At 44.4% G+C, this 68,790-nt stretch overlaps 3 protein-coding genes across 9 annotated transcripts; all 3 read right to left on the bottom strand.

Annotated features, from left to right (window-relative positions):
- Positions 1-11,267: 11,267 nt before the first annotated feature.
- On the bottom strand, positions 11,268-45,447 carry LOC108410252 (nuclear envelope pore membrane protein POM 121-like). Of its 4 annotated transcripts, none has more exons than XM_073236879.1 (8): positions 39,882-45,447; positions 38,479-38,698; positions 37,609-37,869; positions 36,786-36,952; positions 20,118-20,236; positions 19,888-19,990; positions 18,013-18,101; positions 11,268-17,485 (listed from the first exon to the last, which is right to left on the bottom strand). In XM_073236879.1, exons 5-8 carry the CDS (start codon positions 20,190-20,192, stop codon positions 17,432-17,434), a joined length of 321 nt encoding a protein of 106 aa, XP_073092980.1. In that variant the 5' UTR covers positions 20,193-20,236; positions 36,786-36,952; positions 37,609-37,869; positions 38,479-38,698; positions 39,882-45,447; the 3' UTR covers positions 11,268-17,431. The 4 variants fall into 4 exon arrangements, 3 of the variants coding, with proteins under 3 accessions (XP_073092980.1, XP_073092981.1, XP_073092979.1); XM_073236880.1 differs by having other exon boundaries at positions 11,268-17,476; XR_012131512.1 differs by lacking the exon at positions 39,882-45,447 and having other exon boundaries at positions 38,479-39,874.
- A 938-nt stretch (positions 45,448-46,385) lies between these two features.
- DECR2 (2,4-dienoyl-CoA reductase 2) lies at positions 46,386-52,243 on the bottom strand. Of its 4 annotated transcripts, none has more exons than XM_017641676.3 (9): positions 51,739-51,915; positions 51,366-51,434; positions 50,262-50,313; positions 49,539-49,674; positions 48,468-48,568; positions 48,282-48,375; positions 47,967-48,071; positions 47,304-47,518; positions 46,386-47,184 (listed from the first exon to the last, which is right to left on the bottom strand). In XM_017641676.3, the coding sequence occupies exons 1-8, from the start codon at positions 51,816-51,818 to the stop codon at positions 47,304-47,306; spliced, it is 852 nt and encodes a 283-aa protein (XP_017497165.2). In that variant the 5' UTR covers positions 51,819-51,915; the 3' UTR covers positions 46,386-47,184. The 4 variants fall into 4 exon arrangements, with proteins under 4 accessions (XP_017497165.2, XP_017497164.2, XP_036873374.1 ...); XM_017641675.3 differs by having other exon boundaries at positions 48,444-48,568; positions 51,739-51,914; XM_037017479.2 differs by lacking the exons at positions 49,539-49,674; positions 50,262-50,313 and having other exon boundaries at positions 48,444-48,568; positions 51,739-52,243.
- A 785-nt stretch (positions 52,244-53,028) lies between these two features.
- LOC108384589 (nucleoside diphosphate kinase, mitochondrial-like) lies at positions 53,029-56,108 on the bottom strand. Its single transcript, XM_073236881.1, is given in 7 exon segments — positions 53,029-53,396; positions 53,915-53,934; positions 53,936-53,991; positions 53,994-54,027; positions 54,140-54,241; positions 54,497-54,619; positions 55,829-56,108. Coding segments are annotated over 6 exon segments (393 nt in total). The 5' UTR covers positions 54,554-54,619; positions 55,829-56,108; the 3' UTR covers positions 53,029-53,272.
- Positions 56,109-68,790: the final 12,682 nt, after the last annotated feature.

The following is a 68,790-nucleotide window of genomic DNA, read 5'->3' as shown; positions in this document are numbered from 1 at the left end:
TTATTATCCATGCCTTCTACTACTTCCTATGTTCCTCCATCCACTTTTAGGATCACTTGATGAAAATGAGCCCTCTCTCTTTTTTGTGCTTCCTGCTGAAACGTTTCTTCTCCAGTCCATTCTGCGTGGGCACGTAAGGACACTACACGAAGTTTTTAGGGTGCCAGTAACTAATGCTTCAGATAAACACACCTGAGACTTCCCAACATGCTGATTCCAACAAACAGCATGTAAAATATGCCCGGAGAAGTAATATACACCCTTACTCAGCAGAGAGACCATGCTTACTACTTAAATCCTTATTATTTCTTTACTGTTCATAAATATTTACAAATAGGGTAGGGCATTGAGACATTTTCCTTGGTTTAGGGAGTGTTTGGAAACAATCCAGGATTTATAATAATCGAAGAGGAAAATTCTTCAGCAACTGCGAGGAACAGAAGATTAACATCGCAAATAGGGATTTTGTATTGAAGGTTTTCACATTGGAATGTACAGTAAACTGCCCACGTGTTCACCATTTTTCTGTCCTTACTCCTCCTGTCCTAGAGTCCTGGCATCAGCAGAACTGTGTCTTGATTGTAAGGAATGAGCATGTTGTCTGGCTGTACACCAGAGGAGGTGTATCTGGAGAGAAAATAATCGTAGAAAAGGATCTTAATGACATTGACTTTTTTACTTTAGTTTTGGAGTTTGTCTTGCTTCATAGAATTTACCCACCACCAACCTTTCATGCATAAAACTTCTACTACTTTACAGGAATGAGGGAAGAGGCAGATTTTGTGCATCTCGGGGAAAACAGATCTGACGTCACTTTCACGGTGAGGGCTTCGGGAGTTCGCTCCATAGACAGGTTACATTCAGACCTACTCAACCCCATAAACACAAAAGGAGTCAGCTACTCATTTTTGGCTAAATGTAGATGTAGAGAGACACATATTATTTTACGCTATTAATATGTAAGAAGGCGGTAGGGCCTAGGTATATTTTTAAGAGTTCTGTACCACAACCCATTCTTTGCTAAAGGGAACGTTTTGTAGGCCTTACACCATTCGCAGATTCCGCAGGAGAAAATGAGAGCGGATTCCAATGTCCTCCTCAATGGTGCTATTAAATCTGAATTCTGGAAGGTGGACTTTCTTACCTTAGATTCCAACAATTTAATTAGTCTTCCTACATCAACTGTATGAGATTTACTATGTAATCTTAATTCTAAGGATCCTAAAATATTTTATTGTTAATTGATTATTCCCCACAAGTATGGCTTTAAAAATCTTTTGCTTGAATTTTATGCTTCACTTTTATTTCCTTATTTTTAATTCTTCTCTCTCATATGTTTCTTTCTTTTTCCTGTATTTCTTTTAGTTGTCATTCACTTCTGTACCCTCTGGTCATATTTATTTATTTATACTCCACATTTTACCACCTATTTTTATACACGAAATACTGGTCAAATTTCTTCTTTTCCCCAGGTCTATCCATTAAGAAAGAATTTAGTGGTAATTAGTGTAGACACCAAATTGCATTACAAAGGCAATTTAAAAAATGTTCTCTGAAGTAAGAGAGAGGCATTGTTTAAGATGTGGAAAATATTAGGAATAGTTACATTTGAGTGTCAGTGGAAGAAAATTTCCTTCAGCCTATGAATAAAGGTGACTTTCTAATTTCTCTAACATGCTTCAAAAGCACTTGAGGTTGACACTCATTTTGTATTTGAGAGTTTAACAAGCAAATAATCAAAACTTAATCATAAAGAGTTGATAGTCCTAGTAACTAGTGAGTATTCAATAAATATTTGAACTGAACAGAATTGTTTGTCTAAGAAAGAACAGAAAGAATGACAAGTCCTCCAGTATTCTAGTATGATAGATCTCTGGCCCAAGGTTCAAATGCTGAGACTTAAACTCAAATGGAATGAGTAAAAGCTCTCACTGCATAAACAAATAAGCTGGGAATGCTAAACTGTTACTTTGGGTTAATGCCTTAAAACCTATGAAGATCTGAAGATCATGACCCAAAAACCCTAGTATAGTTATCTTACTTGGTTATTATTGACATAATATCAAATGAATTAAAGAACATTTTCCTGGCTACAGCTTTCTGATTACAAATACTAACGTGTTTTGTTTGAAATATTTGAATACACAGTTTTATTTCCCAGTTGATACAAAGGTCTCTGAAATGATTTTAAATAAATTTAATTTTGAAAAATCTCCATGGTCTCAGGATATTTCAGTTCTAGGATGCAGTTCTAGCATGTCTTTGTCCCTAAAAATGAGGAGCTGAAATAAAAGCTTTTAGATAAAAGTATTATCATTATCATTTGGTATGCATGCCTGGTGTCTAAAGGGGTGCAATCAGACAAACAGAGCTAGAAGGAGATTTATAGTAAGGCATTTGTTTCAGGGAATTGGCATATGGAGTTGTGGAGACTGGCTGGGCAAGTCCCACATCCATGGGGATGGCTGTCAGGACAGGCAGGCTGGAACTTTGCTGTCCACAGGTGGAATTCCTTCTTTATGGAAGCCTCAGTTCTGCTCTTAAATCCTTTGAACTAATTGAATCAGACTCACCAAGATTATTTAGGATGATCTCCCTTACTCAAAATCAGTTGATTATGAACTTTAATCACATCTACAAATTAGCTTCAGAGTAACAACTAGATTTGTGTTTCATTGAATAATCGGGGGTTGTAGCCTAGCCAAATGAACACATCAAAAGATCAAAAACACCAGTTTATTTATAAAGATCCCCTCTTACTTACTGCCTTTTAATAGTTTGTGTGGGTGTGTCCTTTTACTTTGCTATAGTTCTATAGTGGGTTGATTTAAGATGAGTTTTTTTTCATAAAGGGTAGTTTTTCCCAAATAAGAACAGTTGCTAAAAGCATTCTCACTCTGCTCATGATACTGTATATCAGGTAGATAGATGATCATTAATTCAGAACCCATTAAATCTGTACTGAAGCCTTATGTCCCATTGGGCATTTTTCAAGTAGAACTAAATATAGAGTCACTTCCTTCTTGAGGTGATAACTTAAGAAAAGAAGTAAGTATAAATACATAACTAAACTCAATAAATAAAATTCATCTCATGTTTTTATAAGGGGCCTTATGCATATATGCAAGGTAACAAAGAAAGACTTGTACCCAGGTAGGTGTCTAGGGAGCTTCTTGAGCTCACATTATTATTATTATTTTATTGAAGTATAAGTTGATCTACAACATTACATTGACTTCAAGTATACAGCACAGTGATTCACTGAGCTTGTATTATAAGTGCCCATCTAAAATCATTCAGTGTCAACCTTTATTGAATGTTTACATTCTGTAGAAGTGAACTCAAGACTTTTGAGATTTACAGGCTGACTGGAGAGATAGATCATTTTCATTTGTAACATAAATAAAAACGAATTCAAAGACATGCACAAACAAGTCCAAGTACAAATTTCCTGTGTCAGACTGTATTTGCAATGTTGTGATGAGAAGTGAAAGCATACAACTAAGTGATTCAAACAGAGGTGTTTCATTTCTTCGTCTTCATCTATAAAACTTGTCATCTTCCTAGCAACCTCAGAGGGCATTTATAATAAGCATTATTGTGTCTATTAGCAGTGAGAATCATCTGAGGGCAGAAGATCAAAAATAGTCACCCATAACCACTGGTTAACCATACTACAAAAGTCAGGACAAAAACCTGCTCCAGTAGCATTTGTGTCACAGTTCACTTGAGGTTTGTGTGTCTCCAGGTTTTGCTCAGAAATTCAAGACTTCTTACTCAGCAGTTATCCAATGAATTCTGTGGTCTATTTCAAAGCGTGTAAGTGCTATTCATATTAAGCAGTTAGTAATGCTCTATGCTTCACAAATTACACTCTGTTCCATGTTTAATTTGCCTCCAACACACACACACACACACACACACACACACCACATGCATGTACCATCTATACATTTTCCTGTCTCCATGTCTTCCATGTCTCTCTATTAGTTCCTGTATTTTCTTCCTTATTTAGAACTCTGCTAAGATCATTTCTTCCAGAAAGGATTTACTATCAAGTCTTTGCACAGCATTGCTTCATTACTGGGTTTTATATTTGGTATTAATTTTATTTTAGTTTTGTGCCTCATTCTTATAAATATAGTTATGTGTATTTTTTCTCTGATAAAAATGCTTAAGTGTTTTTAGCAATGATGATGACATTTTGCTATCTATTCCCTGCTAAAATTACTGCTGGATTTCTGGAGAAGTAGTCATTACAAACTTTAAGTTAGTAGTTTATTCATTGCCTGTGTATGTATTTAAACACCATTGTCTTTGGGCAGAGATGGGTTTCTTGTTATAAAATAAACGGATTTGGATTTTTGCATTTCACTATGTGTAGGTTATACTCTAGTAAAAGTTTATAAAATAGTGGGATCTGGAAGCGTTAAACTGAAATAGAGGGGACTCTTATCTAAATATGCATTATGGAGCTGTTCCCAACTGTGCTGTGGGCCAAGTTCAGAGAAACCCTGGAAAGGAAGTTTTAGATTAACGTGGCTGTCCAGCCTCCTGTGCTGGGTTTTCTTCTGAATGTCGCTTTGCTCTTGCCAACAGCAATACCAAGAGGAGCTCTCTGAGTAAAGGAAATCTATGCAGGATACGATGGAGGAAGGAAAACTGGGTCCACTGGGTTTGATCTTAAGAATATGTTTATTTCCTAAACAGTAGTTTTCAGTTATCTGTTGGCTGCATATAAAAACAAGCAAGCATATACAAATGATTTTTCTTAAATCTGAAGATATTTTTATTAACATAGAAAACTAGGGCAGAGAAATGTTTTCCAAGAGCATTTATAGCTGGAAGACATCATTTGTCTCTCCACCTAGATCGCTTTCTTCTCACTTCTCTCTCTTCAATTCCATATAGTTTTTAGGCTCTACTGCAATGAACTTTCATAGTTCTGTCACTTAAGTTGCATTTATCTACCACCAAACACCTAATAAAGGCTTAAAGTTATTGAAGTATTCAGTTAATTTAGCATTTTGGAAATCAAGAGTTGCAGAATAAGTGATTTTTGTTGACTATTTTTTATGACTTGGATAGAAATGAAACAGATTTGCTAATGACTAGATGTTTTAAAGAAATAGCTAAAATTCACTTAAATTTTTACATTATAAGACATTTTATTTTTGTAGAGGCTCATAACTTCATATCAGATGTGATATACCTATTTGTGGTTCTGATGATAATTTAATAACAATGTATAGATTAAAGGCTTCCCCACCTCCAATCCAATATATTCAAATCATTCCTTGAATGCAGTATATTCAGCATAGCAGCAACAAATGCTAAAAATAAGTGAGGTATCTGTTGTGCATGGGTTTTGCATCATTTACAATTGCACTTAAACTTTTCTGAAATAAAAATAATACCAAAAATAATACAAAATGTCTTATCACTCAATCTAGGTAGAGTAGCTGCAAACATTATTCACCAAATACCTGGTGGTAAGTATTTTGAAAATGCATTTCCTGTCTTACACATACCCTCAATGTTCTCAGCCACAGAAGTCTTGTAACGTGGAGTTAAAGTTTAATCGGTCTTTGGTGATAAGAGTGGACTGACCTGCACAGCATGTTCTTAATGGCACGTCAGTCCGAGCAGGCGTGTAGCCAGGCTTCACCTGTCTGCCAGAGCTCTGGACGCTTGCATCTTCCTCTGTTGGTTACCCGTGCTTCAGACAGCACACGTCTGAATGGTTTTTAAATCCTTTCCGCAAAGTCTATGCTGTTATCTATGAAATTCAAATTTGTCACAAATTTCAAAGATTAATCCACTTATATATGTTCATGTAGCCTGGGCTTTGGATTTTATGTTTTTGCAGAGCTTTATTTCAGCAATTAGCTTTGCCTGACTGCCATTTATTTCCTTGATATGTCACCATTTAACCAGCCTTGTCAATCAGAAGGAAAAACCCTGCCTAACAAATGCTCAGCAAACAGCAGCGACAGTGACAGTCACAATAAAGCATTGTCATTGAACAAACTTCTGTTAATTTGACAGTCCTGACTAAGGTCACCTGGATTTTCTTCTATGTCATCATCCAGGAATTTTGTAGTTTTGTGGTTTACCTTTAGATCTGTGATCCATATGAGTTAATGTTCTGAGGATTTGCATGCGAGACCCTAACCCTGCCTGGAGACAGGCTCCACATCTGCTGGGATCCCATGGTCTCAGGAGGCAAGTTCTCACTGTATTGTAATGGTAGCATTTTAAGCACTGTGTCAAAGCATTCTTTGCCCACCTTGCTGTCCTATGCATGCCTTGCTGTGCACTTTCCTGGGAGGAGGATACGGTGTACTTTTGTTGAAGGCCAACAAGAATTGCTGAGTAGGAAAATGATGGAAGGTACTCTGACTCTGCGTGTGACCATGGACAGACATGCTTCTGCACAGCACTATTCATTTACTTACACTGCTTAAAACAGACACACACTTTAAGGAAAGGCTGGGAGATGCAGACAAGGGTTCCAAAGCAGCCTGTGTGTCCGTCCTCCCGCCCAGTGGTTTAGAAGGTCGGACTGGTATCTCTCACATAAAAGCCCATGGACAGAATAAAAATGGGGCAGGGAACCAGCCCCTGGCAGCTTTCAAAATTATGTGACATAACTTATTTTCTGGTAAAGTTTTTATTTGCTTCTCATGTGTGGTTTAACATTCCTAAAGAGAATATTGCCCTAGTAATAGGAAATAAAAGTTAGCTGCTTTGCATGCATAAATCACCTTTATTACATTTGAGTCTTATTCACCTTTATTACATTTGAGTCTTATTCGTCTCTGTGGCAAAATGCGAAGCAAGATGTGAAGGGCTCAATCATTATATATAATCAATATTCTATAAAACTTTGTTTATAGAATACAACTCCTCTTTTGTTTTCCAGTTACATGCATTCCTATTACAACTATTTCTATACATTCTAAAATGTAACAGAGTGAATTCCCTTAACTGACTATGCAGGTCTCAATGGTTTAGGGACCAGGTTAATGTGTCCTAATTCTAAATATTTTCTATAACTACATTTCAAGATAATTTTAATATGAAATCACAGACAAAACTCTATTAGAAAGAATGCTGTGGAATTTCTGCTAGATAGTAAGTGCAATTATTCAAATAAGTGACTTGGGTTCAGACAAGTTTCTTCCACTTCATGTTTTCATGAGTTGGATGAAATTGCTAAAAAAGAAAGTTATCCTGCCAGTAACTTTTATTCCAGATGGCTAGAGAAAGAGCATGCACCCAGGGGCATGACTGTCTGCCCATTTCACTAAACGTTCATTGTCATGTCAGTAGGAAAGTCTTGTCCCTGCGTCCCAGGAGGATCAGTTATTCCCACTGCTATGTCCCCTCAGCAGGCATTATGCCCTCATTTGAACTGCATATACTCGGGACATCTATAGCCCCAATCCACATAAAGCTGGTTCCTTGTCCACTCTAGAAATCCCACACTGTGAGCAATGGAAGTGACTTTCTTTTCTTCACTATTGGCATCTCTCTTATAACCCTCAGATTTGCTTTTCTCTCTGCTCAGGACATTCTTACCCCAGATAACTAAGTTGCTTGTTTCAAATCTCCTTCAGTTTTTGTCCAAATACCACCTTCCAGTGAGATCTTCCCTGACCATTCTATTTAAAAATTTTAAACCCTTTCTGAAGTATACATTTCCAAAGGTAAAATCATGGCTCCGGCGCAAATAAAATTGAATATGTATGCAAGATTTCATTTAATTCACTTGTTAACAAAGGACCCAGTAGAGTGTTTGGTAAGGTTGAAGGAGAACTCAATACACCTATAAACGTGTGTGGGTTTATATACAGACACACATAGAGTTGGGAACACTAAAAGAAAGGTGCTAATAGATGCAAAATATGTAAATATTTTGTAGAGCAATAAAATCTTTGGGTTTGTCTTTTTTCCAGGGTAGAAATCATTTGGAATTCACATACATTCCAATGGATGATAGTTCTATTTATTACTATGATTTTTCTACAATTTCTACCCCTACAGACATGCAAAAAACAGCCTAGTCCAAGACAATGAAGCAAACATCCATGTTCTTACGTTTACAAAGCTTGTGGTTAGAGAACACAGGGCTGGGACTCTGGCGACATTGCCAAAGAGCATGGGGAGGGTGGAGATTTGTGTAGTCCTGCATGGCAACGGGCAGGAGGGTGGGCTGTCAGCAGCCCAGAGGGGTGCGTGGGCGTGTGTGAATGCAGGGAGGGGCCCAGGAAATGGACCCTTGAAGAAGTGATGTCACTGATGACATGCCCAGTAGAACCTGAATTGTGACCCAGATGGAACCCAGCTCCTGGTCACAGAACCCAGTCCTGCTCACTTGACTGGTGATGCTCAACAGAGCAACATGCGGTCTTGTTGTATGGAGCCTTCTGAAGGCGTGAGAGTCAGGGAAGCTGAGAGGGACAGTCTTCCCACTCACTGTGGGCGCTGGCTCAGAGGCCTCCTCCAATGCCTCTGTCTGTGTCTCCTGAGGAGCCCTGAGGTAACACAGGGCAGCCCAGAGGGGCCACTCCAGGACCAGGCCCCAAGTGTGACCCACCCTGAGCTGACCTTTCCCTCTGCCCCTTCTGTGTGTGTGTGCAGTGGGCATGGGGCATGGGTAGGACTGAAGGTTGGGGACGAGGGGGGCCGTTTCTGGGTGGCAGCATGTTGTCAGGTGGGGACCCCCTGGCGGGGCAGTCACTGTCACAACTCTGGTCTCAGCATTCAGGTCATGGAGATGAGTGTTGGGACCAGGTACTTCCACCCACATGACAATCCTGAGCCCGGGGGTGTCCTGTCCTTCCCTCAGGGACCGGATGTCTGGGCAGATGGCCCTATGTGCCTGATCTCAGGGGCAGGGTTTGGGGTCCACACTGCCCCCTGCAGGGAGGTCCAGGCAGCCCTGGGTGCCTTCTCCCCAGCTACCAGGCGCCGGCTTTGCAGAGCCCCACCCTGGGGAGCAAGAAGGAGCTGGTGGATGGATTCACCTCCTCTACCTCCCTGCACCTGGGGCAGGCTGTCTACACCCAGGACCCCGTTCCAAACCTGGCAACCTGCCAGGGCCCTCCCAGGGCTTCCCCATGAGAGTGGCCGACAGGCCCACTCCAGAGGGCCTGGAACCTCATTCCCAGGGTTACCCCATGCCTCTCCTCACTCACATCCCAGGGGTCTGGGGGCTCTTGGGTGAGTTGCAAACCTCCCTCTTCCTGGTGGGTACTGGGTTTCCCACTGACGATATGCCCCCTGCCCCCTTCAGCCTGAACATGAGTCACCTGTTCATGGGACTAAGGTCCCCAAGCTCAGGGCTCTCCAGACAGGTGGGATGAGGAAGCAGAGAAAGTGCACCTCACTAGCAGAGCCAGCTCCAAACACCAGCTGGAGCGCTCCAGAATGCACACGCCCTCCTGAGGATGCTGACCAGCCTACCACAGGCCAGTGACTCCCCCAGTGAGCACCCACCCCCTCCTGGGCACAGTCGGGCCTCTGCCCACAGCCCACTGTGTGTCTTGAGTGTCCCCACGTGTGTCTGAGCTGCAGTGTGTTCCTCTGACAGGAAGGGTGGCTGGTGATCAGCCTGCTAGGGTGCCCATGGGGAACACGGGAGGAGGCTTAGAGGGGCTCCCCTGGCACTGGGTGCTGCAGAAAGGACTGCTGGCCAAGCTGGGACACTTCAGGGCTATTACTTCTCTGTACCCAATGAAAAGCCTTTGGCCTCACCCATCAGTGGCCTGAAACCTAGCTCAATTTGGAAAGGCACATGGAAAGTAGCCTTTGGAACAGAGGCTTGTGATTCCCTGTGGCTGGGCCCAGTCCTTGTCCTCACCGTGGCCACATGAGGGATGTGTGGGGGCAGCAGAGGGGTACCTGAGAAGGTTCTGGTAGGGTTTCCTTCAGCAACAATAGGAATGCAGCACCCACTTTGTGCAGGCCCTTTGGGGTCACGATTCATGCCAGGAGGACCCAGAAGCAGGAACAAATAATACCTAATCCACTACCTGGGCCCTGGGCTGCAGCCTCAGGGCCAGGAAACTGAAGCACAGAACTGTTCCTCTGCACTTGCTCAGGGCTGACGCATTGGCCAAGAGCCGGCTGCACTGCTTTCATGACTAGAGGGGACAGGCGTTGATTCACCTGTGCAACAAGCACTCTCTAGAACTCAGCTCTGTGTGGGTGGAGCACGAACAGCAGTACCCAGGCACACATTACCCTCTGGGCTGTGCACCAGCAGGTGTGCACAGAAGCCCACTCACACCGAGATGGGGCCTGTGCCGCTCCACCTGCTCCTCCACGTTACATATATGATGATGGTTCCCATTTCCTGATTTCTTTCCCCAGCACCTGCTCCTCCCCCCTCCCTCCCTTCCACAGCACATACTGGTGGACGTCTAGTGTCCCACGTGTTGAGTAAGGGCACTGGGGAATCCAGTGCTGAAGAAAACAGAGACGGAAGCACTGACTATAAACAAACAAACACAGACACACTATCCTGTTCCTAATGACAGCGCTCTGGTCGCTATGACAGAGTTCTCAGGAACTTTCCCACCTTCTCAGGCTGAAACTCCACACCCATTCCTCCCTTCTTGCCACATTCCTGGCAGCCACCCTTCTACTTTCTGTCTTTATGAATCTGATGTCTTGGCACCTTCTATAAGTGGAATCACACAATATTTACCTTTTTGAGTCTGTGGTCTTTCAATGAGCATCATGTTTTTGAGGTTCATTCATGACATAGCATGTGTCAGCACTTCATTCCCTTTTTTTTAAAGTGTCATTGATATACAATCTTATGATGGTTTCAGATACACAACACAGCAGTTCAACATTGAGCCATATTACCAAGTCCTCACCTCCTCCAGAGCGGTCACTGTCCATCAATGTAGTAAGATGTCACAGAAATATTCTCTGTGCTATACTAACACTCCCATGACCAACCTATATTGTGATTGGGAATTATTGTGTGCCTTAATCTCTTTCTCCCTCCCACCAGCCCTCTGCAACCCCTCCCCTTTGGTAACCACTCATTCCTTCTCAGTGTCTGTGACTCTGCTGTTGTTTCATTTCTTCTGTTTTGCTTTGTTTTTATAGTCCACAAATAAGTGAAATCATTTGCTATTTTTCTTTCTCTGCCTGGCTTATTTCACTGAGCACAATACCCTCTAGATACATCCATGTTGTTGCAAATTAAAGGATTTCTTTTCTTCTTATGGCTAAGTAATATTCCATTGTGTATTTGTACCACATCTTTTTTTATTAAGGTATTATTGATACACACTCTTATGAAGGTTTCACATGAAAAAAACAATGTGCTTACTACATTTACCCATATTATCAAGTCCTCACGCATACCCCACTGCAGTCACTGTCCATTAGTGTAGTAAGATTCACTATGTGCCTTTTCTGTGCCACACTGTTTTCCCCATTATCCACCACACCATGTGTACACCACAAACAAGGGAAATCATTTCGCATTTGTCTTTCTCTGCCGGCTTATTTCACTGAGCATAATGTCCTCCAGCTCCACCCATGTTGTTGCAAATGGCAGGATTTGTTTCTTTCTTATGGCTGAATAGTATTCCATTGTGAATATGTACCACATCTTCTTAATCCATTCATCTATGATGAACACTTAGGTTGCTTCCAAATCTTGGCTATTGTAAAAAGTGCTGCAATAAACATAGGGGTTGCATATGTCTTTTTGAATCTGAGAAGTTGTATTCTTTGGGTAAATTCCAAAGAGTGGGATTCCCGGGTCAAATGGTATTTCTATTTTTAGTTTTTTGAGGAACCTCCATATTGATTTCCACAATGGTTGAACTAGCTAACATTCCCACCAGCAGTGTAGGAGGGTTCCCCTTTCCCCGCATCCTCACCAGCATTTGTTGTTCTTAGTCTTTTCAATGCTGGCCATCCTTACTGGTGTGAGGTGATATCTCATTGTGGCTTTAATTTGCATTTCCCTGATGATAAGTGATGTGGAGCATCTTTTCATGTGTCTGTTGGCCATCTGAATTTCTTCTTTGGAGAAGTGTCTCTTCATTTCCTCTGCCCATTTGTTAATTGGGTTATTTTCTTTTTGGGTGTTGAGGCATGTAAGTTCTTTATATATTTTGGATGTTAACCCCTTGTCAATATGTCATTTACAAATATATTCTCCCATACTGTAGGATGCCCTTTTGTTCTGTTGAAGGTGTCCTTTGCTGTACAGAAACTGTTTAGTTTGATGTAGTCCCATGAGTTCATTTTTGCTTTTGTTTCCCTTGCTTGAGGAGATGCGTTCAGGAAGAAGTTGCTCATGCTTATAGGCAGGAGATTTTTGCCTATGTTGTCTTCTAGGAGTTTTATGGTTTCATGACTTACATTCAGATCTTTGATCCATTTTGAGTTTATGTTTGTGTATGGGGTTAAACAATAATCCAGTTTCATTATCTTGCATGTAGCTGTCCAGTTTTGCCAACACCAGCTGTTGAAGAGGCTGTCTTTTCCCCATTGTATGTCCATGACCCCTTTATCATATATTAATTGACCATATATGGTTGGTATTATACGTGGGCTCTCTATTCTCTTCCATTGGTCTATGGGTCTGTTCCTGGGCCAGTACCAAATTGTCTTGATTACTGTGGCTTTGTAGTAGACCTTGAAGTCGGGGAGCATAATCCCCCCAGCTTTATTCTTCCTTCTCAGGATTGCTTTGGCTATTCGGGGTCTTCTGTGGTTCCATATGAATTTTAGAATGATTTTCTCTAGTTCATTGAAGAATGCTGTTGGAATTTTGATAGGAATTGCATTGAATCTGTAGATTGCTTTAGGCAGGATGGCCATTTTGACCATATTAATTCTTCCTATTGATGAGCATGGGATGGGTTTCTATTTATTGGTATCTTCTTTAATTTCTCTCATCAGTGTCTTGTAGTTTTCAGGATATAGGTCTTTCACTTCTTTGGTTAGGTTTATTCCTAGGTATTTTATTCTTTTTGATGCAACTGTGAATGGAATTGTTTTCCTGATTTCTCTCTCTGCTGGTTCATTGTTATTGTATAGGAATGCCACAGAGTTCTGCATATTAATTATCTATCCTGCAACTTTTCTGTATTCAGATATTAGATCTAGTAATTTTGGAGTGGATTCTTTGGGGTTTTATGTATAATATCATGTCATCTGCAAACAGGGACAGTTCAACTTCTTCCTTGCCAATCTGGATGCCTTTTATTTCTTTGTGTTGTCTGACTGCCAAGGCTGGGACCTCCAGTACTATGTTGAATAGAAGTGGGGAGAGTGGGCCTCATTGTCTTGTTCCCAATCTTCAAGGAAATGCTCTCAACTTCTCACTGTTAAGTATAATGTTGTCTGTGGGTTTGTCATATATGGCCTTTATTATGTTGAGGTACTTGCCCTCTATACCCATTTTGTTGAGCATTTTTATCATCAATGGGTGTTGAATTTTGTCAAATGCTTTTTCAGCATCTATGGAGATGATCATGTGGTTTTTGTTCTTATTTTTGTTGATGTGCTGGATGATGTTGATGGATTTTCTAATGTTGTACCATCCTTGCATCCTTGGAATAAATCCTACTTGATCATGATGGATGATCCTCTTGGTGTATTTTTGAATTTGGTATGCTTATATTTTGTTGAGTATTTTTGCATCTATGTTCATCATGGGTACTGGTCTGTAATTTTCTTTTTTTGTGGTGTCTTTGCCTGGTTTTGGTATTGGAGTGATGCTGGCCTCATAGAATGAGTTTGGAAGTATTCCCTCTTCTTCTACTCTTTGGAAAACTTTAAGGAGGATGGGTATTAGGTCTTCACTAAATGTTTGATAAAATTCAGTGGTGAAGCCATCTGGTCCAGGAATTTCTTCTTAGAGAGTTTTTTGATTACCAGTTCAATTTCGTTGCTGGCAATTGGTTTGTTCAGATTTTGTTTCTTCCTGGGTCAACCTTGGAAGGTTGTATTTTTCTAGAAAGGTGTCCATTTCATCTAGGATACCTAGTTTGTTACTATATAATTTTTCATAGTATTCTCTAATAATTCTTTGTATTTCTGTGGTGTCCATAGTGATTTTTCCTTTCTCATTTCTGATTCTGTTTATGTGAGTAGACTCTTTTTTTTTCTTGGTAAGCCTGGCTAGGGGTTTATCTATTTTGTTTATTTTATTGAAGAATCAGCTCCTGCTTTCACTGACTCTTTCTATTGTTTTGTTCTTCTTAATTTTATTTATTTCTCCTCTAATCTTTATTATGTCCCTCCTTCTACTGACTTTGGGCCTCATTTGTTCGTCTTTTTCTAGTTTCATATATTGTGAGTTTAGATTGCTTATATGGGATTGTTCTTCTTTCCTGAGGTAGGCCTCTATTGCAATATACTTTCCTCTCAGCATGGCCTTTACTGCATCCCACAGATTGTGTGGTGTTGAACTAATGTTGTCATTTGTCTCCATATATTGCTTGATGTCTGTTTTTATTTGGTCATTGATCCATTCGTTATTTAGGAGCATGTTTAAAGCCTCCACATGTTTGTGGGTTTTTTTATTTTCTTTGCATAATTCTTTTCTAGTTTCATACCCTTGTGGTCTGAGAAACTGGTTGGTACAATTTCAATCTTTTTGAATTTACTAAAGCTCTTTGTGTGGTCTAGGATACGATCTATTCTTGAAAATGTTCCATGTGCACTTGAGAAGAATGTATATTCTGCTGCTTTTGGGTGTAGAGTTCTGTAGATGTCTGTTAGGACCATCTGTTCTAATGTGTTGTTCAATGCTTCTTTCTCCTTACTTATTTTCTGTCTGGTTGATCTGTCCTTCAGAGTGAGTGGAGTGTTGAAGTCTCCTAGAATGAATGCATTGCATTGTATTTCCCCTTTTAATTCTGTTAGTATTTGTTTCACATGTGTAGGTGCTCCTGTATTGGATGCATAGATATTTATAGTGGTTGTATCTTCTGGTTGAATTGACAACTTTATCACTATGTAATGTCCTTCTTTGTCTCTTGTGACTTTCTTTGTTTTGAAGTCTATTTTGTTTGATACAGGTACTGCAACTCCTGCTTTTTTCTCTCTATTCGTTGCATGAAATATCTTTTTCCATCCCTTCACTTTTAGTCTGTGCGTGTCTTTGGGTTTAAAGTGAGTCTTCTGTAGGCAGCATATAGATGGGTCTTGTTTTTTTATCTTTTCAGTGGCTCTATGTCTTTTGATTGGTGCATTCAATCCATTTACATTTAGGGTGATTATTGATAGGTATGTACTTATTGCCATTTCAGGCTTTAGATTCCTGGTTACCAACAGTTCAAGGTTAACTTCCTTACTATCTAAGAGTCTAACTTAACTCACTTAATATGCTATTACAAACACAGTCTAAAGGTTCTTTTTCTTCTCCTCCATTTTCTTTCTCCTCCATTCTTTGTATATTAGGTATCATATTCTGTACTCTTTGTCTATCCCCTGATTGACTTTGGGGATAATTGATTTAATCTTGCAGTTGTTTAGTAGTTAACTGTTCTACTTTCTTTACTGTGGTTTTATTACCTCTGGTGACAGCTATTAAACCTTAGGAACACTTCCATCTATAGCAGTCCCTCCAAAATACACTGTAGAGATGGTTTGTGGGAGGTAAATTCTCTCAGCTTTTGCTTATCTGGAATTGTTTAATCCCTCCTTCAAATTTAAATGATAACCTTGCCCAATAAAGTATTCTTGGTTCAAGGCCCTTCTGCTTCATTACATTAAACACATCATGCCACACCTTTCTGGCCTGTTAGGTTTCTGTTGAGAAGTCTGATGATAGCCTAATTGGCTTTCCTTTGTATATGATCTTATTTCTCTCTCTGGCTGATTTTAATAGTCTGTCCTTATCCTTGATTTTTGCCGTTTGAATTACTATTTGTGTTGGTGTTGTCTTCCTTGGGTCCCTTGTGTTGGGAGATGTGTGAAGCTCCATGGCCTGAGAGACTATCTCCTTCCCCAGATTGGGGAAGTTTCCAGCAGTTACCTCCTCAAAGACACTTTCTGTCCCTTTTTCTCTCATCTTCTTCTTCTTCTGGAACCCCTATAATGCAAATATTGTTCCATTTGGGTTGGTCACACAGATCTCTCAATATTCTTTCATTCTTAGAGATCCTTTTTTCTCTCTGTGCCTCAGCTTCTTTGTATTCTTCTTCTCTTAATTCTATTTCACTTATCATCTCCTCCACCATATCTAATCTGCTTTTAAAACTTTCCATTGTATGTTTCATGTCTGATACTGTGTTCCATAATGATTGGATCTCCAACCAGAATTCCTCCCTGAGTTCTTGAATATTTTTCTGTACCTCCATGAGCATGTTAATGATTTTTATTTTGAAATCCCTTTCAGGCAGATTCATGAGGTTGATTTAATTTTAATCTTCCTTAGGGGTTGTATTAATATTCATAATTTTACTCTAAACAAGATTCCTTTGGTGTTTCATATTTGTATATGGCACTCTCTAGTGCCCAAAAGCTCTACTCTCTGGAGCTGCTCAGTTCCTGAAGCAATGTTGGGGGTCGCAGGGGAGCAGTGTTGGTGCCTGGGGGAGGAAAGAGCTGTTTCCTGCCTCCTGGCTGCTATGCCTGTCTCCACTGCCAGGACCAGTGGGCCAAGCACACAGGTATAAGCCTCTATGCTTTGCGTTTGTAGTTGCTGTAGACAGGGCTTTCCTCTGGTCAGCCTAATGCCAGGGTATGGTTTGATGGTTTGGGAGCCAGGTGGCGCTGCCTGGGAGAAAGGCGCAGTAGGCTGCATATCATTGAGGGGGTCCTTGGAGCTCTGCAGCCAGCCAGGGAGCTGGAGTTCCTGAAGATTGTGAAAGTTCCCAACCTGCTGGGCAGAATGAACCTGGACAATTTTGTCTACCTGTCCTTTCTCCTGAGCAGTAAGCCTGTGCAATCCTTGGCCCTTTAGCAGCCCTACTGCTGTTAGGAAGTCTCTCAGACTGCCCACCTTTCTTTTGTCCCAGAGCTACCGGATATGGATCCCTGCTTTCCACAAGTGGCTGGAACCCCAGTCTCTCCAGGAATTCTGCCTGTCTTAGCTTTCCAACCCCCTAATCACAAGATTACCATGAAAACACCATGAAATGTAGGTTTGTGCTCCCACAGCAGATCTCTGGAGTTAGATGTTCAGAAGTCCCAGGCCTCCACTCCTTCCCTGCTCTATTTCTCTTCCTCCTGCTGGAGAGCTGGGGCGGGGGAAGGGCCTGCATCCTGCTGGGCCATGGCTTTGGTACATTACCCTGTTCTGTGAGATTTATTCTTTTCTCCAGGTGTATGCAGTTTAGCACAGTCCCATTTCCGGTTGCTCTTTCAGGATTAGTTGTATTAGTTATATTTTCATATTGTATGTGGTTTTAGGAGGAAGCCTCTGTCTCACCTCTCACACCACCATCATTTCACCTTGTGGTCCAGATGTTTCTTGATTCTGTCCAGCCTCACCAGTGGAACCATTCAAGTAAAGAAAGGTATAAATCAGGCTCTGCTCTGCCACATCCTGCCTCCCCTCCTGAAAAAGCCTGAGGCTCTGCTTCCTCCAGGAGAGGGCAGTGGCCTCCAGAGCTGCCCCTTCCTCCCTGCAGGCTGAAGCCAGAAATCTGCTGCAGCCAGCTTCCTGCCAAAGTTTACATCCGGGTAAGGGGCCCGAGGTGGGGGCAAGGGACGTAGGCTACTTCCTGCCAATGTGGTTATCTATATGCCTGTTTTTTCCATCAGGCTCCTGGAGTCCTTGATCCTGCACCAATGGAAAAAGACCTCATCAGGGCAGCTACTACTAGAGACTGCTTCTCTCTGAGCCCTAAGCTATAGAGGGCCAGGCCAACAGAACACTGGGTGCTTCAACAGGACTTCCCAGGCTGAGTTCCTTGGGAGGCAGGAGGACCAGGAAGGTATTTTTACCTGGCTTTCCCATGGTTTGGGAAAACTTCTGCCAGAAACGCCTTGTCTCTGAGCTCTGCTGCCTACCTGCAAACTGCTGAGCTGGACTGCCAGTGAGGTCACATCTTTCTTGTGCTTCTGATCCTGTTCTTTCTCAGAGGGGAAGGGACTGCACCCTGTTAGGCAGAAAAATAGATATGAGTGGGATGGAAAGAGAATAAAGTCAGGAAAAAGCGCACTGAAAAAGACCCAGAGTAATCAGTTAAAGCTCAAAAAGCCAGGGGCACCTTGGCCTGGAATGTTTGAATATTCCCCAGAGAAAGGAGGGTACCTCAGCAGAGCCCAAGGCTCTATTGGCCCAGCTTATTTTTTTAATTTTACTTATATACTGTTTCTTTTCTCCTTTGGCCATAATCAAGTAGTTTGCAATCTGCGCAATTAATAATGGCAAGCAAGCCCAGCATAAACAGCATAGTAATAGGCAGGAAGTATTCCATCTTAAAAATAAGATTGGGTTTTAATAACCAGGAATTAAAGAAGATTCTTAACTTACTCTTTACCAAACAGACAATAACTCAGCCCACCTTGGGGGCTGGACAGGCAGTCTTGATATGCTCGCAGGCCACGAAACGCGGCCGGGATCCCAGGGAGAAATCAGAGGAGGAAGTTCCTTGTGCTAAGTTAGTTCTAAGTATTCAAAGACCACCTAAAGGTCTGCTCCCCCAGCCCTTGGTCACATTCCTGAAGAATTCTTAAAAGGACGAACTCCCAACCTTTCAGGGTGCTCCTCTCCCTGAGGTTGTCTGCACTTTCTAAGTGCATAACCTTTTCACTGTAAACTCTCTCTTTTCAACCTTGCAGGGTGCTGCTCTCTCTCTGAGGTCACCTGCTCTTTTTCTATAAGTAACTTTAAATAAAACTTTTCATCTGCTTCACTACTGTGTCTCTGCCTTTCAATTCCTTGTCACAGTGGGGACAAAGACTGAGGAAAATACACAATGCCTCCCCCCCAATATTGCCACTGCAGTACATTCTAGGAACAGAAAACATGAATTCTGGTATCTCAAATGTGATGGTATTGCTGCTCTAGAAGACTTGCTGTGCCAGGGATTCAGGTGTCAGCAAATGTGACTCATCTCTACCACAGATTCTTAAAGTATTCATTCCTCAAAATCAAGAAAGGGCTCTTTATTTCCACCCTTCACAGATCATAAGACAGACAACAGGTGATAAAACTTGGCCTAGCAGGGGTTAAATGTGTAGACACTAAGGAAAATCCAATCATCTGAACCCAAGCATGACTCAGAGCAGCTAAGGAACGGGGGTTGCAAGCCAACAGACTTCTGACTACCAAAACAAGGCTGCCTTCTTCACCTTTGAGGGTGGTAGGTCCTACCCTACAAACTGCTCCTGATGAGAGGGTTCTGAAGCCGTCAGGCCTGCACCAGCTCAGATGTGCTAAGCCAGAGCAGGTTCAACCATTTCAGTGACTGACTAGCATGCTGCTTTCACCTAAGCAAAGGCTGATGGCACTGTGTGCTCCCCAGAAAGCTGTCCCACTCACCTGGAAAGATGGTAGGCCCAGGGAGTTTGCCAAGTTCCCCAAGCTCTCCAGCAGCAGGTTAGTGCTTGGGGTTGGGAGGGAGGCTGAGGAAGCAGCAGTCCCCGCAGCAGGCAGGATGAGATTAGAAGGTGGAGGGCCATGTGGGTTCAAGGCAGTTTCTCAGGAAGAAAGAAAGAAAGGCTTGTCCCCCTGGTAAGAGAATTCTTTCTAGGGGTATCAGAGCACGGGAGGCTCAGGGACTCAGGGGAACTCATGTAGAAATGCTTCCTCTCAGTCTCAGTGCTCACTGTGCTCGGAGTCCACTGAGAATCCAAGAGGTGGGTTTCTCAGTGGAGAAAGACCAAAATAAAACCTAAAGGAACCATCTCTGGAGCATGAAATTAACCCGTATTCCTTACCAGTCTTATCCTCCAAGATGCTCTTCAGCCACTGTGACTGAGCTTGCGTCTCCCGCTCAAAATCTTTGGTCGTGATGGAGTAGCTGAACATGGGAGCTGGAGGCTACCAAGAGAAAAAGGAGAAGCTGAGCCAGTCAGAAGAAAGTGAAAGAAACCTGCACCGACCCTTCCATTCCTGAGACTCAGGGGAGCCACGCTGGGGTGGGCAGGGGCGGGTGGACAGACCATACCAAGATCAGCGGGATCCCTCGCCTGGAGGGCACCAGTTGGAACTTGCGTCTGTGTGGCCAGGAGCTGCTGGGCATAGGTGGAGAATCCCAGGAGTTGTGCTTCCCAGATGTGGTTGTACCTACAAATAAAGTATCAGACTTAACTTTCTTCCTCCTCTCTTCCAGAAATGAAGAAGTTTGTCTTTCCTACCTAGTTTTTAATACTGAACTTTCACTAGGTGTCTCTGAGATTCTATCTTCCATGGTTGGACTCTTGGATGGTGTTGGCAAGATTATTTCTAATAGTCAAGAAGCCATGAGGTGCACATGGTTGCTTACTGGAGAGAAATTGCCTGGACTGCTCAGATTCCCCCACCTAGGCTTACCTTACCCTGAACCCCGCAGGTGGCCTGGGTTATGCTATATGAGTCTGGGCCACCTTTCTCCCTTACCGGACCATAAAGCCTGAAGGACAGGAACATCTATCTCTGTAACTACCAGGCCCCACACAAATCAAGGCTTAGTACATGTTTCCAGTGGGTTGTAGTCCATGTGCCCTCCATACACACTACCACCAACACATGCCACATGTTCATCAACTTACCCGGTTCTCCCTGGCACTCTTTGTCTCTTAGCAGGGGAGCTGAGGAGCCAGAATTAGGAGGAAGCTCCTCTTCTCCGTAGGAGGAAGAGGCACAACTAAGTTTAGAAAAGTACTGGATAACTTCTTATACCCTCCTAACTACCAACAAGCCAAAGTCTAGAACAACCATGACTAAGATCTCAGTATGTCAAGACAACAAATAAAATAAATCAAAGAAAATTCCTAAAGAAATGAAGGGAGGCAGTTCAGAGAAGCCACAGAGACACCTTTGTCTTAAAACAAGCACAAAACTATCTCCAGAACCTTACATACAACCTGCCAAATTTCCAAGAATTCTAGTCACACCTGTATCTCTAAGAAAGCGGCATTCTAGTCGGGCACCTAGAGGGTCAGCTGAGGTCTAGAAAAGCCTGCTGCCCACTCCCATCAGTCACTCTGTTCACTCTGTCCCGTGTGGCCCTTCCCCTTACACCCCAGCCACTCACGCTGAAGATGAGGGGGAGCAGAGGCCGGTGTGGTCAGTATGTAATGACTGCAAGAGACGAGAGTGATTCAGGGTGGCACCATCACTGCCCTTGAGATGTCAACTACTTTGATTCTCCAAATCAGAGTCTCAGAAAGCCTAAGAGCCAAGTGAATTCCCCTCCTTTCCTACCCTCTCATTAATCCACACAGCAAATCACCGATTACCTCATTTTCCTTGCTGGCCTCTCTGCTGTCTGCAGGTGGTACGAGGTGGGACTGGAGAAGGATGAGGCACTGGGACCTCTTCTCTTCCAGAGCTAAAAGCCAAGTCATGTGACTGGCCCTATGTAATAACTTAGGAGCTGACCTTCAACAATTCTGTGGCTCTAATCCATCACTGTACATAAAGTCTCCTTTCCAAGTGACTAAAAAACATTTCTTTGTGAAGAGGGGCTTCTGGAAAGTGAGTCAATTGCCAGTATTAACTATGGGGAATAAAGTCAGAGAAAGTAATGGAATGCTAATAAATGGCAGAGAAATGAGCGTGCTTTCTGCATATCCTGGAGAGCGGAACGTTATACTCAGTAGCGGCTGAGAGCGAGCTCTGATGCATCCAAGGTCATGCTATATTAGTCCATGGACATGATAAAGGGAAACTCAGAAACTCTTCCAGTGAAGTTAAGCCAGAAAGCTCATTTAGTATTGCTTTCATTAAATTTTCAGTTTTACTTTATTAAAATTTAAAAATATGCTATTGTAGCACTTGTGACTTTTGCAATATCTATGGTATTTACTGTCACATGATAATTATCCATACAGCCATCCATCCGTGACTAACCAGGGTTCAGGATAATCCAGTTCAACAAATGGGGGAAAAGTGTTTTCTCTCTACATCATAGACTGTGCATACACATACAACACAGATGTGATAAAAGATTTACATTTAGAAGTGTAACAAACAAAAGACTACAAAACAGACAAGCTGCTAGATAAGGTTGGGTAGGGAGAGACTGTACCAGAGAGAGAAGACAGAAAGCTGACAGACTGTTACATAAAACTAAGGACCCTTCTCTATAAAAATATTGTCACATGGGAAAGAGACTTTACTATACACCCTTTGTGCCATTTGAATTTTCAACCATACTAATGTTTCCATAAACTATAAATAAAATAAGAAACCAAAACACCCTGAGACAAAAACAAAACCATAAGCAACATTAAATGGCAGGTCTTTTCCATTAAACTGATGAATTAATATCCGTACCATGAAAAAATGGAGTCTCGCAATTCCATATGAATATAATGAACATGTCAAATGGGAAGTGGACAAGGAATACACAACAAGGCAACTCATAGAAACAGCCTATGTCTCTGGCAGTTAGCTCTGCACCAGAATTCCATTTTTATTTGCCTAGTTCCTACTTCATAAGGATACTATGCCTTCAGACTCTACAAAGAATTTGAAGTATGACGGTTCCATCATCAAGAAACTTACAATCTGGAAAAGAGGACAGGACACGAAATGATGACAGCAAACAAAGATAAAGAAAGTCTCTGCACAGGATCCTAAGAAAGGATTATGCAGAGTGCAGTTAGAGGAATCTGTGGATGAATGTGGCATTTGAGATGGTCCTTTATGATTTGACTTAAAAAAAAAAACTCTTGAAGAAAGACAAACTTTATAGGCTTGCAGTGGGACGGGCATGTCCTTCCAGACAGAGAACAGAATAAGGAAAGGTAAGGAAGCAGGAAAGTATCAGCATTAGGTGCTCTTAGGGGACATTTTGGTTTGCCTTAATTATGGGGTATATATAAAGGGATAAGAAGTTAGAAATGCAAGCTTGAGGTTTGGCAATTTAAGGCCATTGTAAATATTTCTGCTTTGGAAAACAGTATGTCCTCTTAAGACAAATGGAGACAACAATGCCACACACAGAGAGGTCAGAGGACTGTTCACTTTCTCTGTTACATAATTAGCACCAGTTTAATGCTGGTACTAATTTACATAATCAGTACCAGTTTAATGCTGGTAATGATTTACAATGGCAAAGCTAGAACTTCTAATTTGCACAGCTTAGATTTGGGTGTTTACCAGTGTTCCTCTGGAAAAATTAAATTAAGTCAAGTAGCTATGCTACCACTCGCTCCAAACATGAGGGCTGCCATCTGGGCTGATCACACTGTATTCAGTATTCACCACCCGTTCTTCCAATGTGGCATCGGGTAAAGAAGGTTCATATATAGTCTCTGCTTCCAGAGACCTGCTTCTGAGAACTTACGTTTCCAAACATCACACACCTATAGGGGGCTGGTACTACTTACAACAGAATATCCAACAACTGTCAGTGTCAGTGACTGTACATCTTGCCTTAGGTCACAGGCTCCACCGGTAATGGGAACTTTACAACAGAATGTGACAAAGGCCTAGTACAGTGTTCTAGACCAACCGCCTGCTGAGGGCAAGCAGCAAATGCTGAAGAAGATGAGGAGCACGTCTGTTTGGAGGCATGGCAGTGTGAAAGAGCTGCTAAAGCACTGAGATGCTGTGGAGACAAGACAGAGAAGCCCAGAGATGACCCTGCATTCAGGTCTGCATTTTCCCCCAGGTGACCACCATTTCCACAAGGGAAAGCTGCAGTTGAGAGGCTGAGAGAAGCTTTCCCCAGTCTCAGAGGGCTGAAGACACAAAAAACAGAATCAGAGCTTTCCAAAGTAGAGGGGTCCTAACAAAACCTCTGGCTGGGATAGCAAAGGCTACATGAGAAGATAGAAGGCAAATCAGAAATAAACCAGCCCCCCCAAGAACTGACAACTCAGAATGCATGTCAATCCCAACTAGACAGAGGAATCTGCTCCCACCCTGGCTGCCTGCCAGAGGCAAAAGGAAAACCTCTCTGGAGAAAGATACCATCATTCAGACCTTCAAGTTATTGCTACTTTGTTTTGTTTTTTTCACTGTCTGACAGAAACAAAACAACACATAAATTCAGGTATGTAAGATAATATTTGACCAATAACCAGGTGGACAGACCACAGAAGATTCAAATACTGTAATAGTCAATACTTTAGAGGAATGGTTTATTGTGATTTAAATGACAATATGGAGATTCTAGGCAGAAATGGTAGCTATAAAAATGACTAACTGAAATTAAGAATGCAATGATGAGTTAAAATAGCTGATTCCACAAAGCTGAAGGAAATTAGTGAACTAGAAAACTGAAGAACTGAAGGTTGGGAGACAAAATGACAGGAAACACGAAGAGACACACATAGGACACAGTGAAGATGTCTAACATGTCCTAGAATAGTTACTAGAGGGAGGTGAGAAAATAGGCAGAATAGTATAAAAGATAATGACTGAGAGCTTTTCATAACCACCAAAGTCATCAAGCCACACAATAAATTCCAAGCAAGATAAACCACAACTGAGCACTTCACAATAAAATTTTTCTTCAAGTGAAGGTGGAAATCTTAGCAAAATTAAACATATGCTGGCACATAAAGCAAATCCAAAACATTTCAAGGATTGATGAATACATCATGAAACCTAGCAGAATTAAGCTAAAAGCCAGTAATTAAAAGATAAGTAGAGAATTCCCAACCATTTAAAAATTAAGCAATGTACTTCTAAGTAACCCATGAGTCAAACAAGAAATCACAATGGCAGTTAGAAAATATTTTTAACTGCATGAAAATGAAAAATCCTTCTATTTCAAAACTAGTGGAGGGTCGGAGCCAGGATGGCAGCATGAGTAGAGCAGTGGAAATCTCCTCCCAAAACCACATATATCTATGAAAATATAACAAAGACAACTCTCCCTAGAATAAAGACCAGAGGACACAAGACAACATCCAGACCACATAAACACCTGTGAGAACCCAGCACCTCATGAAGGGGGTAAGATACAAACCCCGGCCCGGTGGGTGCTGAGCGCCCCTCCCCCCAGCTCCCAGCGGAAGGAGAGAGGTCTGAGAGGGAGGGAGAGGGAGCCCAGGACTACTGAACACCCAGCCCCAGCCATCTGGATCACAGCGCAGAGACAGTGCATGCACAGGGCCCTGGATACTAGGGAAACAGGGCACCAAGAACGGTGAGTGGGTACCGGAGGCCGGCGCCGGAGAACAAAAGAAACGTGAGCGGCCACCTTTTTTTCTTTTCTTTTCTTTTTTTTTTTGTTGTTGTTTTGTTGTGGAGAGTGCTTTTTGGAAGTCTTAAAGGGACAGGGACCCCAATACTAGGGAAACAGGGCAGCAAGACTGGTGAGCAGGTGCCCGAGGCTTGCGCCGGAGAATAAAGAAAAATGAGCAGCCATTTTTTTTTTTGTGGTTGTTGTTTTGTTTTGGCAGGTGCTTTTTGCAAGTTTTAAAGGGGCAGGGTGGGACACTTAGTCCAGAGGTAGGGAATCCAGGGATCTCTGGGCACTCTAATCCCCTAGGCTGCAGGGAGCACGGAGGCCCCTTATGGAGATAAATAGCCTCCTGGCCACTCCCCCTCCAACACAACTCCACCACTTTGGAGCAGCCGCCCAAGCCAGGTCATGACCACTGCAACAGCGGAGATAAACTCCATAGCAGCCGGGCAGGAAGCAGAAGCCCTGTCTGCATGCAGCTACCCAGCACAAGCCACTAGAGGTCGCTATTCTCCCAGGAGAGGAAGGCCACAAACCAACAAGAAGGGAAGTTCTTCCAGCCGTCATTAGTCCCAGCTCTGCCAACTATTCCTATCACCATGAAAAGACAAAATTACAGGCAAACCAAGATCACAGAGACACCAGAGAAGGAGACAGACATAACCAGTCTTCCTGACAAAGAATTCAAAATAAAAATCATAAACATGCTGACAGAGATGCAGAGAAATATGCAAGAGAAATTGGATGAAGTCCGGAGGGAGATCACAGATGCCAGAAAGGAGATCATAGAAATGAAACAAACTCTGGAAGGATTTATAAGCAGAATGGATAAGATGCAAGAGGCCATTGATGGAATTGAAACCAGAGAACAGGAATGCATAGAAGCTGACATAGAGAGAGATAAAAGGATCTCCAGGAATGAAACAATATTAAGAGAACTGTGTCACCAATCCAAAAGGAACAATATCTGTATTATAGGGGTACCAGAAGAAGAAGAGAGAGGAAAAGGGATGGAAAGTATCTTGGAAGAAATAATTGCTGAAAACTTCCCCAAACTGGGGGAGGAAATAATCGAACAGACCACGGAAATCCACAGAACCCCCAACAGAAAGGATCCAAGGAGGACAACACCAAGATACATAATAATTAAAATGGCAAGGATCAAGGACAAGGAAAGAGCTCTAAAGGCAGCTAGAGAGAAAAAGGTCACCTATAAAGGAAAACCCATCAGGCTAACATCAGACTTTTCAACAGAAACCCTACAGGCCTGAAGAGAATGGCATGATACATTTAATGCAATGAAACAGAAGGGCCTTGAACCAAGGATACTGTATCCAGCACGACTATCATTTAAATATGATGGCGGGATTAAACAATTCCCAGACAAGCAAAAGCTGAGGGAATTTGCTTCCCACAAACCACCTCTACAGGGCATCTTGCAGGGACTGCTCTAGATGGGAGCACTCCTAGAAAGAGCACAGAACAAAACACACAACATATGAAGAATGGAGGAGGAGGAATAAGAAGGGAGAGAAGAAAAGAATCTACAGACAGTGTATATAACAGCTCAATAAGCGAGCTGAGTTAGGCGGTAAGATACTAAAGAGTCTAACCTTGAACCTTTGGTAACCACGAATTTAAAGCCTGCAATGGCAATAAGTACATATCTCTCAATAGTCACCCTAAATGTAAATGGACTTAATGCACCAATCAAAAGACACAGAGTAATAGAATGGATAAAAAAGCAAGACCCATCTATATGCTGCTTACAAGAAACTCACCTTACACCCAAAGACAAGCACAGACTAAAAGTCAAGGGATGGAAAAACATATTTCAGGCAAACAACAGTGAGAAGAAAGCAGGGTTGCACTACTAATATCAGACAAAATAGACTTCAAAACAAAGAAAGTAACAAGAGATAAAGAAAGACACTACATATGTGTCTTTATGATACATATGATAAAGGCTCAGTCCAACAAGAGGATATAACCATTCTAAATATATATGCACCAAACACAGGAGCACCCAGCATATGTGAAACAAATACTAACAGAACTAAAGGGGGAAATAGACTGCTATGCATTCATTTTAGGAGACTTCAACACACCACTCACCTCAAAGGATAGATCCACCAGACAGAAAATAAGTAAGGACACAGAAGCACTGAACAACACAGTAGAGCAGATGGACCTAATAAACATCTATAGAACTCTACATCCAAAAGCAACAGGATATACATTCTTCTCAAGTGCACATGGAACATTCCCCAGAATAGACCACACACTAGCCCACAAAAAGAGCCTCAGCAAAATCCAAAATATTGAAATTCTACCAACCAATTTTTCAGACCACAAAGGTATAAAACTAGAAATAAATTCTACAAAAAAAAACAAAAGGACTCACAAACACATGGAGACTTAACAACATGCTCCTAAATAATCAATAGATCAATGAACAAATTAAAATAGAGATCAAGGAATATATAGAAACAACTGATGACAACACAAAACCCCAACTTCTGTGGGACGCAGTGGAAGCAGTCCTAAGAGGAAAGTATATAGCGATCCAGGCACACTTGAAGAAGGAAGAACAATCCCAAATGAATAGTCTAACAGCACAATTATCGAAATTGGAAAAAGAAAAACAAATGAGGCCTAAAGTCAGCAGAAGGAGGGACATAAAAAAAATCAGAGAAGAAATAAACAAATTGAGAAGAATAAAATCATAGCAAAAATCAATGAAACCAAGAGCTGGTTCTTTGAGAAAATAAACAAAATAGATAAGCCTCTAGCCAAACTTATTAAGAGAAAAAGAGAATCAACACAAATAAACATAATCAGAAATGAGAATGGAAAAATCACGACAGACTCCACAGAAATACAAAGAATTATTAAAGAATTATTAAAAAAAACATAGGCAAAAACCTCTTAGACATAAACATGAGTGACCTCTTCTTGAACATATCTCCCCAGGCACAGAAAACAACAGCAAAAATGAACAAGTGGGACTATATTAAGCTGAAAAGTTTCTGTACAGCAAAAAACACCATCAATAGAACAAAAAGGAACCCTACAGTATGGGAGAATATATTTGTAAATGACAGATCCAATAAAGGCTTGAGGCCCAAAATATATAAAGAGCTCACATGCCTCAAAAAACAAAGATCAAATAATCCAAATAAAAAATGGGCAGAGGAACTGAACAGACAGTTCTCCACAAAAGAAATACAGATGGCCAACAGACACATGAGAAGATGCTCCACATCGCTAATTATCAGAGAAATGCAAATTAAAACTACAATGAGGTATCACCTCACACCAGTAAGGATGGCTGCCATCCAAAAGACAAACAACAACAAATGTTGGTGAGGCTGTGAAGAAAGGGGAACCCTCCTACACTGCTAGTGGGAAGGTAAATTAGTTCAACCATTGTGGAAAGCAGTATGGAGGTTCATCAAAATGCTCAAAACAGACTTACCATTTGACCCAGGAATTCCACTCCTAGGACTTTACCCTAAGAACGCAGCAATCAAGTTTGAGAAAGACAGATGCACCCCTATGTTTATCGCAGCACTATTTACAATAGCCAAGAATTGGAAGCAACCTAAGTGTCCATCGGTAGATGAATGGATAAAGAAAATGTGGTACATATACACAATGGAATACTACTCAGCCATAAGAAGAGGGCAAAACCTACCATTTGCAGCAACATGGATGGAGCTGGAGGGTATTATGCTCAGTGAAATAAGCCAAGCGGAGAAAGAGAAATACCAAATGATTTCACTCATCTGTGGAGTATAAGAACAAAGAAAAAACTGAAAGAACAAAACAGCAGCGGAATCACAGAACCCAAGAATGGACTAACAGGTACCAAAGGGAAAGGAACTGGGGAGGATGGGTGGGTAGGGAGGGATAAGGGGGGAAAGAAGAAGAGGGGTATTAAGATTAGCATGCATGGGGGGGTGGGAGAAAGGGGAGGGCTGTACAAGACAGAGAACACACATAGTGATTCTACAACATTTTGCTATGCTGATGGACAGTGACTGTAAAGGGGTTTATAGGGGGGACCTGGTATAGGGGAGAGCCTAGTAAACATAATATTCTTCATGTAAGTGTAGATTAAAGATAACAAAAAGAAGAAAGAAAGATAGAGAAGGGGGATTACTCCCTGATGGGATAAAACTAACTGTAAATCAACGATTAATGCATGCTTTAAATATCCTTAATTTTGATCACTTATAGGGTGTCAGATGATCAGCTATGGATGTACACTTTTCTGATAATATTCCTTTCTCTTAAAAAAAAAAAGCAGTTTCTGTGTGGTGACCTCCAATGAGTTCTACACAATGGTATAAAGGGCATATCAAAGTGTGAGCAAAGGGTCTGTTTGTGTTTATACAGAGGATCAAAGCCTAATTTGGCTACCCAGAAAATGAACTAAGATACGATATGAAGAAGAACTTCCAACATCAGCACTCTCTGGAAGAGACATACCAGAAGATGATCATCAAAAAACCTCAACAAAGATCCAAGCGATGCTGCAGTTGTAGCTGCATTCATCCCACTGGTTCCTGGACTTGCCATTGGAATGAAGAAGGAGATATCTAAGCTGGCCTGTGCATACAGTAAAACAACAAATTTGACTGGATCTATACTGTTGGAACTCAACCAAGAATTAGGAGAAGTGCAAGTTGTAGCGCTCCAAAATCTTACAACTACAGACTATCTACTGTTAGAAGAACATATGGGATGTGAACAGTTCCCAGGAATGGGTTGTTTCAATTTGTCTGATTTCTCTCAGACTGTTCAAGTACAGTTGGACAATATCCATTATATCATAGACAAATTTTCACAAATGCCTAGGGTGCCTAACTGGTTTTCTTGGCTTCACTGGAGATGGCTGGTAATTATAGATCTGCTTTGGTTATGTAACTGTATTTCTATTATGTTAATGTGTGTGTGCAATTTAATTAGTAATTTAAAACCTATACATGCTTAAGTTACTCTACAAGAATATATGTCAAAGAAATAATCAATCTTCCCATGTTTTCTTCTATCTGCTATCTCTATAGCTTTTCTTCTTCCTTCCTAATTACAACCCTTAAATAGAATTCGTGCCTCATATTGAATTCACCGACTATCATAACTCCTCCAAGTGGTAAAGATACCTCAAGACAAATGCTGGGCATAGAAGCCACCAGGCATAAACCTGCAAAGAAGTAAAAAGCTAACCTTTTCAAACAATATGGCTTCTCTCTCACTTACCAACTTTACATTTCCCTGTATGGCCCCGGAAGATGACTGGTTAGCCAGAGACGGGTAAGATTCCTCAAGGGAGGAACAACCTAAGACAGGCACAGTCGCAGGGGGGCCATCAGGTGAGAAATTGGGGATCAACAGAGGTGAGGCTTAGAACCTCACCCCCCTGTTTTGAGAGAAATCTTCTGCATCCATGGATGTATTATTGCCCTTGTCTAGCTTGGATTAACACATAGTCAACAGGCACACACCTGATCATCTACATTTGCTCTCTTACAACACTAAACTATGTTTTCTACCTTTATCTTGCATCTACCTACCACTTCAAAATTTTATTTAAAAATAATAATAATAATAATAATAATAATAATAATAATAATAATAAAGGGAGAAATGTGAAATTCACATATATGTCAACTATAAAAATCAAACAAATATTCATATTTGACCTGATTGTTTATAGTTCATAATGAGTGATCAAAACCGAAAGTTTTTGTGATGACTGCCCTTGTACTGTTCACCATGTAAGAACTTATTCACTATGTAAGAATTTGTTCACCATGTAAGAACTTGTTCATTATGCTTCAGAAGATTGGAGACTGACGAGAATTAGGCTGGGGGTGGATTAATGATTGTGCATTGAGCATTGACTCCCCTATACAGAATTTTATTGTTGTTAACAACCATTTGATCAATAAATATGAGAGATGCCCTCTCAAAAAAAAAATTGTGGGATGAAGCTAAAGTTGAATTCACAGTAACGTTCAAAACATACATGAGAAAAGAGAACAGGCTGAAACTGAGTGATCTAAGAATCTATACTTAAAAGCCACAAAGGAATCCTAGCAATGCAAACATGAAGGAAGGAAGAAGGAAATAGTATCTACAAGAACAGAAATTAAAGAAACAGAAAAACATAAGAGAATGGCTCCTAAAATTGGTACTTTGATAATAAGACTATGGAAACAGAACTTCCTTAATCCAATAAAGGTATCTACAAAGAATGTCTATCTATATTCAAATGTCATATGTAATACAAAACTGGAAAGTGCTCCCTATGAGATTAAGAAAAACAAGACAAAGATGTTTGCTATCACTTCTGTTCAACATTGTACTGGAGATCCTAGCCAAGTGCTATAGGAATCAGGAAAATGCAAATCAAAACCACAGTGAAATACTACTTCACACACACTGAAATGGATCATTAAAGAGACTGGCAACAGCAGGTGTCAGTGAGGATGCGTAACCACAGGAACAAAATCTCCCATGCTCTGGTAGGAGTATCATCTGAAATACCACTTTCTACAACCGGTCAAACTACTAAAACCGAACACACACATACCTGATGTGCACCAAAAGACTTATAAAGAATGTCTATAGCAGCATTACGCATAATGGCTCCAAACTGGAAACCCAAACGTCCAGTGGTGGAATGGTTAAGTTGTGATATATCCTACAGTTTAAGAGAATACACCACGAAAATGAAAGACCCTCTGTTACCTGCAACAGCATGGATGAATCTCACAAGTAAAATGCTGAGTGAAGGAGCCCACACATAAAAGAAAGCATATTCTGTTCCCATTGATATGAGGTTCAGAAACAGGGAAAACTATATGTGGTGCTAATAATCAGGAAAGAGGAGAGGGAAGGAGTAGTGATTGAGAGTGGGTATGAGAGGGGCTTTGTGATGTTAAAAATGATTTATTAATTTGGCCTGGGTGGTGGTTACATGGAATGGTTGTGCTTATGACACCTGTTTTTCTGCACATTCTCTAATTTTAAAAAGGCTATTAAAGAGAGTTTATATGACATAGAATGCATGTAATACATAATGACAAAAAGCATGCAAAAAGCACATATGTGATGATCCCACTTGCGCAAAACAGCTCCAGAAGTCTGTATGTGTTTGTACACATGATAGGAATATTAACAATCAGGACCTACAGGATGGAGACTGGGATAGCCAGGACCGGGGAATTTTACTTTTTACTTAACAGTGATCCATACTTAAAATTTTTTTGAAACCAGGAAAGGTAATACTTGTAGCACGTTACAAATTCCAACAAGTATATATTCAAAAGTTAGTTTTCCTCCTATCTCGGTAAGCACCAGTTTCTAATATACCCTGTCAGAATTATTTTATGTACATTAAAAGATTAAAGAAACAAGCAGCACAAATAGAGGACACTAAACATACAGTTCCTGCACCTTTATCTTTTTACGTATTTTTGAGATCATTCATATCAGTGCCTATTAAGCTGCCTTATTCTTTTTAATAGTTTCATAGTATTTCAACTTATGGAAATACTGTTAGCTATTCAACCAAACCCTTGAAAAGGTACAGTTACATTATTTCCAAGCTTCTGCTATTTAAATAATTCTATAATCTACATCCTTTTATATGACTTCGATTATACGTGTAGCTAAAAGTAAGCCTGCTGGATCAAAGGGCAGGTACATCTCTAATGTTGGTAATTACCGTCACACTGCCCTCTAGAAAGCTATACCAACTGACACGTTCACGAGCAATACACGAGAAGCCTGTTTTTGCAAATAGTTCTACAGTTTCTATTTTACATTTAAATGTTTAGTTCACTTGGAATTATGTTTCTCAAGTAATTGAAAAGCCGCTCAAACTACCTCAGAAGAGACACAAATACTGTTCCTCACATGTCAAACTGGTAAAACCCAAAGCTATGACAACCTAATCTGTTTGAGACGGTGGAGAAACGGGCCCTCCCGTATACTGCTGGTGAGAATGCTAAATGATCCATACGCTAATGGGAGGAAATTTAATGACTTTTAGCAAAATTGCACATGCATGTAACCTTTGACCTGGAACTCATATCTTCTAGGAACTTATCCCAGAAGTATAATGACCAAAGTGTGAAGTGACACATGAACTAAAGTATTATTTGTGGCACCATGTGTAATAGCAGAAACAACATAATGTTTATCAAAAGACAATTGGAGTAACTATGCAGTTGTGAAAAAAAAAAGAATTTATATACTGCCATTATCTCTAATACATAGTAAGTGGAAAAGGGCTCTAAGAGACGTCCGCGGTCCCCGTCGGAGGGGAGGTGCACGCGGCCGTCGCCCCAGCCCGTGTGCTCCGCGCCTGCGGCGGCGGCGGCCACAGGGACAGCGCGCCCTCGGCTCCCGCGGAGGAAGCCTGACACCTGGAGGCCGTCAGGGGGCGCCGGCCGCGCGGTCCTGGAGAGCACGGGGAGACGGCGCTCTCAGGCCGGCGACCTGCCGCCTGGGGGGCGGGGGCGTGGCCCGCCCGGCCCGGCCCGGCCCGGCGCCCCACCCCGAACACCCTCGCTCCGCCCAGGCCGGGCAGTCTGCCTGGGCTCAGGCGCCCTGCCTTTGCCCTGGGTGCTCCACGCTCGGCGGCGACGCGGACGCCGGGCTGGGCTTGCGGGCGGGCTCGCACCCCTTCCGCTCCCGCGCCGTCCGTCCCCGGGTCGCGGCTACGCAGCCGGGAGATCGCAGCTTTGCAGAATGAATCATCAGAGGCGTCTTCCAGACACAAAACGCAGTTGGATGATCCAGTGAACCAGAATGAAGGACAGGCCTGTGCTGAGAGGCAGCGGTGAAAGGCTATGGTCGTCTGTGGGGACAGGACCCTGAACACCCACGCCTGCCTTCACATGAAGAGTGCGGGCACAGAAAGGACAGAGTTGCCTTTCGTTATTTTGTCAACTACTGGTGTTTTCACAGTACTTTAATGCCTGATTTCAAATTACAGCAATACCAATATTTATTTTGAAAGGTAGGTTTCCACGTAGCAGATACTAGCAATTTCCAACACAATCTCTAGGAATAATTCGCGGTTCTGAACCGTGCTTTAGGAAAACATTTCCTGTACAAACAGGTATTTAAAAAAGCACAAGTTATCTTAATGTTCCAACAATTATCATATACAACAAAGTAGAAAAGTACTGAAGCTCAGTCGTTATCAGAACCCAATTCCATGCCTTTTATGGTGTGTCCCTCTTCATCTCACGTCACTGCAACCCTTTAAGTAAGCCACTGAAGTTTAAGTACACTAGCCGCATTGCTAACAATACACTCAGCAAGTAACAGTGTAAATTAACCATCAATACTTGCTTTAATACACAATAAAATACCTAAGGAAAGAAAAAAAATACTTAAGTCTAAATTATCACAAGTGACAAACATTTAGAAACCCGACCTGACCTGTTTTCATTCAACTGCCTGCTGACTTTTTCTTCATGCCCCATGAAAAGCACAATTCAACTTGTAAGGATAATGTTACAGGCAACATGTTAGAATAAGCAGTAATTCAAATTAAGATAAACTAATGAACATTTCCAGAATAAGAAAAAAATAAAACCTATATTTAAAACCCAAGTTTAAAGGCATCTATAAAATACCTTATGATTTTCAATGAATAAGCTTTTTAATAAAATATGTACATTATGCTACTGATTAAAGTGAAGATAATTTACAATTATAAGTCCTTCTTCATTTTCTCTATGACTGAAATTCAATCCTATGAGGACAACATAATTTTGTTGTGATACAAAAGTACTTTATAATAATTTCAACATAACTATTGCTCAAGACTGAGGTTACACTATGTGAAAACATGCATAATTTCAAAGCATTGTAATTAGATTAAAAGCCAAAAAGGGTACATCTAAAAAATATAAAACAACCTGTTAAAAAGTTTAAGATTATTTTTACCCTGCCTGCTTGTTAGGCCATCATACATAGCATTGTATAATGTTAAGTCTGAAGCTCTGAATGTGAATTAAGTTCCCTGAAATTAAATGACTGTACTTATTTAAAATAATAGTAATAGGTAGCACTTCTTGAATGTTTACTATGGACCATGTAAACCGTTGAACACTTTATATGTACTACTTCACAACTACCTTATGAAGTAGGTCAAAATCATTATTTCCATAAGTGTACAGTCTTACCTTCAGATTTTTTGTTACATATATTAATTACATACTTAATACTCAAAAAAAAAAGAGTATAAGAGACATGTGAACCAAGTGTAATGAGATGATTTTTGGTCCCTGATTCAAAGTAACTATAATAAGACAGGGTAATAAGGGCAAGTTGGAGTGAGAATAACTAACATTAATTTATTATTATTCAGAGGAATAGAGGTATTGTGGTTTATAATGTTCAAAAACTTTTAAAAATACACTGAAGTACCTACGGGTGAAACAACATGTTTGTACTTTAAAACACAAGAGCAAAACTAACCTGGGATGGGGGTGTTGACGGAACAGGACTGACAAAACAGTTAACTCCTGGAGCTACATGGAGGTTCATTATGATATTTTCCCTTCCTTTTGTGTATGTATGACATTTGACATAAAACTGTAAGGAAGAGCAACAATAGTTGCTTATGCATCACTGATTGAGGAAATGTATGTACAGTGCTCAGCAGAGGGCCTAGTGCAGAAAAAAGACTTCATGCTATTGTCCTCTGCATTGCCATAACTGCCTGGCTGGGGCCTTCATCTCCTATATTCGGCATTTATCATTAACACGTCATTTATATTACTCCAAGAGCCTTCTGTATGGATGAAAACGTATGTCAAATTCTTTCTCCTCTCAAAAACCTCCTCCACACATGCGTTATTTTTTCAGGCTCCTATATATTGGGTGCCCACTTACTGACAAACACTGTAATGGGTGCTTTTCAAACATTACCTTCAATCTGTACAACAGTCCTTTAGAGATGGGAAAAAGAGAGTTCAAGTCATTTACCTGCCCAAGAGTCTATAGCTACTAAGTGCCAAAGCCAAGATTTGAACCCAAGTCATTCTGGTAGCAAAACTTGATCTGTTCTCCAGTCTACACTACATCCTTTCTTAAAAAAAATTATAACCACTTATTTTAAAAACTTTCATTAAATTCCCAGTGCCTATAGGATGAATTTATGACCCAATGCAATCCAGACTCAATCTACCTTTTTAATCAAATTAGTACCATTTTTTGAATTATCCATCCTTTGTCCATCTATCTATAATAATGATTGTGTCTTGTATTCAGGTTTCCACATAAGCATTCTGGGCTTTCTAGTTTGTTCCACTGCTCTATAGTGACCATTCAGGGGTTGGTAACTGCTGTTGCCTTAGAGGTGATCTCAGCATCTGACAGAAGGCGGCTAGTAAACACTGCATAATCAACAAATAAATGCAAAGACCCCACTTCTTCCACACCACCAGGTGAATGTACCTGAGAGATGCCTCCAGTGGAACTGTAGGAACTGCTAATTGCGGCTGGACATACGGATGCCACATGTGAACATGCCCATCAAGCAGCTCACAGCAGAGGTGCAGGGTCTCTTATGTAAGTGGCTGTCTGGGCTCTGGGAATTGAGGCCACACTTCGAAGGCCCAAGCCTAAAAGGGAAATAAAAGGGAAAAACAGAGATGTGCTACTGAAAGGCAGCAACATTGTTTTAAGGCTTCATCCCATGGTCACAAAATCGTTCTAATGTAATGAAAAAGGATAATGTTGTTAATTTTACTGTTAATTCAGCTAAACATGTCTCACAAAGTCAGAAAGGGAAAGCTTAGTACTTTAAAAATTAAACGTATGATTCTACTTATGCATACTCTAGGAAAAGTAAACAAATCTATAGTGACAGAATGGGGACCAATGGATGCCTGGCAGCAGGGGCAGGGTGAGAGGGAGGTTTTAAGGCTTCACCGAGGGGCATGGGGAAACTTCTGGCAGGAATGGTGATGTTCATTATCTTGACTGTGGTGATGGTTTCATGGGCATGAAATTTAAACAAAACAGTTATTGCGGCAAGTTACTCAAAATGTTCCTCTCTGATTTCAGAGAGGAAAATGTTACTACACTGCTGGGCAGTGACTGCAATGGGGTATGGGGGGGACATGATAACAAGGGGGAATGTTGTAACCACATTGTTTTTTCATGTGAAACCTTCATAAGATTGTATGTCAATACCTTAATAAAATAAATAAATTAAAAACAAAAACAAAAAAAGCAAAGTCAAGTCCTCGGTCTTGGGAGGGTCAGCGTTTCTTACCCGCAGGAAGGCCTCAGAGGGGACCGGAGGAAAGGAGTGCAGCCTGAGGGGTGAATGGGATCGCGGTGGGCAGAGGAGGCTGGCGGGGCGGGCGGATGAGTGGAGCTGGGTGAGAAGCCTTCCCATGAGCTGGGGGAGAAGACCTCCCACGATGTAGCTCAGAAAACCTCCCATGAGGAGCGATCAGAGAGATCTGTCCAGTGAACAGGTTCCAAGGCTTCCGCAGCTTCTCTACCGGACTGACTTCCTCCGCCAGCGCACCTGGGCCAGAGGCGAGGCGGGCATTGTGCACTGGCGGGCATTGTGCACCAGCCGCATGCGCTCCGGTGTTGCTGGGACACAACGCGCAAAAGGGGTCTAGGAGCTTGCAGCCCAGTGCCCACCCTCCCTGCAGGAGTCAGCGCCTGGGACAAAAAGTCACACCCACCCTTACGCTGCCTTGAGTGCCTTGACCCTGTTTTGTTTTGTTTTTTTAAGTTTTCCAATATATTTATTTTAAAAATTTCACATATAAGTGGACCCATACAGTTCAAACCCATGTTGTTCAAGGGCCAACTGTTTCTGAATATTTTTTAGTATTTTAATGTATTTACTGACTTTTGGTGTACCTCCTTTATTTTTTTAAGAGGTTGTTCTGAGGATTACAGTATATATGCCTAATTGTGTACCACCTGCTTATGATCAGTATTTTATCACTTCAAGTAAATGTAGAAGCCTTACAACCATTTAGATCCTTTCACCCTCCCCCTTTTATGTTACAGTTGTTATATGAATTACATTGACATACACTGAAAACCTCACCCGATACTGTTACCATTTTTGCTCTCAACAGTTCTATATATTTTAAAGAACTTAAGAGGAGACATTTACCATTTATGTTTCTCCTTCATTCCTTAAGTCCAACTTTCCTACTGATATTTGTTAGGCTGGAGGAAGGAAAAACAAGGACATGTAAATAGAACAGAGAGATATTATAAAAGGAGAACAGACCAGACTCTAAGGTTTATGCCTTATATGGAAAGGGAACAGCTCTTCTTGAACTTTATTCTTCTGATGTGCCAACTAAGACCTGGATGTTAGCTTCTTCGCTCTTGTAAGGAAAAAAAGTTTTTAGTTATTTATTATGTTACATTTAGTCAATCATATTTTTCTACGCTCCCTAGGATAGCTTGCCCACTCTTCTCCCTCTTAACCCCTTATAAGCACCCACCTCCCTGACCAGGTGTGACTTGCCCAGCCTCCATTTCCGTAGACTGGGAGATCTCACCCGGGGCGTTCAAATAAACTGCCTGGCCGTTTGTTGCCTCTCTTCACCTGTTTATTTCAGCTAGAATTTATCTTACATTTGGTGCTGAAACCTGGGAAGGAGCGTGAGCACAAGGCCCCGACTGGCCACTAGCAGCCCTGCCCCCTCCTTCCCCGACCCAGGACCTCAGCCCACTCTCTGCTGCATGGACCATTTTCTGATGAGTCCCTCAGTTTCCCCCAGTCTGTTTCCCTTCCTAACTCCATTTCACCTGGTCCATTAGAAATCGTAGCTATGTCCAGGTGGGGCATCTGGCCCCTGGGCATTCAGCCCACCCTCTGTGGGAATCCAGCCCACCCCTGGCCCGGCAGTATGGGAGACGTCCCTACCACAGGCCCCAGGATGTCTGTGGGCAACCACCCCACCCTTGGCCCTGCGGTGAGGGAGACGTCCCTCACCCAGGCTCCCAGGACATCTCCCCTGACTTGGTGCCCTTGGGACGCTGGGCACTCCTCTCAGCAGGATTAGTTGAGAAGTGGTGCAGACATGGGGAACCAGCCCTCAAAAGCAGAGGCTCAGACCCCGCTGCGGTGTCTAATTTCTAATTTGGCTACTCTATATTTGTCCCGGGAAGTTCTCAAATAGAAGCTAGTCTTTCTTTGCTCTGAGGCCGGGCCTCAGTATCCCTTGGACAGTCAATCTCACTGGCCCCCTGAGGGAACTTTCAATTTTGGCCTCCTCACCAACTTGATTAATTATTGCCACCGGAGCAGAGAGTGGAGTTAAATCCCATATGTGCAGCCTTTTTGGACATCGTGCTCCCGCCCAGACCTTTATGTTAAGTGTTCAATGACTAAGGTTCTCCTAGCCTGATCTCCAGTTAAGGATTGTCAGCCTCTTACTCTGCCCAGTCCTTCTTCCTTTTCAAATCCACCAGAAGACCTTGGTCTCCCACCTCTCTCAGCTCACTACCCCCACCCCTCTCTGCCACCATCTTTAAGTTCTTTGTCCACCCCCATGCCGCTACCATCTTCAGGTTCTTTGTTCCCAGCCATGCTGCCTTCCTGCTCCTCTCCTCTTCCGGGAGCTGCACCACCCCCTCCCCCTCTCCTTCCACCTTCACCGCCCTCTTCCCCTACCAGAACATGCTCCTCCCACCCTCTGGTCTGGAAGCCACAAACAGAAAGTTAAAAGAAAGAAAGCAATTAAATATCAGTAACTCAAATCTTTATATCAGTTTGTCTGTCTGTGTATATGTTTTTGTGTGAGAAGTGTTGCTGACTGTAGTCGTTGTGTCTCAGTTTGTATGTTTGTGTGTCTAAGTGTGTAAACGAAAATATTTTCCTACCTCCAGATGGTATTAATAAAAATTGATTTAAAAACAAGCACTTGTGAAAATTGGGCATTCTAAAACTTCCAGAAAATCTGACAAAAAATGTTAAGCATTTATGCTAATTTGAGTTTGGCTGAGGCGGGCATGTCCTTGTAGTTATCAGCTGCCTAAGTTTACCTAAAGTCATTTAAGTTGATGTTATCTGCTAAATCTTTTAAGAATAAAATGCTTAAAGGCTTGGCTTTGTCTAATATCCAGTAAAAGTTTTGTAAGTAACCTAGCATAGTTAAGAATAAGTAAACTAAATAAGTGTAGCAAATGAACACTTTAATAATTGTGTGTTATAGTGTGTATACCTATCTACAGCTTGGAAATCTTTGTAGTAACCTAAAACCTTAAAGTTTTGCTAAGTTAAAAAGATATACCTTGTGCTTAGTGAGAGATTGTGTTGTAAAGCTCATAGTTAACAGAAATTATAAAATGTTCATAATTTGTCAATCCAAAGAATGTTAGTTTAACAGTTTACAATAGCCTACTTCTCAGTGTTCACTGAAAATTAATGTTCCTAATAGTTTTAAGTTCTAATTAAAACTACTTAAAGTAATAAAAAAATTTATCTATGCTAAAAGATGTATGTTTTAATAAGAGAAAGTATAAAAATAGAAATTCATTCTGCATGCTAAAGAATGTCTTTTGATAAAAAAAAAGTAACTGTTCGAAAGTACAGCTCTTTTTACAGAGAAAACTCTAAATGAAAAAGAAGAATATAAAAAGGTTGTAGAATTTAATATGGTCATGCTATATAAAATTAAAGCAAATGAGTCTCGGTATCAAGTACACAGCAAAATTAGAATTTTGTTTTCAGTTAAAAAGACAAAGTTTTCTTAACTGCTAGTCTGCTCTTAATATTGAAAGACTGTAGAGAGTTCTAATTGTTTTATCAAAGCAGTTTCTTATGTTTAAAATCTCAGTGAGTTGTCAGAGTCTTTTAAAAAATGAGATCTTAATATTAAAAGGACTAAAAGCTAAACTTTGCTAACAACTTTGTAACCTTCTTTATTTGCCTTTGAAGTACTTTGTTATCATTCTAGTTAAATAGACAAGTATTGCTTCATGGCAACCTATAATCCTATTTAAGCAAGTGCCAAAAAAACTTTCTTCTGACAACTTCCCAAAATCAAATTCAAAAAGGTACTTTTACCTCTAGTTAACTCTTATATTTTCCAGAAGGCCCTGGAACATGTCAGAGGAACTTTTTCTCATTGGAGAAAATATTTGGCTAATTCAGCTTATTTATCTGATATATATTTACCTAGAAAGCACTGTCAAAAAGAATGGTGCTAAACTTTTGTTACTGAATGTTTTGTTACAGAAATATCCAAATTTCCTTATGACAACTGTCTTACAATAAGCTCTCATCAGATCTTTAACCATTGTCATCTGTAAGTCTTTTGTCATCTATATTCACTGTTTATTACTCCTAAACTAGTAAGAAATTAGATTTCAGCAGAACAAGTATTAGTTACATAAGATTAAGTAAACTAAGGAAGATGATTTTATAGCTTTTTGTTTCAAATGTTGTTGATAAAGCGTTTTAAGCTTTTTCCCTTAAGCTGACAACAGTTTAGTAAATAACTGCCTTTATAAACAGAATTGAAACTTTATCTTTCTCTCTACCTAATCCCTCCAGAATCTAAAAACTCTCAGGGACTATTTTTATATTTCATGGCAGTGTGTTTATTTGCACAAGTTCAATAAGAATCTGCTTTCCTTGTAAGAAGACCAATTGAAAACACAGGTTATACTACCAAGGCTTTGACTGGAATGTCATACCTGAGAGAGACGTGCATAAACTCAGATATGAAGAGCTTTAAGGAACTAAGGTTGACTTTATAAAGCCAACAAGGCCCCTTGGAAGAACTGGCCTAGTACCTTGCTTACAGAGTTCCCAGCAGCCTTACCGGGTGAGTAAAGAAGGTCACTTCCTGGCAAGTGCAAGAACCTCAGCAATGTCATGGGAACCTCAAGGAGAGGAATTCACCCAAATCTACAGGTACTGCAGGCACAACCTGATGGCAAGTCTGGCTTGGCTTTCTGGCCTTAAAAAACCTTTAAAAGTCCAATCTGAAATTCCTTATAAAAAGTTCCAGCAAAGCATATTTAAAAGAGCCTATGTAATCAATTGCTCTTCTTGCTACACTTATGCAAATAATCAAGGACTTATATTTATTTTCTTAATCTAGCTACTTCTAATAAAAATTAGGGTGATTTTAGAGAAAAGGATTGTTTCAGTAATGCAGTCTTATCTATACTAAATCCCAATACTAATCATTGAGATGTAAACTCAATCCAAAATTCCAGTACCCCATAATGGCCTAGCTAATGCCCCTACTGGGCCCCTTAATAACAGTTGGTAGTTTACTCTTAGTTGCCCCTTGTGTCCACAGGTTCCTCCAACAGCGGCTAACTCAGATGACCCAAGTCACCACCAACCAGATGTTACTTCACCGTTATACACCTCTTCCCACTAAACCCCCTCCTTCAGCCTAATACCAGCCTCAAACCCCCACAACGCCCCTTGTCAGCCAGAAGTAGCCTGATCGAGTAGTCGCCCATTATGACCAAAACACTGGACTGTTAGGCTGGAGGAAGAAAAGATAAGGACATGCAAACAGAACAGAGAGATACCATAAAAGGAGAACAGACCAGACCCCAAGGTCCATGCCTTATATGGAATGGGAACAGCTCTTCCTGAACTTCATCCTTCAGATGTGGCAACTAAGACCTGGATGTCAGCCTCCTCCCTCTTGGAAGGAAAAAAAGTTTCTAGTTGTCTATTATGTCACCTTTAGCCAATCACACCTCTCCATGCCCCCTAGGATAGCTTGCCCACTCCTCCCCTCCTGACCCCCTATAAGTCCCCACCTCCCTGACTGGGTGTGACTTCCCCAGCCTCCATTTCCATAGACTGGGGAACCTCACCCAGGGAGTTCAAATAAACTGCCTGGCCCTTTGTTGCCTCTCTTCGCCTGCTTATTTCAGCTAGAATTTATCTTACAATATTATTTCCCTTCAGCCTGAAAACTTCCTTGAGCACTTAATTCTCTTAGTGTTCCTTAGTGCTCATTGTTTTTATTTTGCCTTCATTCCTGAATATATTTTTTCTAGAAAGTTATTTTCTTTTGGAGCTTCAAAGATGTTGTTCCACTGTCTTGTTTCCAGTTTCTGATGAGAAAGCCACCATCATGGAAATCATTGTTCAATGTTTAATGGATCATTTTTTGCAGACTGCTTTTTAAAATTTGCCACCTTAATCATTTTTAAGCACACCTTTCAGTAATGTTTAGTAGATTCACTGTATTATGTGACCATCACCACCCACCTCAACTCTTCATCTTTCAGAACTGAAATTCTGTGCCCACTAAACAACAGCTCTGTGTCCCCTCCCCACCCCCTAGCCCCTAGCAACCACCCTCCTACTTTGCATGTGGTACCTACTCTAGGTACCTCCTGTGCCATGTTTTTATGAACATGAGCATCTCTCCTCACTGTTTGCTCCTTTTGCTCCCCTTCCAGGAGGGAGGCAGAAGGTTAGGGACGTGCTTAGGCTCCACTGCCAGATGGGACTTGTTGGGGGGTGGGGTCTGCACTGGCCAGCTCATGGCCCCACTGGCTGGGAATGTCCTGAGACCCTCCCCTTCCTCCCTCCCCATCCATTGCCTTGATGGGCTTCGTCATGGCCAGAAATCGGGGACCTCTTGGGCGAATTCTGCCCCAAATGTGGAGTGGCCCAGCCCTGGCAGGTACCGTTGTTCCCGAGGTTCACATATACAAAATTATCCTTCCTTTCAGAGAACCTGGCATTTTCTAAGGGAATTTTAGAGCTCATTAATGTGAAATGGGACAGCTTAGTTCTCTGTCACTTGCCACAGTCTGAGTGCCACTGCTGAGGCTGCTGTCACCCGCCCCTTGCAGTGGGAACCTGGTTCTACTCATCAGCCTGAGCCTGGACTCACCAGCCTCACCACCAGACGAGTGACACCTGCTGAGTGTATGTGACCCATGAGCCCCCAGCAGCTCCACTATACCTGCAGGACAGACAGCCTGGCCTGGTGGACTAAGCTAAATCGAGCAAGGCTGATTTCCATGCCTTACTGACCAACACAGGCAGGCGATGAATGAGAGTGGGGACCGACTTTACTGTGTGCAATTGTGATGACTCATTTTGTCAGTCTGACTGGGCCAAGGGGCTCTCACCCACATAGCTGGTAAGACACTGTCTGGGGTTTTCTAGAAGACCAGCATTTGATTCAGGAGACTGAGGATCCACCCTGAGAACGTGGGGGGGTATCATCCAATCAGCCAGCCCAGCCCACAGAGAGCAGGCAGGGGAGGGGCAGACCATCTGCTGAGTTGACCATCTTCTGTCCTGGGCTCTCCACAATCACAGGCCAGTCCAGACCTAAACTTCCTCATACAGTCTCCACAGGTCTATGGGTTGTTCCCCTGGAGCACCCCGACTCATCCAGTAACAAAGGGTTACTCCTGCCTCCTGTTTCCAGACTCCTGACCCCTGGGGCTAGGCCACCTTGCATCCCACCAGGTGGCCCTCTCTGTAACAAGAGCCCCTGCTGGATGAGGTGCCTCCCAGCCTGCAGGGCAGCCGCCAGCAGGGGCCTCCTCCCTGCAGGACAGAGGTTGAGCTCTCCTGATGTCTCTGCTTCCTGCCCCTGTGCCCCCCAGCCAAAGCTGCTGTGCTCTTTTGTTTTTTGCAGCAGCCTCACAAGGACCCGCTCACTGCCTTGCTGATGGACTTGACACCAACACATTCTGGTCTCTGAGAAAAAGGAGCACCTTTAAATAGCAAGTGGAACTCCCTCTGCCGAGTGACCTCCCAGGAGGGATGGTGCTGGGGCTGCCTGCCACTGCCCTGCACCTGCGGAGGTGCAGTCTCTTTCATAGGATGAAGGGACTTGGCCTGGGACAGGCAAGCATGGGTATGGGGGCAGAGGGCTCAAGCTGGCACTGTAATGGCAGTGGGGACTGACCAAGTGCAAACAGACCTTGCAGAGGGAGGCAGGTCCCTGGGGACCCGGCCATGCCAGCGCCCTCCCACTGATTCGGGGGTTCTTGTTTGCAGGGCCGAAGAATGAACTTAGCAGTCAAGGTAGGAGAGCCAGGAAGACTTTCACTGAGATACAGTGAGAGAACAGAGCTCCTGGCACGAGCCTGGAGGGGACAGGAGAGTCAGTAGTGGTGCGTTATCTAGGGGGTTTATAGGCGGTTGAGAGACAAAGAGCTAGGGATGCAGACCCACCAAATGGTCTCTTAATGTTTGTTTTTAAGGAGACACTAGGTTTCTTATCAGGTTTCCAGACTATTTTGCAGAGTTAGCATAAGAAATTTACTGCTTTGATTCTTTCTTAGAATAACAGTTTATTTGGATTGGGAGCATATCAATCAAGGCTGCTTGTCTTGCTTTCAGGGTGAGCTGAGTTATTGTCTGCTTGTTAAATAGTAAATTATGAATCTTACTTTTTAACTTCTTATCTTTAAGATGGAATCCTTCCTGCCCTTCACTATGTTGTTTACAGCTTGGCCTGCCTGTTATATTAATTGCCCAGGTTATATGTTCCTTGATTAGGGGCTGGAAGAGGAAAAGCAGCATCTCGGTAAAGTTAAATTAAACTGGGCTTTTTAGCACACTAAAGTGAATTTTACAATAGCCTCATTTAATTGATACAAACAAGACATGGGCTATGCTGAGTTATTGTCTTATTTGGAAGATGTTCAAACTTTCCAGGCTAAGTTACTCCTGGCTTTTTAGTTTTAACTAATCTTCACTGAAGAATGCTTATATTCCTAGTTTTATATTTTACTTTAGAGAATTAATGTGACTCTGTCTTTGCTTAATTGTTTAATACAGAGTTTTGGTAGGGGTCTTCTTCCAGAGGCCCTCACCCTGCTCTGACTACACCCACGGTCCCCGTCTCACCAAGGGAGCAGACGGCCTCTTCTTACCTTGGGTGGGCTCCACCTGCCTGAAAACGGGGCTTCAAGTATTAGGTGGGAAGCATTTTCTAAGTTCTTCACAGAAAAAGGGTAGGAAGGAAATGCACCCTGACCTCTAATGACTGGATCACCAGGGAGTCTTTCCAAGTGTCTCACCTTCCCTTCCAAAAAATTAGGTGAAACCCAATCAATAGACATTTTTATAGTAAAAAGAATATTCTTTAAGGAAATGCATTTTCTGGCAAAACTGCAGGACCTATTTTTATGCAAATGGTGGTACAGACAGGGAGGGGGCCTTGCACAGGAACACGGAAACAAGCCCCAGTGTCCAGTGGCTCCCTTAGATCCTTGCCTAGAGGTCAAAGAGTGATCATAGAAGGAATAAATGAGGGATCATAACTTCCCAACCCTCCAGGGCTTCTCTTTGCTGAGCAAAGGTCCCAAAGTGGAAGAGCAAAGAAGGGAAGGCAGGAGCCTGAAATGCCCTTCTCTGCACCCAGGTGGCAGGAGCCTCTGGGGGTGCCTCCTAGACACAGGCAGGAGAAAGGAGGCCAGCCCAGAGGCCACAGGGCAGGTGGTAGTACAGGCCCTGCCCCAGGTCAGGGGACACCCCAGCAGCTTGGCTACATCTCTACTCTTAAGGGAGTTCTGGAATGCTGACCACCCCAGACACCCTGGTGAGGCAGGTCAGCAGGCCGGCCTCACTGCCTGGTTACTCCTGCCTCAGCACAGGAGAGAGGGCCCCAGGGAGGGACCATGGACACAGCAGGGCCCCTGAAGAAGAGCCAGTCTCTGCTTCAGGAATTTTGCTGGGATCATCAGGTCCGGTGCTCTTGGCTGGAGGGGAGGCAGGTCCCACAGGAACCCTAAAGAAGCATTCCACAAATCCAAGACGGGCTGTGGACCAGCGCCCCCTTCAGAATGCCTCCTTTGCTTCAGCCGTCCAGCACCTGTCAGAGTGCCTGAGAACACAACTAAAATGCACCTAAGGGACGAAGGGGAACCACATCAGAGCCTAGCACAGTGACCTTCGCCCATCGGGTGCAGTTTCGGGAAGGGGGCCAAGGACACAGGTGACCCCAGAAAGTGGGAGTGGCGCATCACCTAGAGCTTAGCAGAGGATGCAAAATCCTCCAGTAACTTGACGTCATTGGGGAACGTCAGCCACGCCCCACCGTCAACCACCAGCACAGCGCCCGTCACGTAGGATGCCAAAGGGCTGGCCAGATAGAGTGCGCTGTGGGCGACCTCCGTCTTGTTCCCTAGCCTCCGCAGGGGGCTGGCCAGGACATCCATGCTTGTGCTGGCCTGGGAGCCACCTGGGAGGACAGCAGGACGCTCAGCCCCCATGAACTCCATGGCCCTCCACCCTCCCCTGCCCAGCTCCCTCCAAGCTACATCCGGGAATGTTGGGGGCAATAGCAGCATCCTAGGGGAGCAGGGGCAGGCCAGGTACAGGGCAGCACCACCACAACCAGCACAGGACTTTCTGACGTATGCCCTACCAAGATTCTAGAAGCTTCAGTGGGTGCCTCATCTTGTGCCTGGCTCACATCAAGGGCGGTGGCCCTGTAGCCTCTACCTCCAGGGAGCAGCTGCCCAAGTCCAGCTGACCATAGTCTCTCACGGATGTGCACTGACCAGGATTGGCCCTGACTTGGCTTGGGGACACTGCCAGCCCCATGGAGCAATGAAGACTTGGCACTTATCCCAGGCTTCAGCCCCGGGGAGCACCTGTGGGGGGCCCGAGCTCCCCGAAAGCCTTACCTAGCCGCCGGAACCCCTCTGTGCCACTGATGGGGCCTGGAGCAAGGCTGTTGACACGGATGTTCTGGGGACCCCACTCCACAGCCAAGTGCCTCGTCATCGCATCTGCACGGAAGGAAGGAAGGCATGAGGGAGAAGCTAGGCTGCTCTGCCTCCTGGGGGCACTTGGGTGCAAGTGGGGTCTCAGGGTTGGGGCCGGGCCTCTCCACTGCCCATCACTGGACTGAGCATCACACAGATACTGCAGGCCTCCTGGGACAGACAGGAGGGGGACTTGACAGGAACCCAGGCAGCAGACCAGGGGGGTGCCCATACCCACGGCAGCCTTGGCAGAGCCTGCGTGCACTTGGAGCACCTGCCCACGGGTACCCAGGGTCGCGGTGATGTTCACAATCACCCCACCGTGGTCCTGCAATACACAAAGCAGGCGATGAGCTGGCAGCGAGAGGAGGGGCAGCCGGCCCAGAGGACACGCACCCAGAAGAACTTCTCGTAAAGCACCCGAGACACATTGAAGGTGCCCAAGGCGTCGATGTCCATCACAGTCTTGAAGGCATTGAAGGACAACACGCTAGCAGGGCACAGGAAGTTTCCAGCCGCACCTGTAGGTGGAAGGAGACAGCAGATGGTGCCAGAGCCCTAGGTAGTTAGAGTCCAGGCTGGACAGGGAGAGACCCGGAAATTTGGACAAAATCCTGAATGACAGGAGCAGGGTGGATGTATTGGGTTGTGTCCCTCAAAAAGCTACGTTGAAGTCATTACACCTGGGACCTGCACATTTGACCTTATTAGGAAATGCAATCTTTGCAGATGTAATCAAGTTGAGATCATACTCTATTTAGGTGGGCCTAACGCCAAGGACAGGTGTCCTCAAACAAGAAGAGAGGATACAGACACACAGGGAGATGGCTGTGTGGGGGAGGAGGCAGAGGCTGGAGCGAGGCAACGCCAAGCCCAGGGGCGCCCAGGACACCAGCAGCACCAGAGGCTGAGAGGGGCCAAGACAGAATCCCCACTGGGTGCTTCACAGGAGTGCAGCCCTGCCAGCACTTGGTTTCAGGCTTCTGGCCTCCAGAACTGGGGAAACAATTTCTTGTTTTAAGCCCCACAGCTTGCCGTCCTTTGGCAGCCACAGGAAACTAATATACTGGAGATTTTAAGAAGGAATTTCAGCAAAAAGTGAACCTTAAATTAAGGACTATGGTTAACAATATGTGTCAATATTGGCTCACCAATTTATAAAAACCACAAGATGTTAACAATAAGGAACACTGGGAGTGGCGATTTGCAGAATTCTGTGTACTATCTGCTTGATTACTCCATAAATCTAAAACTGTACTAATAAAGTACAGTCTATTTCTTTTCTTTTTAAGGGGGAATTTCAAGACACTCTTGACTGTGATTCACCCCAGTTCACAGGGTCCAATTTGTGGGAGCTGCACTGACCCAGAAGGAGCATTTGGGCCAAGATAACATTCAGGAGCCTGGGACAGATATCTGGGGCCTCCACACAGGGAGGTCTGGTACTGCTAACCCCTCAGAACCCCCTGGCCTCACTCAACAGCCACTCACAGTTAACAAGGATGTCAATTTTCCCAAACTCCTTCAGTGCCTGGTCCACGGCAGCTGTGATGGCTGCTGGAACTCGGACATCCAGAGATAAAGGGAGGCACTGCTGGCCAGTGGCAGAGGCCAGCTTTCTGGCAGCCTAGAAGCCGGACAGGAAGAGACAGGTGGGCAATAGTGTTCTTGTCCTGGAAGAAAAGCCTTTCAGAGCCTGCTGAGGATGACGTGTCCAGGTTCTGCTGGGAAGCTGGACCCCACTCTGGGGATGCACAGCTGCCAAGTGGTGACTTCCAGGGGTCATAAGCCCTGGTAGGCATTTCCAAGACATCCCACACTCTCTCCCCTACCAACCTGCCCCAGGATCCCCGCTCTGCATCACCTCCCAGGCATTGGTCACTGGTCACAGGTTAATGGTACCCCAGCTGACTTTCAGTCCCTGCCCAGAAACCAGCTGTGGCAGCAGTGAGACTCTCCTCCCCATGGGTGGGACACACACGGACCACCTTATGAGCCTGGTGAGCTGCAACACTTCTCTTGGGGCTATAATAACACCCAGCATGAGGGCTTCTTCTCAGGACCCACTCATCCAAATTTTTTATAAGCCCAGATGTCCCTGGGAGACCACTTCCACTGAAGCTCCATATTTGGAAAGGAGCAGGCTTTGGTGTCAACATTCTCTGGGCCCCATAGCCACCCACAGACAGGGTGGGCACAGGAGAGACCCCTCACCATCGAAACTCTTGGAAGGCTTCTGCTGGCGATAACTGTATGGCAGCCGTGCCTGCAAAGCCAAAGGGCAGGTGCGAAGGACACATCAGGTGGGCTCCTGCCTGCTCTACCAGAACCCCCTCCCTCAAGGTTCCTGGGCTGAAGCACCAGCCCAGGGGTGAGGGCACAGCTGGCAGAGGGGACAGGCCCTGAGCAGGGTTGAGTGGCTGTGGCAGGTAGGGGTTCAGGTTTCTGGCCAGGCCTCTCTGGCACAGGTATCTCGGCCACACAGGGATGCAGGCCCTGTCCGAAACATCATGTGCACAGCATCAAAGCAGCCATGAGCCTAGGATTCAGGGTCCAGGCATCTGCATGGGGCCTGCTGGGTCTTCCTGGCTCAGCCCCACGTGTCCCTGACCTCCCCTGCCTTCGAGGTTGAAGTGAAGGAGAGCACCCCTTCTGAGGTTAGGGTGCATTCCCTGCCTCACCTCCTGACGCAGCCAGCCTCACAGTAACAATAGCAGCCATTACCTGCTAATCAGGCCCCATCTAATCCTGCAAATGACCTGAGCATGGCTGGCCATGAGCTCTGCTCATGCACAAAGCTGCCAACTTAGAAAATGGGTTCACCTGAATTGGCTGAATCCCAAAAGCTCATCCAGTGGGACTTACCTCTGGTATGAAAAGTGGGTGTCTGGGGTAAACTAGGGAGGGGCCCCAGTTGATCAAGAGGCCCCCTCTGTTCCAACCCAGCCTACCTCTGGGCCTCTCTCCCAGGTGAGTGTGTCTCCCAGTAAACACAGTGCTGACGTGAGCCTGAGGCCACAGAACTTGTGTCCCAACAGACAATGTGTCAAGGTCAACTTGTCCACCCTAATCCTGGCTCCAAGAGGGCCCACAGAGCCCTGCCCTACGGTGGGTGACCTCAACCTGGTGAACCCTCCCTCTTTGTACAAATGGGGGTGCTGAAGCCAGAGCCACACCAGCTGGACTAACCTCTAGGAGACCCCCTCCCCCAGGAGAGCGTCTGACCCCTCTCAAAGCGCTTAGAGGGTTCCCGCCGCCCACCAGCAAGTTTCCCAGGGATGGGGCAGGCGGGGGCAGGGGGCACAAGGCAGCGCTCACCGCATAAAAACCTCAGCAATCCGGAACCCGATCCCCGAGCCGCCGCCAGTGATGAAGGCCACTTTGTCCCTGCCAGAAAACCCAGGCGGCCCTTGAGAGGCCCGTTAACGCGGCCGGACGCGAGGTTTGACACTCTGACCTCTGGCCCCGGCGCTTGTTGACAAGGAAGTCGCAGGACTTTCGGAGAAGAGAACCTGAAACGCCGCCTGGCAGAGCCTGCGCTCTGCGGAGATTCCTAGGGACTACTTCAGTTCCTGAGCCTCTATTCGGGGACTTACAACGAGGCGATTCCCGCCCTACAGGCGCCCCGCACGCGCGCTCCCGCCCCGGCCCGGAGGGGACTACTGCTGGCCCCGGGCGCCTGCCGCCTCACCGAAGCAGGTCAGGGCAGAAGAGGTAGTGGTACTCGAGGAGGCAGTCGTCCTCCTCCACATCGGGCGGCGGCTGGGCCATGGCGCTAGGCAAGGGCGGACAGCGCGGGGAGAGCGACGGCCGACTCTCAGCCGCCAGGGCGAGAGTGCAGAGCCCCGGACGCCCCACCCCTCGCGGTCCTCCCTTCCCCGGACGCCCCGCCCTCCACGACCGCCCCGCCCCTCGCGGTCGCCCCTCCCCCGGAAGCCCCGCCCACCGCGGCCGCGCAGCCTGCTGGGACTTAGGGCCCTGCTCTGCGCGGCGGGCGCAAGCGCAGTGCCGTGGGCCTGTCCCCGCTGTGGATGCCGGTGAGAGGGCGCAGAGCTGTCCGCGTTCCCCCCGAGTCCTTCCGACAGGAGTGGGAGCCGGCGCCATGGTCGGAACCCGCTGTATGCGGCGGGCGCTGGGGCCCCGATATTCACTGAAAACGCCTGGTAGGGGGCGTGCAGCATTTAAATGCCCTTGCTCTCTGACACCGCCCTTCCCTGCTCCTTAGAGGGGAGACTAGAGCCGGGGAAGGCACAAGAAACAGGCTTTCTCTCACGTGGCCGGCCCCAAGGCCAGTTTCCAGAATGGCCCGCTTCGTGGCAGATGAGGAAAAATCAGGCACCTTATTTGTGCCATTACCTGGAGACACAGGTAGCAACCGAGGCAGTGAATCCAGGACCAGGGCATCCGGCGCCAGGATGTCAAAAAGCAGAGTGAGGACCAAGTTGGCCTCAGTAGGTGTGATGACGTGCAGTGTCCAGTACATGACAGTGACAACGAACATACCTGGGGCCCCGAGGGGAGGTGTGATGGGTTTAGTGTCAACGTGAAAACAGGTGGACAGTCAGCTCTGGTCAGCCTCAGCCATGAGACCACGAAGATGGGATGGTGCATGGTCACCAGGCTATGTGTCCCAGGGGGTGGTCTCAGCCCCCACCCATTCCTGCCAACCTCCAGTCCTGCCCAAGAAATGCAGCTCCTTTAGCAGGTCAGAGGAGTAAAGCAGGACATCTGCTCTGGGTCTCAGCTTGAATTCCCCCAGACTCCAGGCTGTAGGTCTCTGGCCCACTCCCATCTCATACATTCACCAGTTATCGATCCCCCACTGGTGTGTGAGAGGGTAAGCTCCATTTCTATTTCCAAACTGCTTACAACTTTGCATAAAGGCCTCCTCCCTCCTTCAGAGATGCAGGAACCATAATAAGCACTCCACTCCCATGCACAGCAGTGTTTTAATGCACTCTCCCTTTGGAGGAGAGATCACACTATCCACTTTTGGAGACACCCCAAAGGCCGACTGGCACTTCAGTACAAAAAGGATTTGGTCCAGTCTCTTGCTGGTTTGCAATATTAAAAGGCACATAAAGTTGTGAGCTCAACCCTCTGGGCTCGGGTGGGGCAGAAGATGGACTGGGAGGTGGTCTGGCACAGATGGGCGGAGTGTGGGTGTGTCGACAGAGGTAGTTGGTCCTGAGTGGATGCTTGGGGGGCCGAGGCAACCTGAACGCTCAGGCTGGGTAGATGCTGCCGTGGTGGCCTTCATATGCCCAGTCCACCAGCTCATTGCTCTGGAACCACAGCAGGATCTCCCACTTGGCCCTCTCCACAGAGTCACTGGCATGGATGACATTCCTGTGACAGGCAGCAGAGATAAGGTACAGGCTTCAATGTGTACCTTGGGAGTCCTGGGGATGGTCTGCTGATCTCCTGCTATGCAGGGGAACAAGCCCAGGGACCATGCAGAGGGGAAAAAGGAGTAGGGGAGCTGGAAAAACAGCTTCAGCCTGGCCTCAGCCGTTCACTCACAAACACATGGACCAGCCAGACTGTTTCTGGAAACCTCATTTTCCTACCAGTCATTCTTCACCAACCCCTCAAAGTATCTGGCATGATAGAGCCAGATAACAGATAATAATGTCAGAGCACACATAACACATGGGGAATGCTTTGTTATCTCCTGTGCAGTAAACTGCACAAGCAAACATTTCGATATCCCACTATCAAGTCTCTCCTGACTTCACCTGCACCCAGCAAGATGCCCAGGTCCTGTGGATCTGCCTAGGACCAATCTGCCACCCAAAACACAGGTCCTTCTCAACCCTAGTGAACTGGCCCAACAACTCCCAGTGGCTATGTGCAGGACTCCATACCTGCTGATGTGGACACTGAAGTTCTCCCTGGATGGTGCCAGGGGCAGCCTCAGCCAAGTCAGTGTGTCCTATCATGCCCTTGAGGTGCAGACCATGTTGGGGCCTTCCCAGACCTGCAGCACAAGATAAGGGAGGTTGGGAGAAATGGGGGTCACCAAGGGCTCAGCAGCTCTGGACCCAATCCAGGGCGCTCCTCCCCTTCCACTGCCCCCTGCCCCACTGTACCATGGCCACCATGGGGCCGGAGCTCATGTAGCTGATGAGGGCTGGGTAGAAGGGCTTCCTCTGTAGGTCATGGTAGTGCTCAGCAACAACACACTCTGGCACCTAAGTGGCATTGGGGGAAGGGGTGAGAGGAGCCCCTGTAGACGGAACCCCACTGAACACTAGGGCAGTTTGCAGATAACACCTACATGGGCTGGGCGCACCAGCCACAGAAGTACAGGGCAGACACCTACCCACCCCTCCCCTATGGCAACCAAGACACTCCTGACCCAGGAATGAGATGTGAAGGGCTGAGGTTCATGAGAAGCCCCCACCCCAGGCCCCTCAAGGACACACACAGGCTGAGAGCCCTGGTACCTGCAGCAACTTCATCCCCACCAGCCCGAAGACCCTCTGCTCAAAGCGCTGGATCATATCCCCAACGAGCCGCTGCTGCACCCCGTCTGGCTTCACTGCAACCAGGGTCCAGGAGGGCACTCCCTTAGAACAGGGCAGGGTTCAGGGTGCTGCCACCTCACCCTTTCACTTCTTCCCCAACCTGGGTTCCCCTACCAGGGCCTAATGGGCTTCAGAGGGTCTTCCTCTACCAGAGCAGCTCTGGAGGGGGAAATACTGGACCTGCAGCCAGGAACTGCTCAGCGGGGCACTGCCTACCAGGACAACCAGGGAATAGGTCCCCAGGGACTTGAACCTGGCTCCTCCCAGGCAGTGACAGAAGCTGCCCCTGATGGAGTCAGTGTCCCTGAGATGGCAGAGCCTAGAGGCCTGTGAAGGCCTAGCCCAGCTCAGTGGCCACCTGGAGGCCTAGAGGTACTGCACCAGAAGGAGAGCACAACTCTTGGCCTCGCTTTTGACTCCTGTCCTTTGGGGTCATGGCGCAGGCACTGTCCAAACCCCAGCCTGCCACATGAGGGGGGACCCAGAGCTCTTCTGCGTCTGAGATGAAGAAATGGCAGGGAACCAGGGAGAAGTGTGCACTTTTGCCCCCAGGTGGGCCACAGGCACCAGGACAAGGGGACCTGGGCACTGAGGAGGAAGGTGGAAGGGTTCCTGTCTGCAGGTGGGGAAATGCTTCTCCCCACACCCTCGTGGCCAGGGGCGGCCAGGCAGGAACTCTCCACTGCTGTGAGGTTGCAAGGCCCAAGGACAGCTCAGACCCCTGCCCCAGCCTTCCTCCTGGCCAGGGGACACTGCCAGTGAGACAGGAAGCCTCACCACCTCCCACAGCCCCAGGCCAGTTGCAGAGTTTTGCTGACCTGCCCTGGGTCCAGGGTCAGATGTGCTTGTGAGGAGCCCAGACCCTGGGTGTCCTGCAAAGTCCTGCAACGAGGGAGAACAGGACTCAGGGAGAAATGAATAGATGTGGAGGGGGGACATCTGTAGATGCCGCTTCCAACCCCAGGTGGAAAATTAACCATAACGTGTGCTGGACCTGGAAAGCGTACAGTGGGTACCCACTACAGCCCTTCAGGGCTGAAAAAGACACACCCTGCCCCGGCTTGTTCCCCCAAAACCCAGTGCCTCACGCCACCCTAACCTGCTGCCCTCCTGGTGTCTCCCGTGCCCTCGCTTTCAGGAAGCAGCAGGGACGAGGGCCTGGGCATGGTGGGCCCATTCCGACCTAGAGAAGCGTCCCAGGCCCACGGCTCTGGGGGGACTGCCCATCCGCCAGAGCCCAGGTCCGCTCACCACGCGTGCGGCCACCAGGCCTCCAGCTTCCCTGTCCCGAGGAGGCCTGGCGGGGCGGTCAGCAGCGCGGAGAGTGTGCGAGCCAGCGGGAACCCAGGCCTCCCCGCGAGTCAGCTGGCGGCGGGTTCGGACGGCCCACGGCCGACCGGCCGCACGTGCGCCCCCGCTCACCGCCAGCCCCGCGCCGCGCTCTCTCCCCTGAGTTGGGGCGCGCGAGCAGGTCCGGGGCCCCACGGCCCAACAGCAGACCTCGCGGCGCGGCGCGCCCCGCGAGGCTGCCCACGGCCCTGCGCACGCGGGACGGCGGAGGTGGGGGGCGGGGGCGGGGGCGGGGGCGGGCGGGGAGGGGCTGCAGGAGGGTGTTGAGGGGCAGGCAGAAGGAGGGTGTTCGTGGAACGGAACGGAAGAGGCCCATGAAGGCCCCCTGTTGTACGGTTCCAACTTCATGACACTCTGGAAAGGGCAAAACTGTGAAGACAGTAAAAGGTCAGTGGTTGGGGTTGGGCAGGGCGAACAGGTGGAGCACAGAGGACTTCACGGCCGTGAAGCTTCTCTCTGTGATGCTATAATGGTGGATCACTGTCTTTCCACCTTTGTCAAAATCCGAATGTACACCAGGAGTGAACCCTGATGGAAACTGTGGACTTAGACAAAAAAATAGGTCAGTATAGGCCCGTGGATGGGTGTGGGATGTCGATAGTGGAGGAGGCTGTGTTTTGGGGGGCCAGAGAGTATACAGGAATTCTCTGAACTTACTGCTCAGTTTTGGTATGAACTCAAAACATTTCTAAAAAATAAAATCTGTTAAAAACACACACCCACAGACCATGAAGAAGGAAAAAAGACAAGTCACAGAATGGGCAATAATGTTTCCACACCAAAAACCTATACAAGTCTTGTGTCCTATTACCAGAAATCCAAGACTAAAAGACCAGTGGACCCAACAGCACAGCAGACACATACTCAGAGATTCACTTCGCCAAAGAGGAAATCCAAATGGCCAGTAAACACATGCAAAGGTGCTCAGCCCCAAGAGCAATCAGAGAAATACAAATAAAGCCACAGTAAAAATCTCGTCTGAAAATTCCAAGTGTTAGTGAAAATGGGGACCCTGGAAACTCATACACTGCTAGTGAGAATGTCAACTCACAAAACCTGCTCTGGTAAGCAGTTTGGAATTATTGAAATATCAGAAAGACAACCTACAAAAACAGAAGCAAATATTTGCAAATTACATATCTGATACGGGTCTTGTATGAAGAATTTAAGAATCTTACAACTCAAAACACAGAACAACCCAATTCACAACCTTGCATGCACCCCTCCCCTTGAGTGTGGGCCGAACCTACTGACTACTACTAACGCTAGTATACAGCAGAAGCCACGGGATGTCACTTTCACGATCTGCTTACCAAAGACCAGCTGCTTCTGCTTCTTTCTCCCTCCTCCTCCCTCTCCCTCTTCTTCTTCCTCTCCCTCTCTCTGCCCTGGAACCTTCCCTCTAGGAGAAGCCAGCTGCCATGTTGTGGGTAGCCCCATGCATGGGATGTCCACATGGCAAGGACTGAAGTCTCTGTACAACAGCCATGAGGACCTGAGGTCTGCAAATAGCCACATATGTGAGTTCAGAAGCGCTTGAAAAAAATATTCCCTCTTCAGTAATTGGATGTAGTGCTCTAAACATAATTAGTTCAGGGTGGTTAAGATTATTGTTCAAATATTCTATCTTATTTTCTTCTCTAGTTTGTTCCATCAACTGCTGTGAGGTTGTCAAAATCTCCTATCCCAATTGTGTGGAAGTAACTCGTTCTTTTTTATCTGTCAGTTTTTCTTCATGTACTTTGAAACTCTTTTATTAGGTGGATACACATTTTTTCCTCCTTATGAATTTACTCTTACTGTTATTAAATATTTTTATTTATTTTTGGGTAATATCTTTGTTTTGAAATCTACCTTATCTAATAGAAAGATAAGCACTCCAGTTTCTCATGCTTATTTCATGATATTTCTTTGTCTATCCATTTACTTTCAACTCATCTGTGTCTTTATACTTGAAATGAATCATTTCTAGACAATTGAGTCTTGCTCTTTTTTTTAAATCCAGTCTTACAATCTCTGCCTTTTAATCAGAGTATTTAGTCCATTAATTTTTTGTTGTTATCATTAATCTACAATTACATAAAGAACATTATGTTTACTAGGGTCCCCCCTTCACCAAGTCCCCCACACACACCCCATTACAGTCACTGTTCATCAGCGTAGTAAGATGTTGTAGAATCACTACTTGTCTTCTCTGTGTTGCACAGCCCACCCCATGCCCCCACACACATTATACATGCTAATCATAATACCCCCTTTCTTTTTCCCTGCCCTTATTCCTCCCTTCCCTCCCATTCTCCCCAGTCCCTTTCCCTTTGGTAACTGTTAGTCCATTCTTGGGTTCTGTGATTCTGCTGCTGTTTTGTTCCTTCTGTGTTTCTTTGTTCTTATACTCCACATATGAGTGAAATCATTTAGTATTTGTCTTTCTCCGCCTGGCTTATTTCACTGAGCATAATACCCTCTAGCTCCATCCATGTTGCTGCAAATGGTAGGATTTGTTTTCTTCTTATGGCTGAATAATATTCCATTGTGTATATGTACCCCATCTTCTTTATCCATTCATCTATTGATGGACATTTAGGTTGCTTCCATTTCTTGGCTATTGTAAATAGTGCTGCTATAAACATAGGGGTGCATCTGTCTTTTTCAAACTGAGCTGCTGCATTCTTAGGGTAAATTCCTAGAAGTGGAATTCCTGGGTCAAATGGTATTTCTATTTTGAGCATTTTGAGGAACCTCCATACTGCTTTCCACAATGGTTGAACTAATTTACATTCCCACCAGCAGTGTAGGAGGGTTCCCGTTTCTCCACAACCTCACCAACATTTGTTGTTGTCTGTCTTTTGGATGGTGGCGATCTTTACTGGTGTGAGGTGATATCTCATTGTGGTTTTAATTTGCATTTCTCTGATAACTAGCGATGTGGAGCATCTTTTCATGTGTCTGTTGGCCATCTGAATTTCTTCTTTGGAGAACTGTCTGTTCAGCTCCTCTGCCCATTTTTTAATTGGATTATTTGCTTTTTGTTTGTTGAGGTGCATGAGCTCTTTATATATTTTGGATGTCAAGCCTTTATCGGATCTGTCATTTGTGAATATATTCTCCCATACTGTAGGGTTCATTTTTGTTCTCTTGATGGTGTCCTTTGCTGTATTTAGTCCATTAATATTTAATGTAATTGATATGGTTGGATTTACACCTTCTATTTTACTCTTGGTTTTCTGTTTGCCCCCTCTGATTTGTATTCTTTTCCCCCTTTCCTGACCTCTTTTGGATTAAATGAATGTCTTAAAATTCCATTTTAATTTGTATATACTGCAGCACTATTTTTATACTGATCACTCTAGGGATTGTAATTACATCTCTAACTTTTCACAGACTATTTAGAATTAATAATGTATCACTTCATGTAAAATGCAGAAATATTGCAACCATATAGATCCATTCTGTCCTTCCCCCATCCTGTATGCTGTAATTATCCTTCTGTTATAATTATTTTATCCCAAACCTCCTACATGTAAATGTACATAAATGTTTCTATACTCTTTATTCCTTCCTGAAGATCTGAATTTTCATCTGGTATAATTATCCTTAACTTGGAGAGCACCCATTAACATATTATCTTTTTTTTAGCCACCTTATTGAGGTACTATTGACATACAAAAAGCTAAACATATTTAATGTGTACAACTTGATGGGTTTGGAAATAAGTATATAACTATCGCAACAATCTATGACATAAACATACCCATCACCTACAAGTTTCCTCCTGCCCTCTTTGCTGTGTGTGCTTGTTAAGAAGGCTTAATATTCTGAACATTTATGGGACTTTTTAAATGTATTTTTCTGAATCATTCACCAATCTGTACATCTTACAAAGTGATAAATTGTCTTATCTCCCCAAATAGGCTGAATTCCAGGAGTGAAGCTCAAGTAATAGGAAATCAATAAATATAAACATAATAAATATTCTCAGTGTATCTTTAAAAAAAAAGGATGATGCTTATATTGCAAAAGAATAGTCAGTACAAACTGTCTGGAGAGTGACAAGACAATGGATTTAACAAAAAAAATGTTCAAAACAACCATTATAAATATGTTCACAGAATTAAAAGAAAGCATGATTGCACATATACAGTAAGATACATGATTGACAATTTATATCAATAAAAAGATAGAAATTATGGGGAAAAAGGAAGGCTTAATATAAGACTTATCCTCTTAGCATTTCTTGTCATCCAGATCCGCTGGCAACACCCTGTTGTTTTCTTTTATCTGAAAATGTCTTTATCTTCATTCTTAAAGGATATTTTTGCTGGACATAGAATTATGGGTTAACAGTTTGTTCCTTCAGCACTTTTTTAAATTAAAGTATTGTTAATATACAATATTATGTTGGTTTCAAAAGTACATCACAGTGGCTCAACAGTCCCCATGATCAACCTGTATTGTGATTGCGAATTATTGTGTCCTTTTCTCCCCTTCCTCTCACACGGATCCCAACCCCTCCCCCTTGGTAACCACTACCACTTCTCCATGTCTGTGAGTCTAATGCTGTTTTGTTCCTTCTGTTTTGCTTTGTTTGTATACTCCCCAAGTAAGTGAAATCATATGGTAGTTGTCTTTCTCCGCCCGGCTTATTTCACTGAGCATGATACCCCTAGATCCATCCATGTGGTTGCAAATGGCAGGAGTTCTTTTCTTTTTATGGCTGAATAATATTCCATTGTGTATATGTACCATCTCTTCTTTATCCATTCATCTATCGATGGGCACTTAGATTGCTTCCATATCTTGGCTATTGCAAATAGTGCAGCAATAAACATAGGGGTGCATATATCTTTCGAATCAGGAATCTTGTTTTCTTCGGGTAAATTCCTAGGAGTGGAATTCCTTGGTCAAATGGTATTTCTACTTTTAGTTTCTCGAGGAACCTCCATACTGCTTTCCACAGTGGTTGCACCAATTTGCATTTCCACCAACAGTGTAGAAGGGTTCCCCTTTCTCCACATCCTCGCCAGCATTTGTTGTTTCTTGTCTTTTGAATAGTGGCCATTCTAACTGGTGTGAGGTGATTGATATCTCATTGTGGTTTTGATTTGCATTTCCTCGATGATTAGTGATGTAGAGCATCTTTTCATGTGCTTGTTGGCTATTTGCATTTCTTCTTTGGAGAACTGTGTGTTCAGGTCCTTTGCCAATTTCTTAATTGGGTTATTTGGTTTTAGGTGATGAGGCATAAAAGTTCTTTATATATTTTGGATGTTTTCTTTCAGCACTTTAAAGACATTCCACTGTCTTCTGGCTCTGTTGTTTCTGATAAGAAGTCATAAGTGTTTCAAAGTGTTGTTCCCTTGAATATCATTTTTCTCTGGCTGATTTCAATATTTTTCTCTTTAAGTTTGGTTTTCAGTAGTTGACTATGATGTGCCTAGCTGTGGCTTTCTTTGTATCAAATCTTATTGAATGATAAATGAATGTCTCTCACAAACTTTAAGAAATTTTGGATATTATTTCTTCACATTTTTTTCTGCTCCTTTCTTTCCTATCCTCTCAGGACCCCAATTTTACACATTAGACCCCTTTTTACCCCTTTGTGGGTCACTGCAGGAAGGGGCCAGGTGGGCAGGAGAAGGGGGGAGGAGGGGTGCTGGATGAACTTCTCCCCATCTGCCAGCCCAGATAATCTGGTGAGGGTCACCAAGGGAAGCCCTCAACCAGAGTGCAGCTCTTGGGGCCTCCTGCCCTGGCAACCACCTTCTGACCCTATCACCCTCTGGATCTGCCTCAGGAACTTCTCTGGCCACCATGATCCAGTGTGGCCAGACCTCACGCCAGGCTCCTGTAGGCCAAGCCATCGTACCCTTTGTCTTTTGGCTCACGAGTGCCCAGCACCCAGGACAGGAAGCATTCATTTGCCCAGAAATAATATAGATTAAATAAGAACCACATGCTGAACTTTAAAAATAATCTCCTTCCTATGCTACCCAGAGAGGGGTCTATACAGCACTGTTTTGGGTTTCCATTGTAACTTAAAGGGAAACTTTCACAATGTCCAGAGGATATCCTGCAAAGGAAGGAGGAGAATGTTCTCAAATTCCCTGCAGGAGGAACCCACTTAGGTGGCACCAACTGGGATTTCCAATGGAATAGCCCGCCCATGATGGGAAAGATGATGGTGTCCACGTCATAACTCTGAAGAGAACCTAGGAGGAGGTGCTGCTAGCGCATGCCACCGCTGCCACTGCAAACCTGGCTCGGGAAGGTGTGCGGTGTCCTCTGTCTGTCCAGCAGCTCCCTGGTGGCTGGAGGTGCTCAGCTCCCCACTGGGAACTGGTCTGCTGTTCCCAGGCTCAGGCCACTGAATGGGGAGGAACAACCCCTGAGTGGTCTTAACGCTGTTCTTCCACAGACCCCTTCAACAACACGGAAGTAAGGCTGATGGAAAAATAAACTGTGTCTTAAAGTTGTGTCCATTAAAAAAACTTAACCTTTCTTTACATATAATTCTAAGACTGTCTACTTTCTACTTTTTCGGTTGGAAGATGATCTTTCCTTTATGAAATGATAATAGATAGTATTTGGACTTAAAAAAACTTTGTTTTGGTAAAATAAGATTCAGAAACCCTATGTTGTTCCCAAAACTTCCAACTTCCTATGAAACCCAGGTGTCTTTTCTAGTTTTCCAGCTAATGCTTTTCTAGTTTATGCTGACAAGCTGGGGCACTGGGACAAAGAGGAAGAGTGACTGTCTGTACCCCCAACCCCCACTGGACCTCATAGGGTGCAACCTAGCTCCTCCTTCAGGAACCCTGCAGTGGGGTGGGGTGAGGAGAGGCTAGGAGCAGGCAGAGAGAGGGGCTGCTTCTGGCCTGAGGCCTTCAGAGGGCCTTGCACCTGGGAAGCACTGGGAGGAGGGGCCCAGGGTGGGTCATGGAGGACAGGCAGGGTGGGAGGGAGCAGCCAGGGTGTCTGGGGCCTCAGTCGCTCCTGCAGTATGTACAGGGCTGAGCACAGCCATTAGCTGGAAGGTAAGCAGTGGGAGCCAGATGCCAACTGGCCCTAGGGTGGTGGAGCCATTTCCCTATGGTAACCAGGAAGGGAGGAAGAAAGACAGGAAGATGAGCAAGCCCAGAGGCAGCCAGGAGAGCAAGGGCTGTTGGGGGGAGAGGGAGCTGCCGAGGCCTTCTTTCTCCACTCGTGGGTCCAGAGGCTTTGAAGGTGCCTCTAAAATCCAAGTGCTGCAGTTCAGCCTCTGATTATTTGGATAAAATTCCACTATAGTGGGTTTTGTTTGTTTTTGCTAACTTTAAAATTTTTGTCCAAAGCAAACAATGATGTTCACTATGGCCAGGCACAGACAATCTGGGAGAAATGTTTCTTGCCATCTGTTGGTCCATCTTCTCTGGGTGGGGGGCAGCAGTCCACTGGGCCTCACACACAGAGCTAGTGAAAGGATCATTCGCCCCATGATCCCAAGCACATAAGCCGGTGAGAATTATGCCTGGGCTTGCCTGGGGCTTGAATAAAGTCTCTTGCATGGGCTCATATCTCCTGAGTCACTCTGGGTAAGGAGGGTCGGTGAGATACCCTTTCAGGGCTGAGAGTAGGGGTGGGGGAATTGATAAGGGCCTGGCTATACCTGTTTGAGTTTTTTAAACCTACCAATAAGAATGAGACAAATGTAAAAGAAAGATATAACGGGGTTAGGCGATGTCCGGGGAAGACTGTGAACCCTGTAGTACTCAGCCAATGAGGAACCAGGGGAGGGACTCACGCCAATAAATTATTGGCACCAAACTCCCCAGGTGTGCCTGCCCACCAGACACCCGATCTTGCAAGATCATCATTAAAGCCTTGTTCCGCCATTCTCTTTGTCTCCATGTCCACTTATTGAATTTGGACCAGTGAGTGTGTTTCTCACAATTTGGCGGCTCATCCAGGATCTTCTTGCCTGTGCGAGGTGGAGGCCCAAGCGGAGTGGGAAGACGCGTCCCGCCTGGCTTTGGGCGGCCCGCTGTGTCTGGGCATCTCACCTTCGCACAAAAGCCGAGGGGAGACCCGAGACTTGTGCAGAGACAGCGTGACCAACGCAGGGGAGAAAAATGCAGGCACCGTCGCAACCAGGCAACCTTGTGCATGAGCCAAGGTGGGAAAATTGGGCTATAAGTACTGCCTTGGTGGTTGGGCATTTTTCAGAGGTCGAGTGTGTGTGGCTGAGAAGTGTAATCTCGGGGTGCGTGCAAGAAACTTCCATTATGGGGGGTTGAGTACACAGGGACCTCTTGAAGGAAGGGAAATACAAATTCTAGGCCTAGGGAAGCAGAGAAAGGGAACCAGATGAGCTCCCTTGGAATTCCCCCAGATAGCCTGCTGGGGTGAAGGTTATGGTACTGGGGGGACGCCTCCTGTACTGGGTTAAGGACAAACAGAAGATGATCAGATTTTGCTGTTTTGTCTGGATTAAAGTTAGATTAGATGAAAACTGGCTGTGCCAGGTTTGAGTTATTTTTTTGATGGTAATAAAGCCTCCAGTTCACCCGAGGAATCTGTTGGTTACCAAGGGCACTTCCCCTATTTCCCCTCAACACCAGGGAAGGTAAAGCTAGGGAGGAGGAAATACAAGAGACCTCCCAGGACAAGCCCTGGTGTTGGGAGAGCGTTGTGTGTCTTCCTCGCTCCCTTTCCCCTCCACAGCTGCAGCGGAGAGTTGAGAGGTGGGGACACGGTGGTGAAGCGGAGTGAAAGTTTTGTTTGGAGTTACTCCTGGAGAGAGAAAGTGAGGCTTCCTCAGGAGGGAGGGGCACCCTGGGAGGTTGGAGAAAGAAAGTTTTAAGTTAAAAGGTTGTGCACTTTGAGGGTTCTGGTGGCCTCGGAGAGAGGAGCGCCCCAGGAGTTGGGGGTTCCCTTTTTAAGGATTCTTTAGGACTGTGGCCGGCACCTGGAGGTGTAGACTTGTTAGGTGGTCTCAAGTATCTTTGATGAGACATTATATTTCTTATCAATCCTCTGGGTAATTCTGCAAAATTAGCTTAACACAAGAAATTTACTGCTTTTAGTCCCCTCCCAGGATGGCAGCTTCCTGGTTTGGGAGCATATCAGGACTGGCTGCCCTTCTTCCAAGGGGGGCAGAGTTATTGTCTGTTTGCTAATGAGTAAGTTGAGAGTCTTGCTTCTTGATCTCCTGGGTATTAAAATGCAATCTTTGGGATGAATTCCTTCCTGCCTTTTGCTATGTTGTTTATGGCTGCACCTGCATGCTAAATTGATTTCCTGGGTTGCAGACTATTTGGGGTCAGAAAGAAAAAAAATAGCACATAGGTAAAGTTAAAAAAAAAAAAGGCTGGGCCTGTATGATTAACATAATAAAGACAGGCTATGCTGAGGTACCCTCCCTTTATCTGAGGAATATTCAAACATTTCAAGCCAAGTTCCTCCTTTTTGAGCTTTAATTAATTAACTCTGGGTCTTTTTAGTGGACTTTCCTGGCCTTTTTCTCTTTCCACCCCATCATATCTCATATCAACAGGCATTCAGAGGTTGAAAGAAGTATGGCTTTAGTGCATTTGCATCTTTTCTCAGGCTTGGAGAGAAATTCATCTCCATATCAATGGGTAATTACCTGGGAAACAGCGGGCTTCTCTGTACCTGAGAGGTGAGGGGGAGGGCTGGTTTTTGGCTGATGCTGGAGCCTGAAAGAAACAGCCCCAGAATGCAGCTTGTGAGTAGTAAATAGATTTTAAACTTTATTTCTCCCTTTGACTGATTTCAGTTTTTAGAGGTATTTTGCCCCAGGATTTCCTCTCCCTGGACTTAACAATGTAAGAAGGACTTAGAGTTTCCCCTTGCCTTCTGGGGAGTCCACCAGGAATCCCAAGATGTTTCCATTGAGAGAGGTCCCACTAGGACAAGGGGAAATTTGTTAATGCTCCCCTCATGGGTACTGAGGTGAGAAATTTTAAGCATTGCTAGAAGATCCCCTTGGCCTAGTGGGCCAACTAAATCAATTCCTGGGACCTAATGTATATACTTAGGTTGAACTGATGTCCATCATGAATATCCTATTCCCTGGTGGTGAGAGGGGGGTGATCAGGATAGCTGCTGTGTCCATTTGGGAACAAAAACACCCACTGGGCCAGGGTGTCCAGTCAGCAGAACAAAAGTTCCCAAATGTAGGTCCTAGGTGGGATAATAATAATAATCTAGGGGATAGAATTAAAATTCAGGATCTTCGAGGGCTAATTATAAAGGGAATTAGGGAATCGGCCCCAAGATCTCAAAATATTTCTAAGGTGTTTGAAGTCCAATGGGAAAAGGAAGAAACCCCAACTGCATTTTCAGAGACTCAGGGACCGGATGAGAAAATATTCAGAACTTGACCCAGAAGCTCAGGTAGGACAGGATCTTTTAAAAGTCAAATTTGTAACCAAAAATTGACCAGATATATCTAAGAAATTACAGAATTTAGGTGGATGGAATGAAAAACTTAGAGAAGAATTACCGAGAGAAGCTCAAAAAGTATTAGAAGAGAGGCTAGAAGCTTGTAGTTCAAATTGTTAGAGGGAAAACCAAACCCTCTCCAATGGACCCAGTGGAACTGCAAATTCTAGAGGAATTGAAAGCAATCTTTAGTCAGCACCCCAGTCCTGGCACTCCCATCTTTAGAGAAGCTGTTTCACTGGTTTGTTACTGTTGAACAAGATTCCCTGTAGGGGTTTTGACCCAAGCCTGGGGAGAAAAGAAACAACCAGTAGCCTTTATGTCTAAACTATTGGACCCTGTCTCTTGAGGATGGACTGAATGCATTCAGGCCATTGCAGCCATGACCTTACTGGTGGAAGAAAGCAGGAAATTAACTTGGAGGAACCCTCACAGTCAGTACTCTTCACCAGGTTCGGGTCATGCTTACTTAATCAGTGGGCTGGGCACTGGCTAATAGATTCTCAAATTTTAAAATGTGAAGCAAGTTTACTTGAAAAAGATGACCTGATCTTAACCACAGACACCTGTCTCAATCCGACCAGCTTCCTAGGGGCAGGGAAGGCTGAAGGTCAATCAGAATTGAGCCATAGTTGCATAGACCTCATAGAGTATCAGACTAGAGTCAGGCCTGACTTAAGGAAAATTTCTCTAGGTGGGGGGATGAAACTGTTTATAGATGGGTCCTCCTGGATGATAGAGGGCAAATGACATAATGGCTATGCCATCACTGATGGAGACCAGTTATCCATCTGCAAGAAGGGGGAGATTACCCAATCATTGGTCAGCTCAAACCTGTGAGTTGTTTGCTCTTAATCAGGCCTTAAAACTACTTTCAGATAAGGAAGGCACCATTTACACAGACATGCCTTCAGAGTAGTCCCTACCTTTGGAAAAATTTGGACAGAAAGAGGTCTTATAAATAGTAAAGGATGAGGATTCATGGGAAATTAATTAAAGAGGTTCTGGAAAATCTACTTCTAGCTGAGATTTCTATAACACATGTGAATGGTCACCAGAAAGGAAGTTCTTATGAAGCTATGGGTAATAGGATTGCTGATGTAGCTGCTAAAGAGGCTGCATCTGAAGATGAAATTAGATTTTTGAACCTCACCCCAAATATCCCTAAAATCACATTGATCCCAAAGTTTTCCAAGAAGGAGATTAAGAAGCTACAGGAGGTGGGGGCATCTCGAGATGAGAAAGGGCAGTGGACTTTACCAGATGGGAGAGAAATGATCAGCCAGTCTATTATGAGCGAGCTAATGAACATGTTACACAGCAAGGAGCCATTGGGGTCCTCAGGCGATGTGTGATGCTTTGCTAAAGGTTTATGGGTGTATTAGCATTTACACCATTGTTAAACAGGTTTGTAGGAGTTGCATAATGTGCCAAAGCATTATTAAGAAGTGTATGAGAAAGCCAGTATCTGGAGAGAGACTTCCAGGAATAAGACCATTCCAAAGTATTCAGACTGACTTTACTGAGATGCTGAAAGTGGGAAAGCTTAAATATTTACTAGTGATTGTTGACCATCTCACTGGATGGGTGGAGGCCCACTCATTAACAACTGCAATGGCAGGACCAGTGATAAAGTTACTTTTAGAGCAAGTTATTCCTAGGTTTGAGTTAATAGAAAATGTTGATTCAGATAACAGGAGTCATTTTACTTCAAAAGTACTCTGGGGAATAATGATTATTATATGAGCTACCATATCTGGGAAGGGCAACAGACTTGCCCACTATGGAAACAAAAGATCAGTTTTTAAGGGAATATGTGCTGGCCATGTCTTCTAACTTATCTTCTCTAAAGCTGAAAGGACTCCTCACCCAGACTCCCCCAGTTGAGTTCTTTGCTCACTGCTTCCAGTCTAGAGACCTGGTGTTAGTAAAATCCTGGAAAGAAGATGGACTCCAGCCAGCTGGGAAGGCCCCTACCAAGAGCTCCTGATCGCAGAGACTGCAGTGAGGACGGCTGAAAAGGGTTGGACTTATTACACCAAAGAAACTGACTGGGGGATCTGGGGACAAAACAGAATTGGCAAGTGTCCCAGGTGGCTAACCAACCCTGAAGGCTGAAACTAAAAAGAACCTAAAAATGTTAACTTTTATCCTAACTCTGTATTTCACAGGCAAGTCACAGAGAGCCCTAAGATGGGAAGGAACTCCTGGTTATCCTGTCAAACTGGTAATCAATATTACTAAAACATCAAGCCCCCAAACCATTAGGTTTGATGCTTGTCAGGTTCTCTCTTGTGGTGACCTAAATGACCAAAAACAGCTTTCTGGAGATAATATGTATCCCTGTCCTGAATGGACAAGTCGTAATAGAATAAAAAGGCAAGTAGGCCCCCATGTCCAAGGTGGAGCAGTGTTTGGTG

Source organism: Manis javanica, chromosome 5 (assembly GCF_040802235.1).
Source record: "Manis javanica isolate MJ-LG chromosome 5, MJ_LKY, whole genome shotgun sequence".
Lineage (NCBI taxonomy): Eukaryota > Metazoa > Chordata > Mammalia > Pholidota > Manidae > Manis > Manis javanica.
This window is presented reverse-complemented; position numbering and strand designations above follow the sequence as displayed.

Excerpts from the sequence above, each read along its gene's own strand:
- LOC108410252 (XM_073236878.1), bottom strand. The coding sequence starts at position 36,850 with ATGTGGCATCCGTATGTCCAGCCGCAATTAGCAGTTCCTACAGTTCCA. Across the intron at positions 34,205-36,785 it reads CCACTGGAGGCATCTCTCAG|GCAGGCGTGGGTGTTCAGGG; the intron begins GTACATTCACCT and ends CTTCATGTGAAG.
- DECR2 (XM_037017479.2), bottom strand. The coding sequence starts at position 52,228 with ATGCTGCACGCCCCCTACCAGGCGTTTTCAGTGAATATCGGGGCCCCA. Across the intron at positions 51,435-51,738 it reads TTCTGCCCTGACCTGCTTCG|GGACAAAGTGGCCTTCATCA; the intron begins GTGAGGCGGCAG and ends GTTTTCTGGCAG. Across the intron at positions 48,569-51,365 it reads ATTGCTGAGGTTTTTATGCG|GTGCGGCTGGAAACTTCCTG; the intron begins GTGAGCGCTGCC and ends TTCCACCTACAG.